We start from the raw sequence: 72,089 nt of genomic DNA, 5'->3' as shown, positions 1-72,089 counted from the left end.
TATTGACATTCCCATCACTGTCTGGTGCCTATAAAAGAATTCCTGTTAACGGTTGCTGCTGCTTGCTTATTCTCAGCTCTACTTTTCATATTCAGATCCACATGACTGTCTCATTAATACATTAACCTCATCCTTCCCTCACAACTTTTGGCTTTTTGTCTAGTCTGCCTATTGGGACTATATTGGGTTGGGATATCTGCTCAGCATGGATGGGTTGGACCGAAGGTTCGATTTCCATGCTGTACATCTCTCTGACTCTGTGACTCTATCCCAACAAACCTTCAGTTTTCACCTCCCAGCGATGGTCATTCTGCAGCTACATCTCCGGAATGACAGTTCCATCACATCTGTTCACTGTCATTCCATCTACCTTATGGCGAATGCAGGGAGGCATTCCTCAGTAGTGGGGGAGTTGAACAGATGGGTAGAGGTTACAGAGATAGGGAGGCTTACAGGGACTCGAGGATGTTAGAGTTAAACAGAGTTACATCTGGTCAAGAATGTCAGTGGGACAAAGGGGTTTGGGAATAGGAGGAATTTACAAAGATAGAGGGAGCTGGATTAGATTCTGGAGATAGGGATAGGGATGGATGAAGGGAGAGGCAGGCAGTCTGAGAGACACAGACGGCAGTGTTTCCGGGAGAAGTGCATTGTGAATACTAACCGAGATATGGAAGACTGTCGTGACTGAAGACGTTTACAGTTATAAGAAGGCTTCTCGGTTCTGAAGGTTACAGAGATCGGAAGGCAATGGAGAATGCCAGGTTGCTTGGATTGAGACAGTTACACAGATGGGGAGGGTTGCACAAACTGAAAGAGGCTCCTGTGGTCGCGAGGGGTATGGTTTCGGGAATGAGGATAAAATTTAACAAGATGAAGATCAAAGAATTGGAGAATGATAAGGAGATTACAAAATTTTCACAGCTAAGGAGGGGTTGTAGGAACTGAAGAAAATTACCTAGGTAGGGACCGATGGAGACGTTAAAGACAAATACATTGACATGTAGGATGATGTTGGTGGGAGGAGCTTACAAGGATAGACAGGACTGTCAGGGTTTACTGGGATGAAGGAATTTAGTATCTACTGGAGACGTTTAGGAATTAGTGTGTTAGGGATTGGAGAACCTGACAGAGACAAAGACAGAGGTGTGGTGTGGACGAGAGGAGATTCCAAACAGAGGTAGGATTATCGGGACTGGAGGATATTACAGAGATCACGAATACAGCATGGGCCAGAATTGATGCCTGCAATCCCCTGTGCTGTCGCATTGAGGGCCAGTACAGCAGAGATGAAAGCAGGACCCTCACAAGATTGTTGGAATGAAGCCGAGAATGTTGTTGCTCCTTGCCCAGATCTGTGTCTATGTCCTGTCTTCCAGGTCTTAATATAGAAGTCTACTACCTCCACCCTGTGCTGTTTACTGTGAGGGATCTTAACGGCAGCAGGATTTACTGAAGGCTCCAGATATCCCTCTCCATCTCTCTCTCCATCTCTCTCTCGCTGACTAACCAGACTCAATGAGGTGATGGATGACACAAGAGTTAGGAACATCCTGATTAACTGCATGAGTCAGAAATAGACAGAATGGGACATTAGACTGATGCAATGAGGATAAATCATGCAGAGTGGCACTGAGTCCAGCAGAGATCTCGAAAGTCCCAGTCTCCATCCCTTGCCTGTGCTGCTGCGTCTCTCTGGAGTGGACAATTCTGTTGACTCAGGATCTAAGAGGGAGAAATGTTGACAGAGGCAGCAAATATATTGACAAAGCAAGGGATACCACATTGAGAGATATTGAGTGATATCACATTATTAGACACTGCATTAACAAGGAATTGTTTGAATTGGTAACAAAGGCACTGGGATAATTGTGAGGGGATTCAACCTTCCTATCTCATCATCTCTTTGGCGGTGGGTCACAGACGAGGCTGACTCTCTCCCACTCTCGGGGGTGGGGGTGGTGTTCTAAAGCTGGCTGTACAAACCGATGTGGCCTTCCACAGACTCTGTTACACTCTGTTGCAGAAGGTGGCCATGGGAAGGGGGTGGGTGGGGCGTTGGTGTGGTCACGCGCTCCTTGTGCTGTTTTCTCCTGGATTCCCATTTTGCCCACAGAAAGTCTCGAGGTGTTCGACACCTTCCCAATACTCCTCCCCCACTTTGGACGATCTTGGTCCAGGACTTACCAGATTTGATTAAGAGATGAAAAAAAAACTATCAATTCTGAAGAAGCCAATATTTAGAAATGTGGATGCATTTGTTAAAGAGATCGCTAGAGATTCTCCCAGCAGGAGGAGTGCAGTAGGAAGAGGAAATATTGTCAGCGTTTCATCAGATGATCAGAACAGGGAGAGGTGAAGGTGCTGGTGGTGGTGAGAGTGTTACAGAGAGGGACAAAGGCCTGAACAATGTGACAAATCCAGTACGATTTGCTGCAACAAGAGCTGTTTGCAGAGGTAGGGATGGACATCTGTATTTTCATTGATTCATTCATGGCCTGAGGCTGTCACCGGATGGACCAACATACATTACCCCACTGCTAATTGCCTAGAGACAGCTCAGAGTCAGCCATATTGCTGTGGGACTGGAGTCACATGTGAGCCAGACGAGGCAAGGGTGCCAGACGTCCCTCTCTAAATGACATACGTGAACAAGTTGATTTTTTCCAGATAATCAACAATGCTTATACAGTGGCCTCACTAATGCCCTGTACAGATACACCATGACATCCCAACTCCTACTCTCAATACTCTGCCCAATGAAGGTAACCATCCCTGCTTCACCGGCCTGTCTAGCCGTGACGCTACTTTCAAAGAACTGTATACCAGCATCCCTGGGTCACTGATTGACAACACTACCCAGGGCCAGAACATTAACTGTACAAGTCCAGCCTGGTCTGCGTTACCACAATACAACATCTTGTATTTCTCCACCTGTTCTTCCTAACCTCACTGGCCCAGCAGTACTGTTGATCTCATTGTACTCTTCGAAAACCCTCTTCACTGTCCACTTTATCACCAATTTCAGTCTCACTCACAAACTTGCTAACCATTACTCCTGTGTTATCATCCAAACTGTTTATATAAATGGTGCACAACAGTGACGCAGCACCGAAACCCGTGGCACACCGTTGGTCACAGGCCTGCAGTTTGAGCAGCAACCCTCTATGCACACGTTCAGTCTCTTACCGTTATTCCTGTTTTGTATCCAGTTGGTGAGTGTTCCCTGGTTATGTATGATCTCAACTTACTAACCAGTCTGCCATGCAGACCCTTGTCAAAGGCCTTGCAAAGGTCCATAGAAACATCATGTCCTGCTCTGCTTTGACCTCTCACTTGTCTACCTCCACAGTGAGGTTTAAGACATGATGTCCCGTGCACAAAACCATGCTGACTGTCATTGATCTGTCCTTGCTTTTCCAAATGCATGATGATCGTTTCTCTCAGAATCTCCTCCAACAACTTACCACCGCTGTCATCGGTCTCACTGGGCTGTAGTGGCTGTCTATGATACAAATAGCTCTGGGCGGGGCCCTGCAATTTCCTCCCTCACTTCTCACAAGGCGCTGGGGTACATCTGATCATGTCCCAAGGTTTTATCTAACTTTTTGCATTTTAAGACATCCAGCACCACCTGTTCTCCAATGTGCACTCTTTTTAAGACATCCCTATGTATTTTCCCAAGTTCCCGAGCTTCCATGTCTTTCTCCACAGTAAAGCCTAACACAAAATATTTGCTCAGTATCTCCCCCATCAGCAGTGATTCCACACAGACAGCCTCATTGACCTTTCAGTGGCCCTATTCTCTCCCGAGCTAATTTTTAGCCCTTGTTGAAACTTGTCAAAATGCTTCTCAAATTTCAAATATCCCTCTACCGCAACTGGCCTCCCCCACCCTTATCTATTCTGCCATTTAAGGTCACACCAATATATAGAATCCAACAGATTGAAAAATATTCCTCTTTTATAAAATCATGCGTCTCCCATTGTTTCTAAGCATCCAGTTATCATTTATTATCATATCCTTTAAAACACATTCCAGCACGTTCCCGACTTACTGTCAGGCGAACACCGTTTGGTTTCAGACTGACTACACAAAGGATTGAGGGAGTTCTTGTTTATCAATCTGAAAAAAGGTAGCTAATAGGGTCAGCAGGTAATACAGAAGGCAAATTAAATTCTGGCATTTATTACAAAGGGAACGGAGTCTAAAAATAGGGAGGTCTTGCTAAAACGATGCAAGGTACAAGTCAGACCACACCTAGATTATAATGAACAGCATGCGTGCCCTAAGGAAAGACATTCTTTTATTGGAGGCAGACCAGGGAAGTTTCACTCGGCTGATCCTGGAGATGGCGGGATATTCCAATGAGAAGAGGTGGAGTAGACTGACCTTGAGCCCATTGGGGTTTTGAAGAATGGGAGAGAAATTGAATGCAACATCCCGGATTGTGAGGGGCTTTGACAGGTTATATGTCGTTAAGTTAGAAACTAGAACATTACAGCACAGTAATAGGCCCTTCGGCCCAAAATGGCTGTGCTGACCATGATGCTATTCTAAACTAATCCCATCTGCCTGCACATGGTTTATATCCGTCTTTCTCTGCCTGTTCATGTTTCTGTCTAAATGCCACTTCAAAACTTTGCTCTCTTTACCACCTCTCCCTCCTCCTGAGCAGCTTCTACCCTCTTGGTAAAGAAAACTGCCCTCATTCATTTCACGTAAAACTTCTCACACTCACCTTAAACCGAGGTGCACTAGTATTTGATATTTCTACATTGGAAGAAGGATTCCAACTATCCACACCATTCACGCCTCTTCTAATGCTATATACCTGTACCCGGTCACCCCTCAGTCGCAAAACTGTCTCGCAAAAACTCGCAAAACAATCCAACTGCATCCAACCTCCTTACAGTAAACACATTCTCGTCCAGGCAACATTCTGCCAACCCTCTGTTGCAACCTCCTTCCTATAGTGTGGCGATGAGAATGACATGCACCTTCCAAACATGGCCGAATGAAGTTTCATTCAGTCACAACATGACATGCAAACGCCTGTACTCAATACTGTGACCAATGAAGGTAAGCATACCATACTTCTCCTTTACCATCACATACTATTGCGTTGTTATTTTGACGGAGCTACGGATTTGCATCCAAGGTCACCTGTTTATCAATGTTTCCATATAGTCAATTAGTGTACTTCTCTCTTCCATTTGACTTCATAAATTCATCACTTCACATTTGTCCCGATGAAATTCGATTTGCGATTTCTCTGCACAGCGTTCCAGCTGATCTACATAGTGCAACAACCTTTAATACTCTTCCTCATTATCCACAATTCCCCTAACTATCCCTAATCATTACATGCCTTTCCAAATGTCATCTGCAAAATACTAATCAAACTGCTGATCTATTCATTTGAATCACAGATATATATTACACACAGACATCGCAGCACTGATCCTTGTGAAACAGCATTGGCCACAGACGTCCAATCAGAAATTGACCACTCCACATACCTCTGTCTACTATCACCAAGAAAATATTGCATCCAACTTAACAACGAGCATGGATTGTGATTTGATCGTTCAGATCCCCCTTGCTATTTGGAAGCTGTTATTCAAAATGACTCTATATTTTGATTCCCAGATTAAATTGGCTGTCTCACTAATGCACTGACTGCGTCCTTTCTTCACAACAAAACGGGACCTTGTTTGTTTTTTTTGCTGATCCTGCCTAAATCCCTACAACCCCTCAATAATCACATTGCTGCCATGACCATTCTGCAGCCACCCCTCCACAATAACAGTTCGATCATATCTGTTGCCTTCAGTTAATGCTGTCATTCCATCTGCCTTGTTCCAAAAGCATGGTGCGCATCACCGAGAGAGGGCCTTTGAGGGACGGATAGAGGTCAGAGAGTTGGAGGGGTGTTTGGGGGCGCGACAATGTTGCAGGGTTAAACATAGTTACAGGTGCTAAAGAATGTTCGCAGGAGAAAATATTTGATTATTTGGAGGAAGTTAGAGAGATAAAGCGTCTTTGATTAGACTTCAGAAATAGGGATGTGTGTAGGGTTGTGGATCGTTACATGGTCTACGTTGATCAGGGTGTAGAAACATTCACATGATTCCAGGACGTCGTACATTTAACAACAGTTATGGAATCTGGAGAATATCACAGTGATAAGGAGGATGGTATGGACTGGAGAATATTACAGAGAAAGGGAGGGTGGTATTGATTGGATAATGTTGCAACCACATGGAAGACGATATAGACTGGAGAATGTTGTACGGATAGGGAGGAAGTTGCAGACTGGATAAAGTTAGAAGGAGAGATGATGTTATGCACTGAAAGGTATGTCAGAGAGTGGTGTGCATGCTGCAAGATACGAATGGGGTAGGGAAGCTTGTAGAGATGGGAGGAGAGAGTCGTAGGGAGGCTTGTGAGAGACCAGATTCACTTATGAGCATAGGATGTGCTACAGTGAGCGGACCATTTTGCAGATATAAACAAGGATACAAAGGCCACAAAGCAGTCACACCTGTACATAGGTGTATAGGAACTGAAGGAATTGAAGAGATTATACAGGCTGGGAGTGTTGTATGCAGTGGAGTAGATTAAACTGATAGGGATGTTTTTAGAGACTTAACAACGTTAGGAAATAATGGGAGTTGCAATGCTGAGAGCGGGTTTCAGCACGGTGGAGGATACAGACCTGAAGGAGCTTTCACAGATAGTGATGACTTTCGGGTCTGGTGGGGGCTGCACAGTACAGGGAATTGTAGTGGCGGGGGGCATTTACACAGATAGGGAGAGTATTTGTAGTCGGCAGAATTCACAACAATGGGTTTGCAGGACACGACAGAAATCAGAAGGGTTGTATCAACTTGATGGTGTACACAGGCAGGAAATGTTATGGGGGTTGGAGCAGCTCACCATGACAGAGACTCATGGAGACTGGAGATGTTGCAGAAAGATTACTCTGTTTAATTGTATAGAACTCCACATAAGTCTGTCCTGGTTCTTTCTTTATGTTTCTGAACCGCTGTCGATACGCTTCTGGTACTTCTCCATAAGCACTTAAAATAGCCTGTTCAACATGTGCATAATCTCCTGGCCACTCATGAGGCAGCGCTGCAAATACCTCACTGGCTGTGCCCAACAGCTTAAACTGAACTAGCTTTACCCACAAGACGTCAGGCCACTCCATCTGTCTACCCAACTTTTCAAATGAAGTACAGAGGTCCTTGAGAGTAGTCACAGCTCGATAGGATAGCAAAAAAGGCACTTGGTATGCATTCCTTTATTGGTCAGAGTATTGAGCACAGGAGTTGGGAGGTCATGTTGCGGCTGTACAGGACATTGTTAGGCCACTTTTGGAATACCGTGTGCAATTCTGGTCTCCTTCCTATCAGAAGGATGTTATGGAACTTGAAAGGGTTCAGAAAAGATTTACAAGAATGTTGCAAGGGTTGAAGGATTTGAGCTACAGGGAGAGGCTGAATGGACTAGGGCTGTTTTCTCTGGAGCATCAGAGGTTGAGGGGTGACCTTATAGCTGTTTATAAAATCATGAGGGGCGACTTTATAGAGTTTATAAAATCATGAGGGGTATGTATAGTATAAATAAGCAAAGTCATTTCCCTGGGGTCAAGTGTCCAGAACTGGAGGGCATAGGTTTAGGCTGAGAGGGGAAATAAATGAAAGAGACCTAAGGGGCAACCTTTTCACACAGAGGGTGGTACGTGTTTGGAATGAGCTGCCAGAGGAAGTGGTGGAGTCTAGTACTATTGCAAAACTTAAAAGGCATCTGGATGGGTACATGAATAGGAAGGGTTTAGAGGGAGATGGGCTGGGTGCTGATTGGTGCGATTGGATTGTCATGGACAAGTTGGACCAAAAGGTCTGTTTCCATGCTGTACATCTCTATGATTCTCTGACTTTAATTGCCGAAGTTTCAAATCACTGCAGGCAGTTAGAGACCGAGATAGAATTGTAAGGTCTTTTGGAGGTTCCACAGTTCGGGAGGATTGCAGGGACTTGATGATGTTGTACATGGAAGTAGAGTTATAGGGACTGAAGCTGGGAACAGAGATAGAGAGACGCGCAGGGGATTACAAAGATATGGTGGCCAGTGGCCTCTGGTGGAAGTTCCATGTAGAGGGATGGTTTTTGGAACTGTTGGACTTTGGAAAGATAGATAGATTTGGAGTGGCTGGAGTGGTTTACAGATGCATGGAGAAATGTAGTGAGTGGAGCATACGGAGATGGTGAGGGCTGTAGGAGATGCAATAATTTGGATAGACTGCAGAAGCTGGAGGTGTTCTCACAGAAAAGGAGAATTGTAGCTATGTGAGGAGGTGACAGAGATAGGGGGTTGGAGCATTCTTAGTAATAATTGGTTTGGAGCACTGTCCAGACTGGGGGAGGCTTCACAATGATGGATGGACAGAACAAAACGAAGTGGTCCCAAAAACTATAGAACATAAACATGTCACTTCAGTGCTGTGACACTGAGGGTCATCAGGAGGAAACTGTCCTCATTAAAATGTTCAGATCCTGAGGGGAATGGGCAGGGTGGATGCTGAAGGGATGCTTCCTTCTCCTTATGGGAGAGAGGCAGACAACGAGACTCTGTTTGACAAAGATGGAGAAGAGGAAGTTGTCTTTTAATTCCAATGGCCCAAACCTATTTCAGGTTTGTTATCACATAGCTCAAAGGAAAGCAATGCGATAGCAAAGAGCAAGGTTGTTTGGGATTGCAGGAGAGATGAGACGTAGGCCAGGTTAGAAAGGCTGGAGGAAAAGGGAGAGAAGGGAGATGTTCAACAGCTGGAAGTGTTTAATGGGAGTGGACACTGTCAGGACTGCAGAACATGACACGCTCACTCATGAGAGGGAGATAACGATATGGTTCAAGGTCAAACACAGTAGGAGGAACCCAAGCTCCATACCTGTCATTTACTCAGGGAGCTGCTCTTAACCAATCTGGTGCCAAGCCCCACATACAAACAGCTTGAGGTTTCCCAGTTCCTGGTGCTCAGAGCCCAGTGCACTCACCCCTGAACCAGTCAGTGAAGTATTTACACAGTTATACATTTCCAGCAACCCTGTGTCCTAGCCGACATAAACTGGTAAATTCACACTCTACTAAACAAAGACCATCTGCACTCAGATTCCCTGGTGATACAATCCTCTGAGTGACAGTCTGCAGAGAACAGAATCCACGAATCCCCATTGCATGGGCCAGGGTCAATGATAAAAGTTTCATTCTTTCAAAAATGACAACTCCTCAATTCCTGCATCTCACAAAACTGCCATTTAAAAATGTTAAAATAAAGAACTTTCCGAATGAAGGCTTTGATGAGGTGAGTTCTGGTCAGGAACATAGATCTGGATGTTACCAGATGCACAGAGAGTGCTTTCTACCAGAGGACCACCAGGTCAGTATCAGGCATACAGACAGACCGTGCAAATAGATTCACAACGGAATTCACATCTCACAGCCTGGCAATTTGAAGCTGTGCTCACCCATTCCCGTAAAGATCTCTAGAAACAGGACAACAGAACTAGAAGGCTGGAGGTTGGCTATCGTGCTGCTACTATTTAAGGAAGACAGTAAGGACAAGCCAGGAAACGATAGACTGTTGAGCCTGACATCGGTGGGCAAGTTGTTAGAGGGAATCATCAGGGGCAGGATGTACATGCATTTGGAAAGGCAATTTCTCCAGCTTCCTAATTTCCCCTCCCCCAACCTTGTCTCAATATCAACCTTCAAACTCAGCACCACCTTCCTAACCTGCAATCTTCTTCCTGACCTCTTCGCTTCCACCACCACTCCGGCCTATCACCCTCACCTTATCACCCTCACCTTAACCTCTATCCACCTATCGTATTTCCAACACCCCTCCCCCTGTTCCGTCCTCCGTTCCTTTTATCTTAGCCTGCTTGGCACGCTTTCCTCATTCCCGAAGAAGGGCTCATACCAGAAACGTCGGTTCCCCTGCTCCTTGGATGCTGCCTGATCTGCGCTTTTCCAGCAACACATTTTCAGCTCTGATTAGGGATAATGACTGCATCCTAAATTCAGAGGGAGTGAGTATGACAAGGAGAGGACTGGAGAATGGGTTTGAGAATGATATTAGCTATGATCAAATGGCGAGGCAGACTAGAAGGGCTGAAAGCACAAACCGTCCTCCTATGCCTTGCAGTCTCTGGCCATCTGATAACTGAGGAAATAGAAACAGAGTTATTTGATCAGTTCGAAATCCTAGCCAAAGTAAGAGACGGAGCAGGTCGGATACAAAATTGGAGACTGGGAAAATGGTTGGACAGGAAGTAATAAAAGAGAAGCTGACTATAAAATTGGAAGTCAGGAGACATTCAATAAAAAGGAAAGGAGTGCAAAGGCAGAGGGAGATGGACATGGAAAAAAAGTGTCACTCGTCCCGAAGTCTTTTTATTTCCAAGATGCTCCCATACTTGCTGAGATTTTCCTGCAACTTCATTTGTTGGTTCATAAACAGAAGATGGGAGTGATCCTAGATCAATCAGCTCTCCCATACTCTGGGGATATTTGACTTACCTGTTCGAACTGATCACTTCTGTCCCACACTGAAACTCACAATCCTGCCCCACCCCAGCTTCCTTACTGGCAGTAAACTGTTCGTTACATTAAACACAAGAATAACAATTGCAAAACTTTCAGAGAGAGTCCCCTTCGGTTTCCATCAGAACATTCTGAATCAATTAATTTTTGTTCAGGACACATGTGACATTGAGCCGTCTCTGTCAGACCCCGAGAAAGTGGCCATTCTCTTTCTGCGTCTTTGTACACTTTGGCTGGTTCGCAGTTGGTGTGGAGTCTCTCGTTTTGAAAGCAACATCATTCATAGTATTTACGGCTGCACTATAAAGTTGTCTCTGGCACATCCAGTAAAATGGAGACAATGTTCACTCAGAAAACGGCGTGTCATCAAAAACAGGAGGACGGATGTGTCAACGAAAGTAGCAAGAACGGTCGACTACATTGGGTTGCAATGCTGCATGAGGAAACTCAGAGCTGGAATTCTATTAAACAGTGAAAGCGCCCAATGTGAGGCTGGAAACAACAACCCTCACATTAAGCATCTCACAATGCACCGACTGAGCTAATCAAGCATGGCACACCTCGGATCAGTTTGCCATTTCATTCCGAGCATAACACACCTGGCACAGCAATTTGTAAGGATCCAGTTCATTCCGCCCAATCACATCTTTCACTTCTGTTATCCCTTCAAAACATAACAATCCATTTAGCACTTGTCCAGTGATTTAAGGTTCAACCTTAATATTTTCACGTTTTTACCCACATATTCAGGTCTCCGAAGTAATTTCCAGTCCCTCTGGCAGACAGTAGATCACTCGATAAATTACCTCAGGAAACCCAATCATTTCCATTTACAGTGTTGGGAAGTTCCCATCTGCTGACGAGACAGAGTCCTCACAATCAACACTTTCTTTGTTCTTCCTACCTAAAACTTTTACTACTTCTTATTCTCTAGACAGGAGTTTTGTTTATAATACGTTCCAAGAACAGGAACAACCTTCCAATGTCCTGAAGCCGTTTCCAATTTAAAATGGAAGTTTTGAACCATTCACACGGTAAGAGCGTGTTGCCTCGGTAAGAGCTGTGTCCCAGGAAGCCGCTGATTCAAGCTGCAGTAGCCGCTTTCTGTTGGCATAGGGTGCTTGGACAACGTGTCGTCGTATTCTGCTGCGTGCAAACGCCTTAATCCCTGCGGACTCGGGGTGAATCATGGAGGGGTTTCCGTGCTTACTGTGTCGGTACATGGTCGGTGACAATGCTTGAGCCGAAATATTTGCGGTTTTGTGGCCTGGGTGGTTTCGAGCCACCAATCTGTCAGCCAAATGCCCTGACCATTTCAGACACAATACCTGGCACGAAAACGTGGCACGCAGGTATCCGAAAGCAAATTTGGCGAAGGAAATTGAGGAGACTTTGGACAACAGGGACTCTTATTGTTTTCAGAGACGTTTGATGATTTTCCCGCTTTTATTAGCGAGAGGGTCAGTAGCCTGAGGAGCCACAAACAAAAAAATTCAGTTCAGTCATGCACAGCTTCAAATAGCAACTCGCGCATGACACTTGCAGAGGTGAAAATCGAACTAACAACTCGAGAAAGACGAAATCTTGAACCCAGCGCCTTAGACCACTCGACCGCACTACCACAGAAATGTGCCTTACCGATTTATTATGACTAGTGTTTCAGCATCGATTCACTTCAGGCACTTTGACCTCGCACATTTAGTAACAAACATGACGTAATTTAAGAACAAAGAACAAAGAAAATCGACAGACTATGAACAGGCCCTTTGTCCCTCCAAGCATGAGCCGATCCAAATCTACTGTTTAAGCCTGTCACCCAATTCCTAAGCATCTGTTTCCATCTGCTCCACACACACTCATGCATCTGTCGTGATGCATCTGAAATGAATCTCCCATGCTTGCCTCTACCGCCTCTGCTGGGAACGAGTTCCAGAATCCCACCATCCGCTGTGTCAAGTACTTGCCAAGTGTATCCCTCGTAAACTTTTCATCTTTCACCTTGAAAGCGTGACTTCTCGCTATTTAATGCTTCATCCTGGAAAAAAAAGCTGATTTCTCTCTACACTGTCTGTACCCTTCATGATTTTGTAAACCTCAATCTCAATCTCAATCTACTTTTCTTCTAATGAAAACAAACCTGACCTACTCAAAATCTCTTCATAGTTAGCGCCGTCTATAAGAGGCAACATCCTCGTAAACCTTTTCTGTCACCTCTCGAAAGCATCCACATCCTTTTGGTGATATGGCGACCAGAAAGTTACATATATTCCAAGTGCGGACGGAACAATGTCTTGTGCAATGTTAACGTGACTTGCCAGCTATTTTATTCAATACCCCATCCAATCAAGGAGAGCAAACTAGATACCTGCATGTCCACTCTATCCACTGTGCATCAACATCAGTGTAGAATAGACCTGCACTCCCAGATCTGTCTGTCCATCAACTTTTCCCAAAGCTCTTCCGTTCATTGAATAACTCGCTTTAGAATTCGTCTGGCCGAAATGCATCACCTCATATTTGTCTGTATTGAACCCCATCTGCCACGTTTCCGCCCAAACCCTAGTCTATCCATATCCTCCTGTGTTCTTCGATAGACCCTTATACTTTCTGCTAGTCCGTGAATTTGAATGTCATCTGCAAAGTTTCTGATCATCCAAACTGTGCTCTCTTCCAGATCATTTATGTATGTCACAAACATCAGTGGCCACAACATTGACACCTAGATTAGATTACTTACAGTGTGTAAACAGGCCCTTCGGCCCAACAAGTCCACACCGACCCGCCGAAGCGTAACCCACCCAGACCCATTCTCCTACATTTACCCCTTCACCTAACACTACGGGCAATTTAGCATGGCCAATTCACCTAACCCCTGCACATTTTTGGATTGTGGGAGGAAACCGGAGCACCCGGAGGAAACCCACGCAGACACGGGGAGAATGTGCAAACTCCACACAGAGAGTCGCCTGAGGCGGGAATTGAACCCGGGTCTCTGGCGCTGTGAAGCAGCAGTGCTAACCACTGTGCTACAGTGCCACCCATCACCTGTGGAACATCACTGGTCATCTTGCTCCATTTCCAGAAACCCCCTTCAGCTCTTACTCCCTGTCTTCTATTGCTCAACCAAGTCTTTATCCACTTCTGCAGAGCACCCTGCACACCATATTATTACCGTTCTTAGCATGTATGGATTGGTATCCTCACCTTGCACTCCAGTGTCCAGTGTACAATTCTCTGCTGCGAATAACCAGGTGAGGAGCTCATGTGCCTCGTGGAGGTGTTGTTAGAATGTTTGGCGGACCTGGTAAGATGGTTTACAGTATTTTTCTGGGTAACATTCTCAGGGCTGCAGAGCCTGTTGTGAAACACTGCTGTCCTGATGTGGTTGGACTTGGTTTGGTTTCATTCCCGCTCCTTGCTGTTGTTGGGGTTGTAGATTGGGTCAGGATCAATCTGTTTATTGATGGAATCAGTGAATGAGTGCCCTACTTCCAGAAATTTTCTGGCTGCCTTCTGTTTGCCCTGTCATATTAACCTTGACCTCTTCTCATTGAATTTCTAGTCCTAGCCATTTTTACGTACTGCTACTAGGGACAGCTGGTCGTGGTAACTAGTGACTGCCACACAAATTCGTTGCCAGAAATGGGTAGTCCCACAACTTGATTCACAAATGTCTGGTACACGAACTTCGCAAAGACGATTTGCCATGCAGCAATTTAAAAAGCATGCTTCCATTTATTAAAGTAAACTTCTGGGAATGACAGCCAGATTCCTACGTAAACTCGGAAATACGACAACACATAAACCGACAGCCTCTCTCAGAGACAACTGACCAGAACACAAGATCCAATGCCCACCGTGTGCAGGACAAACATAGTTGACAAAATTGCACACAGGGACTGCAAAGAAAACTATAAGGGTGAAGCAGCCAGACAACCAGCGAGGTGCATTCCTAGAGTTCAGATAACCCGTAAACGACATGGACAGCTGTTCCATGTAGGTATACGCAGGCTACTGAATGTCTCTGATTCCGGGGCTTGGAACTTGAATTATATGACCGTCTGCAGCATTGGTTACTTTCTTGTGTGAGGTAACTCCTGATGGAACACATGGAAAACTCAATTGTTCATTGAGAAATACATCCAAAATAGTAGCCAAGAGAAGTATTCCTGTTGTGTTTCTGGTGCTGGTCCTGACATGCCCACCAGCACTGTATTTATTCTGCGCATCGTGTTGTTGGCAGTAATCTGCATTTTAGCTGCAATTACGTGCGTTTGAAACCCAGGCCCTCTATTTTGATTTCTCTTATGTGCAATTGCAACACAAAAAGTATCTATTAATATTGGAAGATGACATTCACAGGCAGGTGTAATGACCAAGTTTTAGTGACATTTATGCAAGGGTTAGAGATTTCTTTGATTCAGGAGGTAAGGATGTAAAATGTGTTCGGGTAGAGATGAGGAACAGTCAGGAAACAGCTCACCAGCAGGTGTAGCTTACAAGCAAACTTACACTAAACACAGTGTAAAATAAAACGTACAAGAAAAAAAATGCATGTGAATGATAAAAGATGGGCGAATTATGGGCAATCTTCATTTCCCCTCTCCTACTACCGTTTGATTTGGAAAGAAAGTTTGGAGAAAATAATCAATAAATCATATATGCCCCATCAACCAACGCGCGCCATGCATTGGTCATCGATTACTTTACATGCAACTTAATCTCTGGCTTTTATTGGGAACCATCTCTTTCTTTGTGACCATCAGAAAAGACCATTTCGTTTGCCAGAAAAAGAAGTGAATATGTCAAGAACCTTAGTTTGTTTCATGTCCAAGAACACTCAGATCAATAGCTCCCTTGATTAGCTGTGCTGGTCATGTTCGAAAGGATGTCTGGCAAATTGTCAAGTGTGATTTCATTTCACGAAAGAATTTTTGACGCAGTTTTACTGCAATCATGTTTTTCTAACTTTGTGTTTTTCTTCTTTTACAATGGTCTCTAGCATCTTATAAATCACAGCAAAAATATGAGAAGAGATGGGAGCATTTAGCCCATCAAGTCGGCGACAGCTTTCAATGAGATGACGGCTGATTTGATTAATCCTCTACTCCCCTTTTCAGCCTGATCTCCGTGGCCCTTGATATCGAATTGACTTAATGTCTGTCTGCCTTAGCTTTGAATAAACCCAGCCTTCGCAGCCCTCTGTTATAAAGCATTCCACAGATTTGCTACACTCTAAATGGGGGAATGTAGTCCTCATCAGAGCCTTAAATGTTTGAACCCTTCCGCTGTCAGAAAGCCCTCTGTTCCCACATTTTCCAGGGAGTAAATCAGAGCATAATAAACCACTGAAGATAGCTCTGGACTGCCCAATGCCAGCTGTGTGTATTTGAAAAATTTTCAAATTTTGACTTAGAATTAAAGAAATGTACCGGATTTTCACATTAGATTTGCCAACGGTGAATCTTTTCAACAACACATGACATTTTTCTTTCTCAATCCACTGCTCTGTTTAGTAAGCTCTTTGCACAAGAAAATGGATCCTACCCATCCAGTTTATCTCTCATCAATATGCATGCAATTCGAATTCATCTCCGAACATCCCCCTCTGAACCAAGACAGGGTGACAGTGAATACTCGGGTCATGCTGCGAAAAGGAAAAGACAAATACTGGTGTTTCAGGTTAAATACTCCATTCCATAAAACATATTTTAAAACCTGGCGGTGTGTGTAGTCCTGGCCAACTGGCTAAGGCAGTGGATTGTAGAGCTGTTAGGGTTACCCTACGCAAGTTCGAGTCTCGCAGAATGCGTTGTAGATAACTTTTTACAGGACGACTTTTAGCTCAAAGTTCAGGAAACCTATTTTGCTAACCAGGCCGGTAATTTAATAGACTCGGGAAACATGAGTTCTTCATCAGAAATGTACCGTACTTAAAAGATTATCTCTGTTTCTCTTTACAGATACACTGCTCGACACTTCGGTTTTCTGCAGTATTCTTTGAATGTCCTGAGCAGAAGTGCTGCTTTTTATTAGATCCTTTAATCCCTATCCTCTGTTCACTGATTCTGGTCAGTGGCAATGCTTCCTCCTGCTCGTCAAAGTGCGCATTCCCCACCGCTCTCTCTCCCATCATGACAAACAACCACAGGAAATCGCCGGTTAACCATTTATATTCCAAAATGAAACTCACCAGCCTCGCAATCTCTCCACAAAATGGTACTTCTCATCCCTGGACATGGTGCAAGCCAGAGGTTTGTGAAGAAGTACTGTGAAAATATTGTCAGTTGACAGTTGGAAAAATGTTAAGGACGCAAACCATATAACGCAGGCTCCAGGTTTGGGAATCTTCAAAAACTCTTTGGGAAATGGAATCAGAAGAGAATTGGAGAAGGGTGAACTGTCGGACCGAGCAAAGGACAGGGCATTGACTCTGATGTTCTAGGGACAGGAACTGATCTGAGACATTGAAAGAATTCTCTCCTGTACAGGAGGAATAAAAATTCAGCTAGACTCTGGGACGATGAAAAATTCTTAAACACACAAGACACTGAGAGGCTAAAAGGGAGATTGTCCCTGTTGGAGGTAAGTTGGTTCACAGTGACATGAGCGTGTCTGTAGTGGGTGGTTTCAGACTATTGCATTGTCTCCATAATGAATGGTTCAGTCTTTATTTGTAACCGTAAAACCTATAGAGGACAGTAGTTGTTCTGGAAAGGGCAGATTGAATTTGGAAGTCAGGCACGGCGTACTTTAGAGGATCGTCCAAGTTGTTAGCTTGGAAGTTTCAGCAATTTCGACTGTTAACTGAAATGTTACTGTTTCAAAAGACCCCAAGGCGACAGCGATTGATATTCTTGCTGCATCTGTTTTCTGTGCTGCACAGTTTCGTCTTTCTAATGGCGTCAGGAAAATGTTATCGAAACAGTAAACTTTCGTGTGACGAACCATAAAAAAGTTTCTACTTTGCTTTAATGGTTAATGTGAACAACTGTGGACTCTGAGAATCTGAAACAAAATCAGAAACTGTTGTCAAAACTAGCCGCTTTGGCAGTGCCTGTGGATTTTACCGAGTTGTGATGACCTTTTCAAATATTATCTCTCACTCTCTCTGCATAAATGCTGAAAGGTCTGCCGAGTTTCTCCTGCAATTTCTGTTCTTGGTTTTCAATGAAAGTCCATTCCATCTATCAGGATGATACAACCAGAACCACCATGCACCAAAATTTAACGCTTTTGAAAACTGTGAACTGATTGGATTCAAACAAATACGATAAAGATTCACTCTTCCTCAGGTCTGCAGGGAGAGAGAACTGCAAAGTGAGAGGTCAGTGTGATTCTGTAGTCATGGACGGGTGGTTAATGCAATGGACGTGAAATTCACTTGGCTTTACCCACATAGCCTGGAATCCTAATGATTACATTTGAGGAATGTCAACAAATAAAAAAGGGAGATTGGACACTGATTTCTCCTTTCATATTCAAATCACAGGAGAAGGAAAAATGAAAGGCATTTCAGACAGATTGGGAATGGTGGGAATATTCAAGCCAATGCCTGTCAGGGTGCAAATGTTGGAAAATGTGACGATAATAGCCAGGGTCCCGTCTTCGACTGGTGCAGACCTCATGGGCAAAAGGACATTTTCTGTGCTGCAGACCTCTTTGACGACCTGCGGTGAGCTGGTCGGAGAAATAGGCGAATGTGAAGCTCATGGAACGGGAATAATCCTGAGACCTCTGTGTATCTCCATCTGTGGGTGAATTTGAGGAGGGGTTTCGCACGGGAGTTAGAACATGATGTGTCCATATCCATCTTCAGTTCCATTGTTGTGGCCTTTAAGATCACAGGGAGGAACTTATTGCGATTCACTCTGGTAACATCAGATACGCAAGGTTATGGGCCATTTGCTGTAAACTGTGATTAGAATGATTCGCACTGTAGATGAGCCGAAAGGCCTTTATTATGCTGTAATAATTGGAAGAAAGTAGAAACTGATCTGCAGCTAAAATGATCACAGTTAAAACGGTACAAACAGTTTCATTAAAAAGATTCACAGCGCCATTTTATTTTACTTTGTTCTGGTGGTCTATTGCTGAAAATTAAGTTTTGTCACTGTTGCACCAAATGGAGTTTCCCGCTGACGATTAATCATTGGGACTGCCTTTTCGAAGCAGTGGATGAAGTATGGAGTTGGCAATTGATCGAGTTTTATCCCAGTCATGATTCAGATGAACTTTGAATAAAGTTACTGCAAATGCTGGAAAACTGAATCAGAAACAGGAATTGACAAAGAAACTCCGAGGACTTGGCAGATTCTGTGCGATAAACCGATTTAATATTTCAGATCGACAGAATCAGGTTAGTTATGCATTTTATTGTTTTAATGCCAGGTTAATTGTCAGCTTTACTTACCAGATCAGCATATTTATCAGAATATTTCATTAGCCAGCAAACGCCAACTTTCTGAATGTTAACTGCCTTTTCGGTGGTAATGCTGATTCTGTTGTCATTACCTAGTGAAACGGTAGCCTTCAATCGTTCCTTTTTCCTTCTCGTTTCTGTCAGTGAGCACCAATGTTGAATGGAGAACCTCTGTTTTCAGCCTCAACCTCAACGTGCGTCTCTACTTGTCTATCGTTTTCTCTGTGTATCCATATCACTCTATTCCACAGTCTCCCAATCTCTGATTATCAATATCCCTCATTTTTCATTTCTGCTCTTTGAAATGTCTGACATTCAGAGATCATTTGAGAGTAGACCTGCTTATTTTCTTTCTGCACCCCTGGCTACAGTGTTTCCAACTTTACTCACAATTTCCGTATTTAGTCTCTGTCAGTTAGGTCTGAGTTAATGTGACACTTCTTCACTCAATATTTTATGAGCTTTTACAATTCTTAACAGAATTCATAATCCACGAAACAAAAAAAATTCTCCCCCATTATAGATTTCAATGAAGTCTTTGCTCTTTGCGTAAAATTAATGAATGGTGACAGCAGAAAATGAGGAGTATCATCTTGCGGTGGATGTGACATTATCACAACATTGTGGAGAGCTCTGCAATGTCTCCTATCTCACCTCGTATTTCCCAACACTGTGGGAATGAAGGAGGCAGAATCAAAGTAGAGGAGACGGAGACGTCATTGTGGACCATAGTAAAGAATCTTTCCGTTGAATTAGTAGGATCGAGCATTAATTCATGGGGCCACAGCAGGCGGCAGGACGTCGTAACATGAAAAAAAAATGACTGAGCTCAAACACAAGAATCATGCTGAGCCGACTCTTTAGGTACAGTGGAACAACAATACAGCATTTTCAAGAAGTTTAAGAAACGATCCTTCAATGTATAGGACATACAACGCCAGGATTTGAGCCATACCAGTCTCGTTATTACCAGGCACATTTTAATTCATCCACGGTGACAGCGTAGACAATGTTGTTCAAATACATATGTGCATTTAATTAACTATTCAATCACAGTAACTTGGACATTTGTTTCTTTATTAAAGATGCTCCGTGAGAATTTAAACTAGCATCCTTTGATACAGAAAAGAAACGTTCACACGTCGACATTCTCCACTGGAAAAGTAAGAAAAAGGCAATATCTTCTTGTGTTCGTTTCAAACTGATACGTTAATCTGCTTAAACTGGCATGATAATGAAGGTACGTTCATCCTCTCGGGGCCCATTGACCACGTTAACATGCAGAGAGGGAACATCACACCAAGAGAACAGGATCATTGTGGTGAATTGATCAACAGTGTTGTGTGAGTCAGTGTAAACTGTGGGCAGCAGAGGCTGAACCATTAGTTCCAACATTGACTCTTGCATCACCACTTCCTCTTTCCCTTACTGCCTCACGCCCTCCAGTCATCATTGCCTTTTACTTTATTTCAAACGCCCTGCTCCACTTCTCCATTCTCCAGATCGCTTGCAAGCGTCCACGTAGAACCTACAGGTGCTCGAAACTCATTCGTGGCAAATAGACGCCACTCAATGGCACAGGGTTCACTGCCCATCGCTATTTACTCCAGTGATTGACATGATGCGCCAGTTTACAGAAACGTGAAAGAACTCAACACATAGGTACATCCATGATGCTGTTAGCGAGGGAGTTCCAGGATCCAGGAACAGCCAGATACTTCCAACTCAGAAAGGCGAGATCCTTGATGGGAGATTTGCGGTTACGGTTTTCTCTTGTATCTTCTGCTATTGTCCTCGGTGTCGACAGGAATAGTGTCAGCAGACTGGAGGATAGCAAATGTGGTTCCCTTGTTCAAGAAGGGGAGTAGGGATAACCGTAGTAACTATACGCCGGTGAGTCTCACTTCTGTTGTGGGCATAGTCTTAGAGAGAATTGTAAGGGATAGGATTTATGAACATTTGGACAGGAATACTGTGATCAAGGATAGTCAGCATGGATTTACGAAGGGCAGGTCGTGCCTTACAAACCTTATTGAATTCTTTGAGAAGGTGACGAAGGAGGTGGACGAGGGTAAAGCGGTAGATGTGTTGTATATGGATTTTGGTAAAGCGTTTGATAAGGTTCCCCATGGTAGGCTACTGCAAAAAATACGGAGGTATGGCATTAAGGGTGAGTTGGAGGTTTGGATTAGGAATTGGCTGGCTGGACGAAGACAGAGGGTAGTAGTTTATGGTAATAGTTTATCTTGGAGTGCAGTTATTAGCGGTGTTCTGCAAGGATCTATTTTGGGACCATTGCTTTTTGTCATTTTTATAAATGACCTGGAGGAGGGGCTAGAAGGTTGGGTGAGCAAGTTTGCGGATGATACAAAAGTCGGTGGAGTTGTTGACAGTGAGGAAGGATGTGTCAGTTTACAGCGGGATATAGATAAGCTGCAGGGCTGGGCAGAAAGTTGGCAAACGGAGTTCAATGTAGGTAAGTGTGAGGTGATTTACTTTGGTAAGAGTAACTAAAAGATGGGGTACTGGCCTAATGGTCGGATACTTGGTAGTGTGGATGAGCAGAGGGACCTTGGTGTCCATGTACACAGATCTCTGAAAATTGCCACCCAGTTAAATAGTGCAGTGAAGAAGGCATATGGCGTACTGGCTTTTTTGGTAGAGGAATTGAGTTCTGGAGTCCTGAGGTCATGTTGCAGTTGTATAAGTCTGGTGCGGCCGCATCTGAAGTATTGTGTGCAGTTTTGTTCTCCATACTATGGGAAGGATGTGGAGGCACTGGAACGGGTGCAGAGGAGGTTTGCCAGGATGTTGCCTGGTCTGGTAGGAAGATCGTATGAGGAAAGGCTGAGGCACTTGGGGTTGTTTTCATTGGAGAAAAGAAGGTTTAGGGGTGACTTGATAGAGGTGTACAAGATGATTAGTGGTTTAGCTAGGGTTGACCATGAGAACCTTTTTCCACTTATGGAGTCAGCTGTTACGAGGGGACATAGCTTTAAATTAAGGGGTGGTAGGTATAGGACAGATGTTAGGGGTAGATTCTTTACACAGCGAGTCGTGAGTTCATGGAATGCCCTGCCAGTAGCAGTGGTGGACTCTCCCTCTTTATGGGCATTTAAACGGGCATTGGATAGGCATATGGAGGATAGTGGGCTAGTGTAGGTTAGGTGGGCTTGGATCGGCGCAACACCGAGGGCCAAAGGGCCTGTACTGCACTGTATTTTTCTATGTTCTATGTTCTTTGTTCCATATCCTTCGAGATAGATATAAAAAATCACAGGGTTGATTCTGGCAACCAAAACAAAAACCCTGCATCTAATGTCGTTTGTGGAAGAGAGTTCCAAACCTCTCCCAAATATTGCATGTAGAAGTGCTTCCTAACAAATCTCCTGAATACTCTGAACCTCATATTCAGACTCTGCTGTCTCAGTTTAGAATCCACAACCAGTTGAAACTTTTTATCTCTTCATTTTAAAATCTTGCTTTACTTCTCTCAGATCACCACGTAACATTCAAAGTTATCGCAAAAAGAGGCTTAATTTGTAAATCAGAAACAGAAATGTCTCAGCAGGTCGAACAGCATCCATGGGAGGTAAAAACAATCTCTGCAGATGCTGCAAACCGAATTCTGTATTAGTGGTGTTTGTAAAGCACAGCAGTTCAGACAGCATCCGAGGAGCAGTATAATGAACGTTTCGGGCAAATGCCCTTCATCAGGAATAAAGGCAGAGTGCCTGAAGGGTGGATCATCTGTGGGAGAGTAAGAGTTATTTTTTCACGTCCGTTGACCATTCTTTGCATCTGACTTGTCTGATCTCTTATCATACCTGTAGATGGTATGAAACCAGAACGGATGACAGAACATAGAGATCAGGAAGTGCTGCATTTGCAGTGATGTTGGGAGTTTCTGTCAGTGGAGAATTTTAAGGAGAGTACTGCTCAGTGAACTGCTACCGCTCTTCCTGTGTCTGAATAAGGTAACCATTCAGTGAATTGGAGACTTTATTGTTCAAAAGTTAAAACCAGAGAGCAGATCAGTAGCAGATTAAAACAAGTGAAATTGTCATAATGCCGTATCAGGAACGTCAGTGAAGACGAGGATGGTAAAGATCACCTTCTCATATTTTGAATTGTTTGATGCAATTTTCAGTACGAGGTTATTTCTCCCTTTAGGCAACTTACAAGTTCCTTGTTTTAAACTCTGAGCTGATGCATCACCAGAAATATTGCCTTGTACTGCGTGGAAGCAGCTTGTGGAGACTGAGACTGCAGCATTGTTCAGATTTGTTGTTGTTTTTTTGTCAGATATCTGAGAAATGAAGAAGCTTAATAACAACCTTAATCCCAGCTTTGGAGAAGCATTGCTCGTCAGTACAAGATAATCAGCTCACGTGCAGATATTCCAGAATTGTTACCAGAGACCTGATTCAAACCCTGCAATGATAGATGCAGTGATTTCTGAGGAGAAATTCTATGACAAATGCCTTTTAACCCAACATCACTTATCATGGAAACTCCGATTCGATTCGGAAATAAAGCTGCTATTCTTATTTGCTCCAAGATACATGTGACTCCAGACTCACAAAAACTGGTTTGGCTGTTGCAGGTCAATTATCTAAACTCCAGGACCTCGCTGCAGGTATTCCTCTAGGTTCCGTTCGATAATAAATGCCAAGTGTTCAGCAGAAGTCTTACCTCTTCAACTCCTGAAGCATTCCATTTCACAATGTAGCAGAATTCTCGCAATGTGAAGGCCTGGGCAGATAAGTGAAATGAATTTAACACATCCTGATTAAGATAATCTAATCAACACCTCTGGAAATTCAATGGGTGTTGCCATTACCTAGTCTTCAACCATTAACAGCCTGGGAGTTACTATTAACACTAAAATGAACTGTCCTCACAACATAAATAATGTGGCTTCAAGAACAGGCCAGAGAGCAAGTATACTGCCATCAGTAATGGGCTTCCTGACTCCAGAAGCTTCGCTAATACCGAGAAGGCTCACGTCAAGTGCGTGATGGAATACTCACCACTTTACTGGACAAATGTGTCTACAACATACCTCAAGATGTTGGACGACACCATTAAGAAACGTTCGTACAAAAGGACAATGCTGCGGACATTTAATAACTGAAATGAAAGCAGGAAGTGCCGGAAAAGTTGAGCAATTCTAACAGCACACCGAGAGAGAAATACAGTTTATGTTTTGAGTCCAAAATGCCTCTTCTTCAGAACAGTTGAAGAGACGACATGTAGGACAAGAAACATTACTTCTCTGTCAATTTTCAAAGTTGTTACCAGGCCGGCTGAGTTTCTTCAGAACTTTTCATTCCATGGTAACTGTGCCGATTCGATTGGCAGTTTATGGATAATTTCAATTCATTCACCACTGGCGCAGCTTTTCCTGTCATCAACATTTTCGATTAGACAGTACCCTCCAATTCCAGTACGACTATCGTCCTAAAGACAAAGGAAGTAAACGAATGGGAATATCATTATCTGCATGTTTCCTTCCAAGCTACTAACCATCGACAATTGGATCGGTAAGGCTTCAGTCAGGCCTTCACCATCCCAGTGAATCAGAGGGTCACTCTCCTCCCCCACTTCAAAATATCCATATCGTTTAATGAACTGTTCAAATAAACTTTATCAAACTCAATTGTTATAAGGCCAACACTTACTGGGAGGTGAGAAAAACTTCACAAAAATGTAACGCTTTCGCTACAGTGTTAAGAGAAACAGCTTGGAAATGTGCATCCCTGTGTTCTTGCGGCAGACTCATGCAATCAGACCTTGGGCATAAGCCGACCCAGCAACTTGCCAGGAATAGAAATGTTGAGTTTGGTGAGGCATTTTACAGTAGGTACTTTCCAGCTGTAATTCTGTTTCAATGACATTTGCATTGTCGTCCAATTCCAATTGAGACGAACAGTTGCCAGTTAACTTTGACATAGATGATCCACCATTTTACAAGTAAGCTGCTGAGTTATACCATGCCTTACTCTGTTAAAGCGCAGATGTTAGGACATAGAATCATAAAACCTCTATAGTGTGGAAACAGGTAATTAGGCCCAACAAGTTCGCACGCAACCTCTAAGGAGTATTCCACCCACACCAATTGCCCTTCCCTATTACTATGCACTGCTCCCGACAGACGCATTCGGGCGGACGAGGTGCAATCTAGCATTTCCAATTCATCCAACCTGCACATCTTTGGACTGCAGGAGGAAACTGGAGCAACCCGAATAAACCCATACAGACACAGGGAGAATGCGTGAAGTCCAAACGGTCGCCTGAGGCTGGAATCGAATCCAGTTCCTTAGTGCTGTGAGACAGCAATGTTAACCACGAAGCCACGGAAGCTAACTTCAAACCTTAGTGGAGTCTTTCTTCCGAATAAGCCTGATAGCAAAGAAAAACACATCACCATAGCCATTTTACAGAAAGAACTCGTGAATTATTCAGAGACATAAGTAGACTGGACATCCTCCAGCAAATGGCTGAAGGTGATCAGTTCAACGATCGTTGTTTTGTCACTATTTATGAGCAGCTGACTAAGCTGCGCCTCTTAACGTCTGCAGCAGGAAGTCCTCAATCAAATATGTTCTTCTTACCATTCGTCCTTCTATGATTGAGGTATTTATCTTCATTTAGTCCGTGTTACATATTCTTGGTTAAAACATTCTTCTGTTCAAAGCCATCCCCCGAGGTTTTATTCAATGACTTTGCCTGTTTGAAGTTTGGAAATTTTCGTAGTTACTGCCTAAGCCTCTTCAAGAGGCTTCCCCTCCCACAATCAGCTCTTGCCTTCGAACTTCCCCTCATTGTCAGTCCTACTCCATAGAAACTAACTGGAGACAAGATACATGTATGATGTCACCGAACAGGCCATCACTGCACATCTCCCTCTCGCAGGGAGCAGCACGGCTCAGTGTGGGTGATCGATGCCTTTCAAATCCACTTGGGATGATGGGAAGAGTGGTTGTCATCTACCTATCCATGACCAAAATGGACCTGAATCTGAGAAGTTACCATTCCAATCAGTTTGCAAGTCTGCACATTAAAGGTAGATAAATGAGACGACTTTGACTGCTCACAACATGGTTTAAGAAACACAAGATTTGATCTTATGGTCAAAAGCTGTAATTTCAAAAGCGCCAACACTGAATTCAAAGCTTTAAATTGCGTAAGTGCAGACTTGGCGGTGCAGTTCTTATCGGAGAAGTGGAATATATTTTGCAGACATTCACAACGACACCTGGGAACATTATTTATTTTTCAGACTGTATGGGAAATAGCACGATTGTAATAATTTTCGTAAAGTCCCTATTGTCTGGATGTTGGCCGTTCGGTCTATCAAGTCCACACCAAATCATTGAAGATTATCTCAACAAGGACCACTTCCTACTCGATCCCCTTACAGTTTCTCACAGCTAAATAACCTAAACGTTGGGTATTTTTCCATTGCCCAATTCACCGAAACTACACATTTTTCATACTGTGGGAGGAAAACTCACGCACACATGGGAGGAATGCAAGCACCACACAGACTGTCGCCACAGGCTGGAATTGATTTGGGTACTTGGCACTGTGTGGCAGGAATGCGGGCACTTTTATTCTTCCATCAGCTCACTGGGTTCAAGATAAATGACATTTAAACAACTCAGGCAAAGTTTTGAAGCATATATCGTCCCTGGAGGTATGTTTTTCTTTGAAATTGAACCACATTCCAAAGCACGTACATGGCAAAAGAACCGCTTGAACCTTAAGATTTCATCACGAACAACAACAAGTTCAGAATTACATGCGGCAACAGGAGGAAATGAGCTTGAACACAGTGTGGAGGGAAACGTGCATGTGGGGGTGTTTCCGTGTACCTGCTGTGGAGGTTGCAGTTTTGGACTGAGGTGGACAAATGCAGAAATCACACGAGGTTATAGACACACATATTTATTTGAAATAACAAGATATTGGACTATCGCCCCTTCGTCGAGTGAAGTGAGATGGAATAATACAGAACCCTAAATTTATGGGCAGAGAGGTCAAGGGCAGACAGATCAAAAGATCAGACAAATTCTGTGAGTGGAGTGTCAAAGACTAAGACTCTGCAGGTAAACAAGAGTGTTAGACTGTTCAAGTAATGCGTCAATAACTGAATACCAACCGAATGGATTACCTATAATCCAATAAAATGAGGCAGAGAGATAATTAAAAAGCGTTAAAATAAGGTAGTGCTGGAGACAAATCAAAGGACTTGAATGACATGGAACAGAAACAGAAGCACTGGAAAAACCCTCCACAAGAAAAACACCAGAGGAAGGGTCACTAGAACCGAAACATTAACTCTCATTTTTCTGCACAAATGTCGCCAGACCAGCGAAACACCTGCCCCCTTCGCCACCATGCCCCAGTCCCGTTCCCCCGCACCCCCCCAATATTAACCCTTGCCCTTGTTCCTGGTTTACAGCATTCCCAATACTTCTGATTTTATTTGGCTTGAGTCGCATGCCGAGAGTCTGAACCAAATTATCAGTAAGCCAATTTTGAACAAAGTGATTAAGGTAGAGAGACAATAACAACTTGTCAAGGTAATGGTGTGAAAAAATGAAAATAAGGACGATTTCTCAGATACAGAACAGTGTGGTGGGATTACATGTACTGTGACATTAACCTAAGATCATGGTTGAGGGTACAGCAGTTGGCTATCCATTGCTGTTTGGCTATTTTTCGTTGTTGTGTATCTCAAAAGCCGCCTTGGCCGGCATTTAGTCGAAGATTGAAAACCAAATATTCTTGATAGATGAACTCTTTCCCAACTGGGAATGTGTAATCCTGTCTGGCAATTGTTATGCCGTTACCATTCATCCATTGCCACACTGTCTGCATGGCCTCACCAATACACGATTACTGGGTATCTTGGGGCACCATTGCCTGAGCAGATAAGAGAAACGACATTGGCTAAGTCACATAAGTGCCTATCGTACCCGTGGTCGGTGGTGTTACCACGTGTGATGTTAGTGTCCATGTCTTGCAGAGGTTGCAAAGGCAAGGTGCTGTGGTGTTGTGGTTAATGCTGTATGAAGGCTCGGTAGTTTACTGTAAACGGTCGTTTGTTTTAATTTCGCTATGTGATTGAAGGTGAGAAGTGAAGTCATGAGGATGTTATTAATGACGTGCTCATTATCATCGGTGGCATGTTGGATCATGTGAACAACGGGCTGTACTCCAGGAAAGTACTGACGATGAAAGATACTCTATCAGTCGCATCCTGTGTCTGTCTTCTGAGCAGTTCCCAGCAGTTTTTCACTGTGGAACATCGGAACTGATGATCAATCAGTTCAACATGTATACCATCATCATGAGGATATCCTTCAAAATCTTTTGGTGTCTGTCGCATTGTTCCTCATCTGAGCGGTTCCTGTGCAAGTGAAGCGCTTTTCCTTAAGGTATGGGTTCTTTAATATATTTAGGGTGGAAGCTGAAGAAGTGCAGCATCCGTGTGATTTTTCTTGGGCTTGCGGTGGTGTGAGATACTGAGTGTTATTCCTTAAGTTTGGTTTGTGGTGGGTTTGGTTGGATCATCCTTATAGATGGAATGGGCATTTAGTTAAAACCACGAACAGAATTATCTGCTGAGGAGAACCTCAGCAGATCTTACAGCGTCTATTCAGAGAGAATCAGAGTCAAATGTTTCAAAACTTCATCAGAACTCGGTAATCTCCCACTGGCACTGCCAAACTGGTTAGTTTCGACAGCATTTTCTGGTTTTGCTTCAGATTCCTAGAATACACAGTTCTTTACATTAATCATTAATGCAATGCAGAAACATTTTTGTGGTTCGTCATACCAAAGGTTTCTGTTTAGAAAACATTTTCCTGACCCATGAGAAACACGAACATGTGCAGTACAGAAAACAGATGCATTAATAACATCAATCGCTGTCGCCCTGGGGCTATTGAACCAATAACATTTCAGTTAACAGTCGAATGAGCTGATACTTCCAACCTAACACCTTGGATGATCCTCGAAAGCAGTCTGTGATTGACTGCCAACTTCAGGCTGCCATTCCCAGAACGACAACTGTCCTCTATCAGTTTTACATTTCCAGAATAAAGACTTGGACATTCATTATGGAGACATGGGGACTGTCTGATCCCACCCACTACAGACATACCCATGTCACTGAGAACCAGCTCTCCTGCAATCGGGAACATCTCCCTTCGCACCTCTCAGTATCTTGTGTGGTATCGAATATTTTCATTGTCCCAGAGTCCAGATGAGGTTTGTATTCCTGATATACAGGACCGAGAATTATTTCATTGTCTCCGATCAGTTCATGTCCTGAGAGCATCAAAGTCAATGTACCATCCTCTTAAAGAAGGGGAAGGTGTCTTGACTGTTTCCGCTCAGTCCAAAATTTTACCCTTCTTCGTTCTCTTCTGATTCCATTTCACAAAGAGTTTCTGAAGATTCGCGAAGCTGGAGACTGGGTTATGTGTTTTACCTCCTTAAAAGTTTTCCACTTGACAAGTGACAATATTTTCCCAACATCTCTTCATAATCCTCTGTCTTTCACCATGGCCAGGGATGAGAAGTCCGTTTTGTGGATTGATTTCCGAGACTGGTGATTTTCGCTTTGGAGAAAAGATGGTTTATCAGCAATTTCCTGCGACTCTTTATAATGATGAGAGAGGGAGTGGTGGGGATTAGCTCTTCGACGAGCGGGCGGAAGTATTGCCACTGACCAGAGTCAGTGAACAGGGGACTGGGATTAAAGGAATATATTGAAAGCCAGCACTTCTGCACTGTACATTTAAAGAATACTGCATAAACTCAATGGGTCTAGCAGTATCTGCGAAAAGAGAAGCAGAGGTAATGTTTGAAGGATAGTAGATTTCTGATTAAAACGTGAGATCCCTAAGTCTGATCAACTGTCTCACCTCTTTTGTCGAGGCTGGATATTTGAGTGAGAATTCATCCCTGCATGAAGGCATTCCAAACATAGCCAGCAGGATTCGAATCTGCATCGGGAAACCCCCAATAATTTCTAATCCATCACCTTAACCATACGGCCATGATTACATGCACGGTGTTTACCATTTCTTATGAAATGGGAAGTTCCAAACTAAAGGCCAGTTTTTGGCTGTTCCTCGTACATCAGTATTCGCTGTCACACTCTCTTGCTTCCGAACGGAGGAGGACGTTGGGGGATCAATTTGATTACCACACATATTGATGAGAGGTAAAGTGGATGGGTCGGATCCATTTTCAAGCGCAGAGAGGCAAACAAACGCAGCATTGGATCGAGAAAGTAAAATGTCCTTGCATTTGTGTAGCCTTTTCACTGCCAGTTGAATTATGACCATTGAAGTGCTCTTGAAAAAAATCACCACTGGCAAATCTAATGAGCAAATCAGGTCTATTTTTTTAAATCAGTGGTCAAAATATAAAAATGTTTCAAATACACAGAGCTGGCACTGGGGAGTGCAGACCTACCTTCAGGGGCTTATTCTGCTCTGATGTCCAACCGCAAGAAAGTGGGATGAGAGGGCTTTCTCACAGCTGAAGGGATCAAACCTTTAAGAAAGTGAAAAGGAGGATATTCACTCTTCCAAAGGTAGCAAATCTGTGGAGTTCTTTGCAACAGAGAGCTGTGAAGGCGAGGTACATTCAAGGCAGAAATAGACAGACATGGAGAATCACGGAGATGAGGCTGAAAACGGGGATTGACGATGAACCAAAGCAACCATGATCTCATTGAATGTTGTGGGATAAATTACTTCCATCTGCTTTCATGTCTTTGCCGTCATTTGGAAGATGCCGGACTCTATTTTAAAAGAAGAAAAGCACAAATTTAGGACGAAGTGCTTTCAGTCAAACTTAGTGAAAATTATTTATTGAGAGAAAATTGCACTTGGCAATTTGCCAGATTTCTTTGCTAACATGACCAGCAGAGTTCATCAAGGGAGCTGTTGGTCTGAATGTACTTGGGCATGAAACACACAAACATTAGTGACATAATATTTATTTTCTTTATGTCAAAAGTAATGTCTTTCCTGATGGTCACAACAAAGGAGATGGTTTCCAAGAAAAGACAGAAACTAAGTCAGCTGTAAACTAATCGATGACCAAAATATGTCTCGCGTTGTTCTCTGGGACATAAATATGTTATTGATTATTGACAACCAAACCTTTTTTACAATTGAACCGTGAGTGTGAGATGGGAAACTAAGATCACCCATAACTATTCCTTCTTTTATCACTCACATGAAGTAATCTTTTCTTGTAGATATTGGTTAATGCGAGTGGGCTTTTAAGCTAAACCTGCGGGTGATTTCTTTCCTCACTGTTCCTGATTTCTACACCAGCATGTTTTACCTTCTTATTTACATTGGATAAATGTCACTAAAACCTCGGCATTTCACACGCCTCCATTTGTAATCTTCCAATGTTAATTAATAATTTACCGTGTTGCAATTGCACAAAACAAGAGACAACAAATACAGGCAGGTGGACCTGGGTAGCAAACGCATGTTTTTGCAGCTAAAACGCTGGTTACTGCCAACAATACGATCAGGGAAGCATGCACCGAACCGTCAGGAAGCACACAATTAGTCCAGTTCCAGAGGGCATGTCAGGAACAGCACCAGAAACGCAACCAAAATACTTCTCTTGGATAATATTTTGGATGTACTCCTCAATGATCAATCGTGCTTTACAAATGTTGCATCAGTAGTTACCACACACAAGGAAGCAACCAGTATTGCAGAGGGTCATATAATCGCAATTCCCTGAATCAGAGACCCTCAGTGCCCTGCATATAACTACAAGAACAAATGCATGATTGCAGGTCGCTAGTTGTCCGACTGTTTCTCCTATATAGTGTTTTGTGCTGTCCCTGCGTGGAATCTTGACAACCACATTTGTCTTGCACATGATGGGCATTGGATATTGCTTTCTGGTGAATTTTGTCTCAGCGAGGCTGTTGGTTTATGTGCTGTCGTAAATCCGAGTGTTCAGGGGAGTCTGGCTATCAGTTCCCAAAAAATTATTTTGTTAAAGGGAAGCTTGCTGTTTACATTGCCTTCCGGCATATCCTAGTTAACAATTTAGCGTAACACACATCTGGGAATGAGGTTGCGGGATATATATTTTTGGCAAAGAATTTGTGTGGCCGTCACGAATTGCCACTACCAGCTATCCCTAGAAGCAATAGGTACAGACAGCAAGCATCACAAATTCCACGAGAGCAGCACAACAGTAATAGGGCAGGCAAAAGAGAATGCAGCTAGATAATTTCTAGAAGCAGGTCACCCATCCATGGATTCCATCAATAAACACATTGATCAGGATCCAATCTGCAACACCAACAGTGGACCCAGCGGGAATGAAACCAAATCAATTCCAACCACCACAGGAGAGCAGCGCTTCACAACATGCTCTGCAACCCTGAGGATGTTATACAGAATTGTGAGAATACCACTTCCCAGCTCCGCAAAACATTCCAACAACAACTCCATGTATCACACGAGCTGCACACCTTTCTGCTCCAAAGCACTCCGATTTTCCTCAGCAGAGAATTGTACACCGAACTGCCGCGTATAAGGTGAGGATGCCAACCCTACACGATCAAGAACGGCAGAGAGAGCGAGGGCAGAATTGCCATTGTCATGTGGACAGCCACAAACACTCTCTTTGAAAGGTATCTTTTCATATGAAAATCTGTTCAGCAGAATAATCCGGGAAGCAAGCAGGCTGCGCTGGGTATTCATATTTCAGACAATTTCCTTTGTTCATCGTTTTCACTGAAAGTCAATGGAGATGGCGACTTCATTGCTGATATGAAACCAGATCCTGCATTAAATCTGCTTGCCGTTTTTTTTTTGTTGTTGCTGGGGCGAAATGATCTTGCGATGTGAAACTTTTTTGTATTTCTCTTATTTCCTTCATTACTTTCCTGGTGAGAGGGGCTGGCGATTGGTCCTCTCGATCAGATGGAGGCATTAGCGCATTGTTGACATAATTTCATCAAGAGTGTAGTTGGTAATGCTCATTTTCCATGGGGTATTGCTGTTCGGTTTTGTTTTATGTTTCTTGAAAACTTTCTGTGACTTCGCAAAGCACTAAATCTCCAGAATGTTTGGAATTGTCTCACTGCGATGCCTCTGAACAGTTCATGACATAGACGACTCACACTGCCTCAAAGGCAGCATGCATGCTTCAGTGTGTCTGGCAATGGGTTCCGCCTTTTCGGTTCTGCTTCTGTTCCACATGAAGAGCTGTCACTTTCTGGATTCGTTGGAGAACTGAGGGGGAAACACAATGCGTGAGGTATATTTCTTCAGACAATCAGTTTGATGGCAAACTTGGGGAGGTGTCAAAAGAATGGTCATTGGCAGTAAAAATCCGGAAAGACTTTCATCGCTGGATCGGTTTGACCCATCCACCCTCCAGAAATGTTGGCAAACGCGCTGACTGATAAATAAACTGCGTGTGATTTTTTTTGCAAATGGTCCATTAAAACTGGTGCCAGCTGCTGGAGCATCTCAATGTTGCCGAGCACGGAAACAGACTCTTCTATCCAACTTGCTCCTTCTGAACAGATAAATGAAATTAATCTAACCACCTTTGCCAAAATTTGTCGCTTATCTCTCCGAACCCTTTCTGTCTGTATACCCATTCACATGCCCTTGAATGTGCCCTAAATGTGGCAAACTTTCTGCATACACAATAATGATTGGGTGAAAATAGCTGTCCGTCACATACCTTTTAAATTTTACAATTCTCACATTAAAGCTTTGTTATCTAGCTTTGAACTCGCGTGCCTTGGGCAAAAGTATTCCATGACCATTCAGTCTGTCCGTTTTCCTCATAATTTTATAAACTTCTCTTCGTCCATCCCTCAGCCCTGAAGCTCCAGGGAAAACTGTCGAAGCCCATTCAGCTTCGTGCTACTTTCTAAATCGTGCAAACCCTTGTAAATATTTTCTAAATTGCACGACGTTCGTTACTGAATGCGGGAGGTGTCAGTGCCTGAAGTGAAACGCGGGTCAGAGCAAAGTTGGGGTAGCAGTCTGGCAGGGCTGGTCGCTCTTGTGTGGTGTCATGAATGAGTGGTCTACAGTGCTGAATTTTAACTCCAGACTCTATTGAGTCATTTGTTCGAATCTCACTGATGCGACAATCGCGAGTGAGCTACTGCAGGTAGTTAAATATGACAGAGCTACCCAGGTCGTATCCTTCTTCATTGACGTGCTTGCAGATCCTCAGGCTTCTGATCCTTTCGGCGACGAAAGCGGGAAAATTAGCGACTGGTTCTGAAAACAGTGGGAGCCACTGATGGTCAAAGCTTCCTCAAAACAACTCAGCTTTCGGATGTATGCAGGGCTGGTTTTGGCGCGAGTTTCTGTATCTCAAATAGTTCGAGCTCACGCCGAACTCAGAGTCTCAAATACTTCATTTCAAGCATTCAAACCGACCATGTACCTACATTGCAACCACAAGAACTCATTCACGATTCACCCAGAGTCTGCAGGGAACGAGACGTTTTCACGCAGCACAAATCCACCCCAATCTCTCCAATCCCCCGCTGCCAAGTGAATGCGGCTACAACAGCTTCAGTTAGCGGCTTCATGCCCAGCCCTGGGACACAGCACATGGAAACTCCTTCCTCAGGAACGGCTCTTGCCGTGTGAAAAGGACAACTCCACTTTAAATAGGAAACAGCCACAGAAGATTGGAGGATTGTTCCTGTTCTCGGAACGTTTTCTCAACAAAACTCCTGTCTGGAAAATAAGAAGTGGTAAAATGTTGAGGCAAGAAGTATCCAGAAAGTGTTGATTGTGAGGACTCTGTCTCGTCAGCTGATGTGATTCCCTACACTCGAAACAGAAATTCTTGAGTTTCCTTCTGTAATTTCCCGATTGATTTATGGTCTGTCAGATTGACTGGGAATCATTTCGGCGACCTAATTCGAGGGCAAAAATATGAAAATATTAATATTGAATCTTAAATCCGGGGACAAGTTCGAAATAGATTGGAACGTTCTGAAGGAATAACCACTGAGACGTGGATAGTGTCAATGTTGTCACTTGTGACTGGGAGGAATGAACTAGATCCTTGCAAATTGCAGTGCTAGGTGAATTATGCTCAGTATAAAGTGACACACTAATCAATCGTGAGGCACGCCCAGCTGATTTTGCCGGTAGAATATGAGATGCTTAACGGCAAGGCAGTGGGTTCAAGCCTCACGATGGGGGCTTTCAATCCTTCAAAGAAATTCACCTCTCTGTTCCACTTGTAGTATTGCAACCCAATTCAGGGACACGACGATTTGACTGTTTTTGATCACACGTCGGTTTCTGAGTCAAAACTGTCTCCTATTTCCTGGAAGTTCCCGAGACATGTGTATTAATGCAACTGAATATTCGATGAATGATGACCCTTTCAAAACGCCAGGTTCCACTCCAAACACGCACCAAATAAAATACTCAGAGATGTGCAATTAGAATGGCTACTCTTTGGGGGGCGGCTCCAAGTCAAATGGTCCTGAACCAAAATGAAGTGATTCAGAACGTTCTGATGGAAACCGACGAGAACTCACCCTGAACGTTTCAGAATTCACACGGAAAATAATCTTGTGTGCTCATGTGAGTTTATGTAGTTAACAATTTATCGTCAGTAACGGGGGTGAGGGTGGGGCAGGATTGTGAGGTTCCAGAGTGGGACAGAAGTGATCTAGTCGAAAGGGTAAGTCAAACATCCCCAGAGCATGGGAGTGCTGATTGGTCCTGGATCACTCCTATCTCCTGGTTCTGAACCAACAAATTAAATTGCTGGAAAATCTCAGCAGGTCTGGTCGGTTTTGGAAAGGAAAACAGAGTTAAACCTTCAGGAGTAGTGACACTTTATTTTCCATGTCCATCTTTCTCTGTCTTTGCACACTCTTCCTTTTTATTTAATATCTCCTGACTTCCAACTTTATACTCAGCCTGTCTTTTATTTCTTCCTCTCCAACCATTTTCCCAGTTTTTAAATTTATATCAGATCTCTCCCATCTCTCATTTTGCCCAGTTATGAAAGGAGGACTTCAAACTGAACAATTAACTCTGTTTCTAATTCCTTAGATACCAGCTGGCTAGAGAACGGAAGGCATAGGAGAACTTTAGAGTTTTCAGCCCATCTGGTATGCTCCGCAATTCGATCATGATTAATTTTGTTCTCAACCCCATTGTCCAGTCTTCTCCCTGTAACATTTATTTTTCCTGAATGTAGGACACAGTCTATTTTTCTTTCCCAGAGTGCGTCCGAATCCGCCCCCAAACCCTCCTCATCTGCTGGTGGCTGTTATATTGTGCCTGGGTGTGATCAAAATCAAATTCAGTCCTGCATAGCAAACCGATCTGTTTTGAGCAAAGCTATCGCCGCTGGGGCACAGCTCGATTGGGTCTCTGGTCCCACTGTGTTTGTGTCGGGGAGCAGTTATCACCTCTATCTCCCACGGGAAGGATCGATAGCATAAAACATGAAAGAAAGGTAGGCTCTTGTGTTAACACAGGTGGAAGTGATTGCTTTCTGCCCTGGTCATTAAACCTTACTCTGAATGTCCCCGCCCATTCTTGCTGTTGTGAAAGGGAATACAAGTCCAATTAATTGTCGTGTCTGATTTTACTTGATACGCATGCTTCTTTGGTCAGAATATGCGTGGATATTTCCAGCACAGATGATCGTTATTTTGAAGAATGCAGTCGGCGGGTGCTGCTACTTTCTGGAGAGTAGAAGCATTAGTTTGTACAAAAGTGGCCCAGTTCAGAGCTGAGCAGAAACATTATTGTTCCTTCTTTATGGGCGACGGTCTTCCAGATCGTAATGGATGGGGCAGTGGCAAGTGGAGCACTCATTTGCTCTTGTAAAAGCTAACAATGGCTTCCTGAGGTAGGTTTCTGTCAAATGTATTCCAATGTAGGCTCTGAAACGCCTCATTTGTACCTTGTCTGGCGTTTCTCAACCTGTGCGAACCAAAACTAAAAATCCTCACTCATGTTTTGGAGTACTTCACATATTCGAGTTTCAAAGCAGAAGGTACAGTTACAGATGTTTCAGTCAGTAACAGGAATGAAAATATTTACATACTCAGATCAACTGTTTGACTCATGCTCTCATTGAGTCACTAATATTACAGTGTGGTCTGAAACCTCAGCCGTGTTGTAACTGAAGTTGATGAAACAACGGACAGGCTGCCGAATGATTGCATCCATTTTATTTTCTTGCTATCATAGATTTACAGGAAAGTATGAACTGCGGGGTAGAGGAATGAAAGATTCAGGAAGCTCTGGTGAAACACTTTCTCTCTGATTCAGTCATCAAGATGAGACATGAATGCGACTAAAGCGGGAGACCTTTTCACACCTCGAACAAAGAACAATCACGTACAGTAAGCATATATTTGACATCTCAGATCGTCTTTGACCTTCCCTGAATATGTGCCGAAACTGAATTTTGTGCACTTCTAAGTAAGAACTGTTTGATTTACAAACAATACGTGAGTCACATATCCTCTAAACCCACACAGGTTTCCGACTCAGCTTGCAGCCACATGGCAGTTACTCATGGCTTTGCGGGAAAATGCACAGTTCAGGAGAATGACAAGGAAAGTTGCAACTCTCGCGGTACCGAGTTTCGAATATCCTCACTACTTGTTCTGCCATTTTCAAATTCCAGTGCAAAATCAGATTTTCAAATGGAGGATTTCCTTTCAGCCGTTTATTCTGCAGAACTGCTGTAGTTGTTGTGTGTATGTTGCAGGTTATCATCAGGTACACGCTCTTGGCTTTCCGGTTTTTTGCCTCTGTGATAGCGTGGTGAGCAATCCGAGACGCTGGTGTCAGGTTCCACGTCTCAAGAAGGTTCCGTTTGAATCCATTCTCTGCCACTTTTGCGAACGGATAAGGCTGGCAACGTTTCGCAGGGATGAGTTGTGTTTTAGTTGAACAGAATAAACTTTAGTAATTTCTTCTACACCACGCTGTGACGTGGCATAGCACACAGCAACCAACGTGTCAGTGTCCACGCTGTGTTCCTTTGCTGCTGTGTTGATCAGCTTCGTCTCCAGCTCCAAAGCCCCCCCCCCCCCCCCCCCCACCGCATAATACGGGATCCAAACAGGCTGCGCAAGGTTTCCATTTTCAAGACAATTTGCGTTGTTCATCGTTTCCTCTGAAAAAGAATGGAGGTAGTTATTTCACCGCTTGTTGTGATAACAGGTCCAGAATTGAATTCGCTCGCTGTTGTTTGTTGTTGTGGCGAAAAGAAGGGCAATCGCAGTGTAAAACTTGTTTACCTTTCTCTCATTTCCTTCATCTCTGTCCTGATGAAGGTGGCTGGTGATTGGCCCTCTCAATCCGGTGAAGACACCAGTTCATTGTTAACTTAATCTAGTCGAGTCAATAATTGATAATCTTCACTTTTCATGGTTCATGTTTTATGTTACTGGAGCACTTTCTGGTAAGTGGTGGTGCACTAAGCCTCCAGTACGTTGAATGTACCGTTTGGAATTGTCTCCCTGATGTTTGGGTGAGCTGTTCATGACCTCGATGACTCGTACTTCCCCACAGACAACATTCATGCTTAGACGTTTCTGAAAAAGTTTCACCTTGTCAGTTCTGTTTCTGTACCACTTAAGGAGTTTTTTGATTAGCTGGAGAGCTGAGGGGTAACACTGTTTGTGAGGTATTTTCCGGAGCGAAAACCTTTCATGGAGAACTTGGGAATGTGACAGGAAGAATGGGCATTGGCAGCCAAAGTCCGGAAAATCTTCTTATCCCGGTGGTTTTGAAACAAACACCTTGCAGAAAACCACTACAACGCGCTGACTGAGTGAAAAGCTCCCTGCATTTTGATAATAATCTATTCCAACTACCGTTCCCACTGCCGTGGCTCAGAGGGCTGAGCACGTAAACAGACGCTCGGATCCAACTCGTCCCCGCTGACCAGATAACTGAAATTCATCTCCTCCATTTGCCAGAATTTGTCCTTTATCCTTCCTCACCCTTCCTGTCCATATACCGATCTAGATACCTATCAAATGTTGTGAGTGTAACAGATTCTATCACTAAATCTGGCAATTCATTCCAAACACGCAAAACTTTCTGTGTGAAAAACAAGTGTCCCTCAGATCCCTTTTAAATTTTCCAACGCTCACATTAAAACTGTGCTCTCTCTTTGAACTTGTCTGCTCTAGGAAGAAATATTCATTGCCTATTTAACTCTACCCATCTCTTTCATGATGATATAAATTTCTGTAAGACCATCCCTCATCGCTGAAGCTCCAGGGAAAATTATCGCAACCTATTCAGCTTGACGCTGCAGTCAAATCTCGAAAAACCTTGCAATATCCTCGTGGATATTATCGAACTTACGCCAAGTTCATCATTGAAAATGTATGTGCCAAGTGCGTGAGGTGAGGCGATGCAGAAACACTCGTCAGGAAAAAAAGTGGTTGCAGGTTTTTGTGAGGCAGCATTGAAGTCGAAGGCGCTGTACTTGCACTCTCTTTTCGATCCAGTCATTGGTTTGTACCACACCCGAAACAGAACCACGGGTAAAATAGCGTACTCTGCTCTTTATGAAAGACCTCCACAGGTTGTGATTACATGAGTTGATCCCATAATTGCCTGTCTATTAACAAGGGCTTTAAATAACAAAGCCACAGTGATTGTCCAAACTCTGCTTTACAAAACCATATATGCATTTACTTAACTATTCAATCACAGTAACTCAGACATTTCTTTTTGTGTGTGTGTGTGTGTGTTTCGCAGTTGCTCGGTGCAAAATGAAACCAACATCCGCTTTTCAGAATTCATCACAGCTGGATATTCTCCAGTGAAAATACGCAGTAAGAGGCAATCATTTATTGACTTTGTTTTAAACATGTGCCTTCGCCTGTTTAAACTGACAGGATAACGAGGATGCGTCCATCCTCTCGGGACCCATAAGCTGCGTTAATATGCACAAAGGCAACCTCTCACCAAGAGGAGTGGGCTCATTTTGGTGAATTGCCAAGGAGTGGTGTGTGAATCAGTGTGAACAATGGGCAGTAAATACCGACACCGACATGGAGCCTCGCCAAACCAGCTCTTCACTCACTTGCTGTCTCATGCCTCCCAGTTATCATTGATGTTCACATTTTCCCATAACCCCGTTCCACTTCACAAATTATTCCCGACTGCTTGCAGGTGTTCTCTTAGAAACTGCAGCCTTTAGAAACTTATTGCTGGGATGCCGTCATCACTCAATGGGATGGCATGCATCGCCCATCCCAAATTACCACAGATATTGCGATAATGTGTTACTCTGCAGAACCCTGGATGTCCTCAGTACCGAGGTACAGCCATGATGCCATGAGGAAAGGATTTAGACACAGCGACATTGAAGGAAAAGCGAGATATTTTTAACTCGCAATGTCGACATCCTTGGAGGCGGATTTGCTATGATAGTTTTCGCGTGTATCTGCTGCTATTGTCCTTCTAGATAGTTGCAAACAATCACTGGATTGTTCTGGCCGAATCCGTGTGCGTGTTCTGTGTGTAACCAGGAATTAGTTTTCATTTGGATAATTCACAAGAAGAGAATTAGACTTCGTTTCCTGACTGGGAATTATATCCAGGTCTGGACGATGCAAACTCAGACTCCTTAACAGGGATCTCAATTGATACTGCGGTTAGCCTTTGGGACCTGAAATGTACAAACTTTGGTTCTGGATCTTCAAGTCATCATCGTCTTCATCGGGCGTGTATCTCTCCAAGGTTCCAATTCGTTTATATTATCGCCCTGGGTTTCAATCTGAAGAAGGCAAAACTATGATAGTCTGACGTTTTTCAGCAGATATATTGCAGGAAGGTACGGAGAGGCTGATGCTAACAGGCGTTCGTTTTGAGCTTTTCAAATGGGTCGACAGCAATAACGACGTCGTTGAACTTGTCTCATTATAGATGCCGGGCTTGTACTGACCAGAGGAGAAAGTGAGGACTGCAGATGCTGGAGATCCGAGCTGAAAATGTGTTGCTGGAAAAGCGCAGCAGGAATTCTGAAGGGCTTATGCCCGAAATGTCTGATTCCTGAAGAAGGGCTTATGCCCGAAACGTCGATTCTCCTGTTCCCTGGATGCTGCCTGACCTGCTGCGATTTTCCAGCAACACATTTTCAGCTCGTAATGACCAGAGGCTTCTTTCTGAAAATTTTCAGGCTCTGGAATGTAAAAGATTCGAAATAGGAAAGTACCGTGAAAGGCAATGTTTCACAGAGTGGAGCCTTCCAAGTGAACCAGTGACGGTGATTATGTTTGCTGGTTATTCACTTTGTGAATGTTGTTTCCCCGATGTACATGTTTACATTAAATGTAGACATACTGTCCTGGCTGCGCCTGGTCTTAGTGCCAGTGATGTTTTGGGTAAAGTGTCTGACTTCGGGTTAGGGGAGTGTAGTTTCGAATTTAACGTCGCGAGGGTGCAGCGTGCAAGTTCGTCCTCGTGACCAGCTGTCTGCCAGAAAATGAAAGGATTACGTATTCGAATTTAACGTTGCATTTGCGTCTTCCGTCCATTTTAAACTCCAGTTATTGGCAACATCGCTCATTGTCCGTTGAATTGCCTTAAGTTTCATCAAAAGCTTCCGTTTTGCAGATAACCTTGTGTGGGGGAGTGGAGAGTCGAAGTGATGCACAAGGTCTAATCCTCAGATCTGTGCCAGTCCCAGGGTATGTGTCTGCGTTTCTCCGTCTTTGAGTGAAAAGGAGATGGGATTTTTAATACAGAGTGACCATGTCAAACTTCAGTCCCATTGTTGTGTTATTTAAGACCAAAGCGAGAAACCCATTGAAATTTGTACTGGGATCTTCAGAGCACATAAATATATAGACCAAAGCTGGAAACGGGGAATAGAATAGATGAACGTCTTTGAACCGCACTCCCCCATGGCCTGAAAGGGCTTTTCCACTCTTCATAACTTGAAGACCAGTAGAAACCAATCTGCACCGAACTGATCAGAAATGAAAAGTCAAAAGCTGTATCATTGACAATAGGTACAAGAACGTCAGTCTTCGTCCCATGTCATCTAGCAGATAGGATTTGGAGCCCTTACAGCTGTGGCGTTGCTTCTACTTACGGTCACGGAATGAATGTTTTGTTTTGCAAATATATCATGGTACCAGCATTTCTGATCACTTTCCCGAAGCTGGCACGTGACTGGATTTGTGACAAACGTTAATCAGATTAAAACAAATCAAAAAGATGCAAGTTCTTGAAATCTGAACTCAGTATGCCTGACAACATCTGATGAGAGAAACATTTTTTTTAAGATGGACAGAACCAGGTTAGTTAATAATTTCTAGATTGTACTGTCGGGAAAATGATCAGTTACACCAGTCGAATCACGATATTTATCAAAATCTCTCTTGAGCTTACAACCATTGGAGTTAAGAATTTAAAAGGACTTAATCAGCAGTAATGCTTCTTCCATTTCCCGGAGCTGGTGGAAGGCTGCGTTTAAATTGTTACCTTTTCATTTTCCTTTCTGTCAATTGGCAGTCACGTTTATCTCAGCTTCCATCTCAATATGTGTCTTTGTTTTTGCCTATTTGTCTCTGTGTATCCTCCAGTGCCTCTTTTACATTCTCCGATTCTCTGCTTATGCATATCGCTCATTTCACGTTTCTGTTCTTTGAGAGGCCGGACATTCAGAGACAGTTTGAGAGTTGAGCTGCTTCGAGGCTTTCTGCCCCCTGCCTGGAGTCGGTCGAAGTAGGCTCACATTCTCCGGATAATGTCTCTGGTCAATTCGAACTGAGGTAAGGGTTCATTTCTTCCTCAAAATACTATGATCCTTTCGAAGTTAAAGTTGAATTCCATATCCAACAATAAAAAAAAATTCATTGAATGACAGCTACAGGAGAACTGGGATGTGTTTACTGCTTGTATACAACAAATGAATGGCGACAGCAGAGAATTAGGGTGATCAGCTTGTGATTTCTCTAGTATTACCGTGATATTCCCCTGCAATGCTGCAATGTCTCCTGCCTCACCTCTTTAGGAAGTGGAATAAGAGGAGGAGAAGCAGAAGTCATTCTGGAACAGCGGGAAGAAGCTTCAGTAAAAAAAATGTCGTTCGAAAGTGCAACATGCACTACTGGAACTGAACCAGGAAAAAAAAAAGCGGAATGCCAATCAGAACAGGCCGGATCTCAAATACAACGTTGAGTTCCGTGATCGGCAACCCTGTACTTGTGAGAAATAACGAGCTTTCAATGCAATGAGCACGCACCACTGTGATGGGAGATGCTTTAACCAGCTAAGCCACGGCACCCCGCTGAAAGTGATTTTCATCGTCCATACGTGCAATACCTTAACCACCAGATCACAGGAAATCGAAAATGTTTTTTTTTCTGTATCAATGTTGCTCAGTATGAATTGCAATCAATCTGCGCTTTTGCGAAAGCAGACATTTCACGCCAGAGCATACTCCAGTGAAAGGGCATAGAAAACAAAAAGAAATCTCCTCTTGCATTGGCTTCTAACAAATTTTCATTTGTTTGAACTGACAGAATAAACAGGATGTGTTCATGCTGCCGGGGTCCATTACGCACGTTAATACACAGGCAGGGATCCTCAAACCAAGACGATCAGGCTCATTGTGGTGAGTTGACTAGCAGTGGTGTGTGAGTGATTGCAAACTATGAACAATGAAGACTGACCAATTATCACTGACACTGAGCCTTGCACCACCACACTTACATCCTACCTCATGTCTCCCAGTCATCAATGCATTGAATTTTATTTTACTCCTCTGCTCGACTTCTCAATTTATTCCTAACCCCTTGCAGGTATCGAATTAGAACCTGCAACACTTAGAAATGCATTTCTGGGACATAATATATTTCAATGTGTTAAGATTCACTGGGACATAGCTATATTTCAATGTGTTTAGATTCATTTTTAAGTCCCTAATTACCCCAGAGGTGAAGGGGGTGAGTTACTTTTGTTCACGTTTCGATTCCTCTGCATGGAGGTACAGGCATGAAACCGCGAGAGATGGAGTTCCTGAATTTGGAAACAGCGACACTGAAGGAACTAGGCAAATGTGAAGACTTCAGTTGCTGGAAACCAGAGTTTATATCAGACTGGTGCTGAAAAAGCACAACAGGTCAGGCATCATCCCAGGAGCAGGAAAGTTGACGTTTCTGTTGCTCGGCTTGCTGAGTTCATCAAACAATTTTCATTTTTGGCTCAGATTTGCCGCAACTGCAGCCCTTTGTTTTATGTTAATCTTCAAAACGTTTTGGACAAACCAATAACCTACCAGCATCGGAAAATCAGCCAGAAGTACTGGTACATCCGATATGTTTTCTGAGCAAAGCAACCATTCCATGAGTGGGAATAGTATCTGTGTCACGGTGGTGAGAGTACCGAATCGTCACAAGTAAATAATACAATGCGATAGATACTATCGTATTTATTCTCAATAAAACACTGTTTATCTTTTACTTTCTGATAATATTTTCGTTGCAGATTATTTTCAAATAGTATTCGCAGATTTACACAGTGGGAAAAAGGCCATTCTGCCCATTGTGCATTGCGGCTCATCAGAGAGCCATCTATTCTAGTCGCAGTTTCCAGCTTTGGCTCGAAGTTTTGTGTGTTCTGATGTTTCCAGGGCAAATGTCAATGCGGTTATCCTGTGTTCTTATATGACACAACAATGGGACAGAAGGTTGATATTTTCACAACGTATTGTAACTCTTTTGAGGAACTCGTGCTCATTTTAACCCACAGAGGGAGACACACAGGAAGATACTCCGAGAGTGACAGAGGTGTCCGTTGTGTTGATCTGGAATTTGAAATGGGCAATAGAACAAATGCAATTCGAAAACACAGAGACGTCGTCCCGACAGGACTTCAAAGGAGAGCGTCAACATGGACCACAGTTAAATAGAAGCATTACTTTCGAGCCAGGTCGGAATCAAACCTGCCATTTCTGACCCGAAATCAGACGCGTTTTGCATTACGCCACTTGCCCAAGCGTCACGCTCAGTTTTGGCAGCATGTCAATATGTTATGACATGCACTTCCACGGAATCAGAATTAAAAAGGTGAACAAGCAGCGAAGATACTCACCAACACTGCTTCACTTCGACGTTTCCAATTTGTGAAGCAGTGCCTTTCACTGGCAAAGGAGACACATTTGTCCTCAGCTGCCTGCTTCGCCTGGATCTGCTGGAAGTTTCCATCGTTTTATTCACAGTCACGACGCGATTTCATGATCTACTGCAGTGAAAACGTGTCATGGTGTCTTCCAAGCAAGACCCTGCACAAACTCAGCGAGAGACCTCTGATCATTTCTAGCTCAGGATGTGGAATTAGATGAGATGAGCGACAGTTTTTATTGGTGCCGCCCTTAAGTGCAAACGAGCGGCTCAAAACAAGACGTTGTTAGCATTAGCTTGATTTGTATCGTCCAGCAGTGCATTTGCTAAACAACATCAGATTTTGACAGCTTGCTTTCTTCAATTTGAAACCCAAGGTGAACTGTTTGGAAACTTGGAGAGAGAAATATTGCTGCCAAAGGTGGTTATGGTGTGAAGAACAGGAGCGAGAGTGTGTACAAGTCAGCTCGCAAGGTCTATTCTCAGCCCCACTGCGAAGGAGTCTGAGTTTGCAACGCCCAGACATGGATGCAATTCCCAGTCAGGAAATGAAGACTTATATCATTTCATCAGAATGAAAGCACGTTCCTCGTTAGAGACAGAACACACACCCGGGTCCTGCCAGGATCAGTCCAGTAATTGTTGTATTTTATTCACAAGGACATTGGCAACACATGCACGTGAAAACTACAACGGCAAATCCACCTCCAATATCTCACCTTTCTGAGTTGCAAATGTCTCTGTGTTCGTCCAATGTCGCTAGTTCCGAATCCAGGAACTCTATCTCTGCAGGTTTCATGTCTGTACCTTCATGCTAATGAGTTGAAGAGTGAACAACAATCACTCACCCTCTACACCTCTGGGGTAATTAAGGGTACAAAAGTGAATATTATCACATTGAAACGCATCTATGTCTAAGAAATGCATTTCTAAATGTTGCAGGTTCTAATTCGATATCTGCAAGCAGTCGGGAGTAAGTAGAGACGTTGGCGCAGGGTAGCGAAATAAAAGTCAAAACCATTGATGACTGGGAGACATGAGGCAAGATATGAGTGTGGAGCTGGTGGTGCATGGCTCAGTGTAAGTGTGGTTTGATCAGCCTTTACTGCCCACTGTTTGCAATGACTCACACACCATTGCTGGTCAATTCACCACAATGAGCCCGTTCCTCTTGGTTGAGGATCCCTGCGTGTGTATTGACGCGGTTAATGGGCTCAGAGAGGATGAACACATCCTCTTTATTCTGTCAGTTTAAACAGCTGAAAATATCAGTTGGAAGCCAATGCAAGAGGAGATTGACTTTTTCTGTGTCTTTTCAGTGAAGAATGCGAAGCCGTAAAATGTCTGTTCTCGCAAAAGCGGATTTTCATTGCAATTCTCACTGAGCAACATTGATACAGAAAACACATTTTCGAATTCCCATGAACAAGTGGTTAGGGAATTGCACGTATGGACGAAAATACTCACTTTTAGCGTCGCACCATGGTTTAGTTGGTTAATGCACCTCCCATCACAGTGGTGACTTCTCATTGTTTTGAAAGTTCGTTATTTCTCGCAATTGTAGTGTTGTTGATGATGCAACTCAGCGTTCTCTTTGAGATCCAGCCTGTTCTGATTTGGCTTCCCCGCTTCTTTTTCCCGGCGTAGTTCTGGCAGTGTATGCTGTTCTTTCTAACGACTATTTCCTCATGGAAATTCTTCCCGGTTGTTCCACAAGCACTTCTGCTTCTCCTCCTTTGATTCTCCTTCCTTCATACCCCGTTTCGTGGAAATAAAGAGGTGAGGCAAGAGTCACTGCAAAATCACCCGGGAATGTTGTGGTAATGGCAAAGACGCCACGAGCTGATATCCCTCATTCTCTGCTTTCACCATTCATTTGTTGTATACCAACAGTAAATACATCCTTGTTCTCCTGTAGCTGTTAGGTAATTATTTCATTGTTTGGATAAGGAATTCAACTTTAACTTCGAAAGGGTCATGATATTTTGAAGAAGAAATGTCTCCTTGCCTGAAGTCGAAGTGACAGAGGCATTATCCGAGAATGCGAGCCGATTTCGACCGACTCCAGGCAGGAGACAGAAGGCCTCTAAGTAGTACCACTCTCAGACTTTCTCTGAATGACCGGCTTTCCAAAGAGCAGAAGTTTGCAATGAGGAATATGCATGGACAGAGAGTCGGAGAATGTGAAAGAGAGAAATAGGCATGAGCAGATGCACTTACTAAGGTAGACACTGAAGGAAACAATTCTCAATTCGACTTGAATGCCAAATGACAGAAAGCAAAATGAAAAGGTAACAATTCAAACACAGCCTTCCACAAGCTCAGGGGAATGAAAGCAGCATTACAGCCGATTAAGTCCTTTTAATTTTGTAACTACTGCGGTTGTAATCTCAAGAGAGATTTTGATAAATATCCTGATTCGACAGATATAACTGATCATTTTCCGACATTATAATCTAGAAACGTATAAATGACCTGGTCTTTCCATATAAAAAATCTGTTTCCATCTTCAGATGTTGTCAGGCGTTCTGAATTTCTCGTTTTTACATCAGATTTCCAAAAACTGTATCTTTTATATTTCTGTTATTTTGAATAACGTTTGACACAAAACTAATTACTTGCCAGCTTTGGAAAAGAAGTCAGAAGTATTGGTACTACGACATATTTCCATAACAAAACATTCATTCTCTTAACAAGGATAGAACCAATACTGCTGTTGTTAGAGCACTGAGACAAAACATCGGAGCAAATCGCTGCAGATGCCGCAATCTGTACTGTTAACAATAAATGCTGGAAATCACAACGGGTCAGCAAGCAGCCAAGGAGAGAAAGTAAGCACGTGTTGAATTTGGATGATGTCTTATCACGTGTGCAGTGTGAGGTGAAGTGTGGAGGATGCATTATTTATGCAATAGTGAGGAGAGAGGTTGGCCTGTTGAAGAAGAAATATTGTTAATTATTCTGATTAAGTGATTGGAATGTGGGAAGGGCTGAACAATGGTGTGATTTTGAATGCACTCCCACTCCTTCCCCTACATTAGCTTTACCTGTTGCATTCTATGTCACAGTGTCCTCTTGCCCCTCCACCTACACCAGTGGGATTGCCTGTTCTTTCCAATCTGGCAGGTAGACACACTATTGTTCTGCCATTTTTATATTCTGATGGAATTGTGTACTACATGGACTGTCGGGTCTGGCTTATTAAGTACATTCAAGGCTGGGAGCGACAGAGATTTTTACTCCGTAAGATTATCAAGGCTTATGAATAATGGCAAGAAATTGCAGTTCAGTATTATCACTTCAGATGTGAGCTCATGGGATCGCGGAGCACACTTGGGATGAATGAACTCTTTCTGCTTCTATAATTAATTATGTTATAATATGAATCTGCAAAACTGACTTTTGTAAGGTTTGCCAAGTTAAAAATGCGAGGATCCCCTCGAGGCACTGAACCAAGATGAGGTGTGCAAAGAACGACACACAAAGTGCAGTCATTGTGCGTAATTGATCCAGAGTGATCAGTGTATCAGGATAAAGATGATACCCACCTTTAGCACCCACGTTTTGGATGAGTGATCCAGATTGATCAGTGTACCAGGGCAAACATGAAACCCACATTCAGCACTCACAATGAGCGTGGCTCCATGGGTCCACACTCACTTCTCACAAACAAACAATTTCCCTCCCTTTTCCTGTCGTCCCCTCTGTTGTTGTTTTAAGCCGAGTGAAGGTCAGGCAATAGCAGCTGACATTGCCTTTGTCAGAGTCAGTAACATGCAGGGAAGTGATTCTGATGGGTCCACAGCATAATTCGTATTCGAAAGATTATTATGAATGGTAATTATTAACAGACCATGGCAGTGTAAGCAGAGAATCCTCATGAATGGACTACCTTGGAAGATATCCGTTTATATCATCTTGTACACTGTCTAAATCAGCATTGCATTCTCCAACTTTTCGGTAGATCCCTTCGGCACTACCTCGGTTTGTCACATTTGCTTGGTTTGTGACAAACAAGCTAACGAGCTATGTGTTACCTTGCAGTCTCACATGCATGAGAGCATCTCTCTCATATGGTAATGCACTGGTTCTGTTGCTCAGTGGTGATATCACTGGCCCTGATAAAACAAAACATGCTCTTGCAACATCCCTGTTTGTCTTTTTCAGGAATTTGAGGAAGACCATTCTGAACGACAGGAAGCAGCTGACATAAGAAATGGTCAAATTCGCATGGTGAAAGAGTTGAGGCAGCATAAACTGCAGAGTGATGGGGAAACAATTGGGGAGGCAGTTTGACAGAGGACTGAACAGATGCTGACTTGCACTGCAGGAACCAGACGGTGGTTTTGAACTCTGAAATGGGACAATGTATGTCAAGTGGGTGATAAAATAATGTCTGAGCGTTTGTCTCTCTAGGTAGAATGTGTCTGTATGTTTGGCTCTGTGGTTGAAAATGAGTTTCAGTTCATCCAGAGGCAGGAACACAGTTCTGCCATCTCAAACTTCATTCCATTCATTGTGTTATTTTAGATTAAAACGTTACGGGGAAAATATCATTCAGGTGAGCTAGGTTTCAGAAGATTTGTAGCTCAAGTTGAGGTTCTGGATGTAGGTTTTCTCGCGGAGCTGGAAGGTTCATTTCCAGGCGTTTCGTCACCTTGTTAGGTAACATTTTCAGTAAGCCTCCGAAATAAGAACTGGTGGTATAGCCTGCTTTCTATTTATATACGTACGAGAGAAACGCAAACAAATTCTTTGAAGAGTGACATTCTATCCGAAACGCTGTCGCCAAACACATTGATTTTGATCGCATTTCCCACCCACTGAGAAAAGAAACAATGACTGGCATTAACATAGGAAATGATGTCACCACGGGAAATGGCATTACGAAACCAAGTAAACCCAAATATATGAATAGAAAGCGGCTACATCACTAATGGTTCACTTGGAAGGTCACTGAAGATGTCATCTATTGTGATGATGAAACGTCTGGAAACGAATTTTCCAGCTCAGCGAATGAACCTACATGCATTGAGATGAATATCTGGAATGTCAGAGCACAAAAGGCTGCAGGGCAGCGTTGGACAACTGAGACGATGTGTCTTTTTCTGTGCTGTAAACACTCAATGACCCATTCATATTGGAGAAGAAGATTACCTGCTTTGAAAAAACACAAAAGCTGTGTCATGAAGAAACGATGCAACGATCACTGTCGTCATCGCTGGTGGTGCTGCAATTGCGATTCTTCGTTTACTTTTCATTTTACGCTACGAAAACCCAGTCTTTTTTGTTACTGGCATGCATTCGATGTACAAAAAGAAATTAACCAGCGGGTTCTTGAATTCAGAAGTATACAGATGTGAATTTGTGATGCTAAGGCACATGAGTCAACTGTTGGAAAATGCGATAAGGATCGTAAAGCGGTTGTTTCTGACAAGAGCACCAAAAAGGAGTTTGAAGGCTGTCGACCAACCAGGCGACACCCTCCTTAGTTTAACCCTCGTCGTCTAAAATTTACGATGCGGTATTTTCAGCTTTGTAGCCAGGTTTCAATTCGTTATCAGGGAATGAGGGCTTATTCATTCCTGACAGAGATAAAGACGAATGCAGAGCATCTATAACAGAAGTTCTTTCAATGCCCCGAATCAACTAATGTCCTCAGGAACACCTGTGTCAAATTCCAAGCCTCTTAAAGGAGGTGAGGGTGCCTCAAATGGTCTTTCTCAGTCGGAAATTTTACAATTCATTTCCCTCTGTTTCCGCTTCCCATGAGATTCTAATGAGGTTGAAAGCTAAGAAAGGGTATTTTTTGTTTCCTTTTCATTTCCAGGAGCCGCAGCAATTGGGAGGTCAGTATGGTAAAGGGAAGGCCGCCACGAATTGCTTGTGAAACTATTTCAGCTTCCCCGTTTGTTTCGACACGGGTCAAATGCTTAACTAAAATCTAGCAACACGGATCAGATTTATCCCTTGCAGTAATCCGTAAAAATCCGTGTTGCCAAGAGTTATTTAAAGTAAAAATTAGCAACTTTATTTCTTAAAATATAACAGAATAATTAACAAGCGGCAATTTCCAATTTCTTCCTCTAAACTATCATTTACAGTCCCTTCTGTCATACTAGTCCGATAAAACCCCCAATTAAGATTTCCAAAATCACACTTCTTATCTATGAACCAGGCAGCTTTCGTGCTATTATTCGGATCTTCCTGTGTCTTCTTTTCTTCGTCTTCGGAATTTGTATGTCCAGTTTACTGATCGAAAAGGTACCTTTACGAGAGCTATTTTTCAAGCAGCGTATTAATATGTTGGGCTTGGTAGTTCTCCTCCTAAATATTCCCCGGGCCTTTCTGCACAAGGCTACAGATTGTGTCATTGGCTTTTAAGCTTGTCTATATACTCAATACAATTTGGATTTGTGTTTGATATTTTACGAGGTGCACTTTAAACTGATTGGCAGATTTCGAATTTGTGTTTTTGTCTCATACCAAACTAAGCGACTGCTGCTTATTCTGAATCAAATGTTACTTTGTAAAATGCCCAGCAGTCAGTGTACTTCCCTAGTCATTCAGTCTCTCAATATACACACACAACTCCATTACTCTTCTGTGATAGCGTTGGGAAAATGATTGTGATGTTTTCTGGGTCATTTTCTGAGGAGAATCACACACCTGCATGTCAGGAATTCAAAACTCCTCCCAGCTTCAGCATTCTCCAGAGTTGTGAACTTCGCAAGAAAGTACACAATAGCAGTCATGTTCACAAGTTGAACAACCAGTCAAAATATTCACTGTTACTGCTTCACTCCAATGGTCCCAATGTTATGAAGTGGCAAGTCTCGAAAAGGAAAATTGTCACTTCACACGAAGTGAGAAAACCTACATCCAGAACCTCAACCTGATCTATAAAATCTTCTGCACAGATTAGGTTCTCCACTGTGTGTAAACAGGCCATTTGGCTCAACAAGTGCACATCGATCTACCAATGAGTTACCCAACAAACAAGTTTCCCTCTAACTAATGCACGTAAGATTCTGGGAAATTCAGCATGGCCAATCCACCAGACCATTTTTGGATTGGGGAAGGAAACCAGATTAGGTTAGATTCAGCTCAACAATTCCACACTGACCCTCCGAAGCGCAACCCACCCAGACCCATGCCCCTACATTTACCACGTCACCGAACACCACGGGCAATTTAACAAGGCCAACTCACCTAACCTGCACATTTTTGGACTGTGGGAGGAAACAGACACAGACAGGGGGAGAATGTGCAAACTCTACACGGCCGGTCACGCGACGCTGAATCGATCCCAAACAATAGTGCTGTGAGTCTGCAGTGCGAACTACTGAGCACGATTTGAACCTTTCCAGGATTCTTCTTTATAACTGAGACATGTCCCTCGGGCAGAAATTCCCGCAATCCACAAACATGTGTCCTTCCAGAAATTATTTCATTTCAGATTAAAATCCTTTCCATCAGCCTGATGTCCAAACGCTCCCTGCTCTTTATCAATAGGAGCTGCTATGGGTGAAGTTGGAACACCCAGCCTAATGTACAACACTCCGTTCTCCATGTAAATAGAAACTGATAAAGTTGAGTTTGAAGCTTCCAACCTGATATTCCAATACACTCCTATGATCCATGTCAATAGAAGCTGCTCCAGGTGACGTTGGAGCCAGCTTCGGGATTTCACTGGCATCCTTACCATCTCGGATGGACGTCACGCGCTTCAATCGCATCATGGGAGCCACATCTGCTGCTCTTCCCCATCCGCATTTCCAGTTGAGTCTTCGGAGCTGCACTGATTGTGGGATTGTGAACGGGAATTATAGAATATTTAGCAGCAGCGGTTAGTTGCTTTTGTGAGCAATTTGGTGAAATAACCGATCTCAAACGACATTTTTGTTGGGAATGGATTTCAGAAATACCCTAATCCTTTGATGTTTTTAAGAAATTTATTAATATCTGCATTCATCAAACTCTGAGTTAAAGAGTCAGCCCACTCTGAGCACCCACATCCCAGTCAGTGTTTGGCAACTATTTGTGTTGTGCATGTGGTGCTGTTCCCGAAATGTCCCCTAATGCTACCCTAATGGCTTTTCAAATCTTGCTCGACATGTGGTGCCGGGACCTTGTTTTGCTTTGTCATGTGGCCACCGCAAGTTCAGTTCCAATCTGAGTTACGCAACGGGCATTTTTCCCGTTTTATGGCACGTAATGCGGTCGTAGCAAATGCGTGTAGGAATCTGTCATATTTTACATGAAAATACTCTTCGAGGTGACGAGTTTACTCCTTCAAGTACCCGCTTCGCTCATCTCAGCGTTTCGTGGATCAGGTTTCAAACCCAAACTTTCTCGGAGATTTCTCTCCACTCCACAACCAGCAACCAACATTTACGCTGCTTCTCCACTTTCAATGAGGCATTCACAATCTTACAGTCACATTGACACCATTCAGTCTTTGCTGCTGCGGTCACTGTTGCTGGGTTGAATGCGCGCAAGTCCCACCGACGGGAACTTCCAATAGTTGATACATTTAGATGCTCGGTTGCGAGTTTGATCCTCATACAGCAGCTTTAACTGACATACAGCAGATATTACTGGAGCATCAGACTCACGAAAAAGACACACCGCAGTATTGAGCAAAAGAGAATTTATTGGAAAAGAGCAGTTTTTGTGGCTTTCTGCATCATTTATTTCAATTGTTCTTTCTGCTTTAGCCAGAGTATTGCGCAGTTCTGCAATTCTCATTACACTAAGGATATGATATCACTAAAAGCCGTGGAGAGATTTTGATTAAATGAGATTCCCTCCCGTGTGGAAAAATGCCCTTCAACCCAATAAGTCCACACCGACCCTCCGAAGGACACCCATTCAGACCCATTCCCCTAAGTGGGCGGCACGGTGGTACAGTGGTACAGTGGTTAGCACTGCTGCCTCGCAGCGCTAGAGACCGGGGTTCAATTCCCGCCTCAGGCGACTGACTGTGTGGAGTTTGCACGTTCTCCCCGTGTCTGCGTGGGTTTCCTCTGGGTGCTCCGGTTTCCTCCCACAGTCACAAAGATGTGCAGGTCAGGTGAATTGGCCATGCTAAATTGCACCTAGTGTTAGGTAAGGGGTAAATGTAGGGGTATGGGTGGGTTATGCTTCGGCGGGTCGGTGTGGACTTGTTGGGCCGAAGGACCTGTTTCCACACTGTAAGTATTCTAATCTAAATCTAAGTTCACCCATGACTAATGCACGTAACACTACGGGCAATTTAACATGGTCAATTCACCTAACCTGCACATTTTTTGGAAAGTCGGAGGAAATCGGAGCATCCGGAGGAAGCCACGGAGTCACGGACAGAATGCCCAAACTCCGGATCTGTTGCGCTGTGAGGCCGCAGTGCTAAGCACTGAGCCACTAAACAGCATATTGACTGGTTAAAGAGTTGGAGTTTTAAACAAACATTGGACAGACTGGGGTTATTTTTCTTACAGCAGAGGAGATTTTAAATGACGTGATTGAAATTAAAAAAAAGGTATGTATTGGGTAGACTAAATACATGTTTCCTCTTGATTGATCACCGTGGGCCACAGACTTAAGGTTAGAGGCAGACAGATTTGAGGATATATGCAGTAAAACGTCATCAGCCGGCAGGTGTTTTAAGCTTGAGCCCACTGTCTGTCAGAGTCAGAGAAGGAGAAGCCCACATAACCTTCAGAAGTATTCAGATATGATTTTGTGATGCGAAGCCATAAACAGCCAGTGGATGGGGAATAGGATGAGGATAACCAAGCGGTATTTTTCTGAGAAGAGCACTTACATGGAGCTTGACGGGTTCCAAGCAACCCATGCAGCTGACAGTTGGAGGCTGGTGATTTAATGGTAAGGATTGAGCGCTTTCACGGCTGTGGCCTGTGTTCGATTCCCGGTTGGGAAAAGAACAAAGCATCTTCTTCATCAGCAGTAACAAGAAAAGGGGAGCACCTGTGACAATATTGCTTTCAATGCTTCGTATCAATTAATGTCCTCGAGAAAATCAGAGACAATGTTTCGTTCTGTTCAAAAAAAGCAGAAGGTACCTCGATAATCCCTGCTCAGTCGAATTCTTCACCCTTCATTCTTCTTTGACACCGCTTCCCAAAGAGTTTCGAATGAAACTGAAAGTTGCGACTTGTGCATTCATGTTGTTTCCTTGCCATTCCCAGGAATCGCAGTGAATGTGTCAGTGAGTAATGGAAGTGGAAAGGTGTCCATGAAGAGCGTGTGGAGTAAGTTGAGTTCCCCTCCTGTGATGTTGTAAGAACATTGTCTTTGACGTTCTCAGCGACATTGACAGAAGGTTCCTGCAGATTAGGAAATCAAACGTCAATTCGGCTTCAGAACAGAGAGGAGCATTGGTTTGTAAGTGCAATAAAAGCCTGCGTTGCTTTCGAGCCAGGTAGGAGTCGAAACTATAGTATCTTGACGCGTAATCAGTCGCGTTATCCATCACTGGCTCAGACATGAATTGAAAAAGGATCAGCATTTGGGAGACAGCACCACCGCACAGACACATTTCCTCAATGTTTGGACATGTATCACCGTTTGTGAATAACCTCAAAGAGTTACAAGTGACAGAGAGTCGTCGTGGACTGGATAGACTGTATGGCTTCAATCTGCACGGGAATGACACCATCAGGTTATGCCGTCCCTCCCCCTATTTCTGGGACAGAGGAAGATACAATGGCTCATTTTTAAACGTCACTGCCACGTTGCACTCTCAGCGCTGTTGTGATAACTGTCAGTAAGTGAGCGTTCCTATTGGCTTCTCTTCATCTGGGAAAGTTGGGGCTCACATGTTAACTGCTACTCCGACACAGGAAATAAACGGGATTTCTGTAGGATATATCTGTGAAGACAAACTCTGAACACCAAACAGGCTGCACACAAGATAACTCATATTAATTTGCCTGGACAAAGAATCTCCAGTGTCCATTTCTTCTTTTCCCGCCATCTCAGCAACTTTCCATTTCTCGGATAAAAGAGATTCGGAGAAAATCCACAATCAAAGTTGCTGATTTCCTGCCGTGTAACTGATTCCACCCACTGTAAGTGATTGACACTGAGCAGAAAATCGAACGGGCTCTGCCCTTCTTCCAGCAGAGCTTGCAAGTAGAAACAAAATGGTTTTATTGTCCGCCAGTGGAGACTGTCTGGTTCTTTGATATTGGACAAATGGTAAGTTCAGTGAGCAGGGAGACAAAATGCGCAGTAGATATTCTGCTACCACTTTGCTGCTTTGAAATCCGGAAACGTTGTGGAATGAATTTCAGCCTATGAAACGGTCACCTGCTGCCACATTGTCTAACGCAAACAGACTGTGGTCATTGCTCCTTGAGTGTCAATTTTTCTTTTGGGCTTTCAGTGAATTAGCTATGTGGTTCAAATCAAGGACAGGCCATCTGTCCAGTCTGCACTTAGGCAAACATTTCAATCGAATTTCTTAAAAAAACGTTTCTGTAAATATGGTCGGAGAGCCAGAAGTCGGCATGGGGAAGAGAAACACGACAAAGCGAAACATATATTCAAAGTGAAAATATGTGTTTCAGATTGTTCACATCGTCAATCCGACTCTGAATGAAACCTCCAGCTGCATTGTTGTCCAATCTGTTCGTGAAACTTCAGAAAATGGGGAACTTTTATAATTTGAGACAGCACTGAACAGGGTGATGTGAATGGTGCAGCGGAAATACAATGTCACCTGTGAAGGTAGACTGTAAAATTTGGGCAGTTCTCCGAGGAAAGCAGAAGGCTGAAAGCTGGTATTCACTTGCTATCGAAAGAGGTGAAAAAATTCACCATCAACATCCAGCTCAACTCTCTCCACCGTCCTAAAGGATGCTTCCCCATCCAGAAGAGATTTTCCTGCACATGTAACCATGTACTGTGACTATTGTTCTGGACGGGATTTCCTTATCCCTGGGGAGATACGACCCTAATTCGCAGAGCGTTGCAGAGAAAATCTCTGGGAGACAAGTACCAGGCAATCACACCGTGCTGTAGCTGACTTCTTCATCTTCCCCCTCCCACTTCAAGGACATGCAAGTCCTGGGTCTCGTCCACCATCAAATACAAGAACAATTCGCCTTCCTCGAAGGAACCCATCAAACAATCGGCATCAATGTTAACTTCACCAGTTTCCTCATCTCACCTCCCTATCCTCCCATCGCAGATCAAACCCTCCAACTCGACTCCACCCTCTTGTCTGTCACCTGCGTCCATCTTCCTTGCTAAGAATCAGCTCCACTCCGCTTCAAGCTATCATCATCACCTGCAACCTGCATAAACTGATTGATTTCCAGCACCACGCCCATTCCAGTGCCACCCACCCTCCTGTTTAACTCTCTACACCCTTATACCTCCCCTCATTCCGGATGAAGGGGTTCTGACTGTAATGTCGATTTTCCTGCTCCTGATGCTGCTTGACTGGCTGTGCTTTTCCAAACCAAAACTTTTTGCATTAGCTTGACATTTTCAAAATCATGAAGGGTCCAAAGAGAGAAATAAGGAAGGAAAATGCTCCAAAGTATGAAAGTGACTAGAACAGCTCGGCAGCGATTGACAGTCATCAGGAAAGGAAGTGGAAGTGACATAAGGAAGAATGGGTTCGCACAGGGAGTGGCACATATCAATAAATCACTGTGGCAAAGGTTCTGATTCGATGGACAGAAAGGGGAATTCGATGCTTACTTGAAAACGATCCATTTCAGAGTGACATGGTGAGAGCAATAGAACGGTAATGGAGAGCGAGCAGAGAGAAGGTGGGCTGCAAACCTCCTTCTGTGGTACGGCACACTTTGTGATTCTGTGTGAAACCAGATTTTTTAATAGAATCTGGGAAGTTTGACAACGTGTTTATTTACCCAACAGCATATTACACAACAGCAAATAAAGAGTTATGGCATCATTCTCAACGTTACATGCTCCATGCCAGATGTAAAACTGAGTATTTCTCTGAATCATTGAAAATGTTCTTCACAGATATTGACCTCAGGTGTGTGGAATGGCGCATTCGGAGCGAACGGTGTGTAACCCCGTGATCAATGCCATCTCCTCTTGTGTGGCAGTTCCACGAGCACTGCAATTTGCTGTGCTTCCAGTAAGTAGATGCTAACATATATTATGTAAGACATTGGTGAAGTTAGCACAGAGGAGGTGATACGCTTGTGAAAGTTTGAATGCCCGTACCCCATCTCTGTTGGTCTGCGATTATCTAAACCTTGCAGCCTCTCTTCTATGAGATCGAAATAAACTCGTGAATTTGGTACAAAGAAACAAATCAGTCGTCATATAGTTAATGCACAGGACTGTTTCACACATCCGCGTCTTCCCTGCCAATTAAATTTAACAAATAGCAGTCTGAACCAAATACATGTCTATAATTGGCTTTTACTAAAACAGTCTTAAATTCAGGCTAACCGTTAATGTGGAGTAGGGCTGTCAGACTGCAGTTTTCCCTCCTGTTGTTGAGATAAAGGTCACTTTAACTGCGTCCAGTGAGAGGAAAGATTGCTGTTGCTGGGGACTATTACTTTCTGAAACCCCTGTCATTCTGCTGTAACAAGAGGAGTTGGAGTCTCCTGATATATTGAAGCATAAATTGGGGACCATTCAATAACAAAATGTCAGTACATGTTATTTACATCACGCTGACAGCAAATGAACGAAGCGACTGCCCAGAGAGATTCGGCTGCGTGTTTATACCCTATGATGAACAGTTTGTATTTTCATTATCATAGTGGGAAAACTGAACATTTACCCAAACAATGCGCATCCACCTACAAGTAACATTGTTCACAAATGAAACTGACAGCAACTATCTCGTGTTCTGGAAAGGAACTGGAAAGAACACTTTGACCAGTGATAACCGCCGACAACAAACTCTGTTGCCATGTTAAATTCAGGGAGTGAAACCTTCACAACACATCGTGAGCCAGGTGTGGTTTGAACACACAGCTCTCTGAGCTGATGTAAGATACGCCACAAGCCAATCGTCACACTCTTGTTGCTGTGCTCCTTCATGGAAGATATCGTACTGTGATAATTTTACATTAAGACTAGCAATACAGGTCAAATATTAATGAATGTTATGTCTCGTTCGCTCTCTGTTCTTCTGTCTCTCAAAACAATGTAACCTTCTGTTTGTCTGTTTTTACTTGCCCTCTGACTCCCTCGTTTCTCCTTTTTACAATTCAATGTCGACTCATTTCTACTTGGCCTTTCCCCTCCTGCTTCATAGATTCGGCTCTAAATTTGACTCTGCGGAGACTCATTTGAGACTGTACGTCATAGGGTGGATTCAGGACAGAGACAACGAGAGACAAATAAACTGCATGGGGTTAAGAAAATACGGACAGGGTTCCATTCCCATTTTCCTGTTATTGTCCAGGCTGCAGATGTACGTTGTATTACTGGCCAAGTTAAATTGCACATCGTGTTAGGTGAAGGAGTAAATGTAGGGGAATGGGTCTGGATGGGTTGCATTCGGAGGGTCTGTGTGGACTTGTTGGGCTGAAGGGCCTGCTTCAACACTGCAAGTAATCTAATCTAATCAAATCCACATACACAGACCTTTACTGGTGACATGGATGAGTTTGCAGTGACTGGGATCAGGAAGGCACAATGAAAACCTCAGCCTGTATTTTAATAAAGTAAAACTGGTAAAGGACAATTGCTCTTTCAGTAACTGTGGTCTGAAGGTGGACCTCGATGACACCCAGATGGTGATGTAGGGCGAAAGAGTTTCAGCTGATGGAATTTAACTTGGTGCTAAATTGGAAAGCAAACGAAACAGGAATAATCTCGGGATTGCGATTTAATGATGCTGGGGCCAAGGTCCTTGGAAAATTTCTTAACTTGTTTGTTTAGAAAACTGCAGAAAAAAATTAAAGAAGAGGGTGGCTTTGCGCAGTTTAATGTTTCCACAATAAGTAATTAGGCAGAACAAATGGAAAGGATGAGGAAACTACTTCCGGCACAGTAGACAATGGGACATCCCTGAGAAGAGGAGCAGTCCTGGCAGGAGTGAGGGTGTTGCACCTCATTAGACGTAGTGTATGAAATAAGGTAAAGGACTTTGAAAATGGCTGGTACTTAATTGTGAGTAACACATTGACGTGACTGCAATGGGATTAGGGTTGGGAGAGCACAATCGGTCCAATGGATATAGTATATGACATTGTGCATCTGTTGCACAATCACAAATGTCATCTATTATGTTCATTGCAACTGATGTGCCCTCCTCCACATCGACAGATAGGACGCCAACTTGCAAATCATTTCATGGTAAGTCTCTGGCCGCCAGCACCAACTTCACCACAGTGTAGCTGAATACCTCAACTCCCACTCCCACTCTAACAAGTACATGCAGGTGTTTAGCCTCCTCTCTCACCAAACCTTTCCAGACTGAAGCCTGGAGGAGTGAAACCTTGGCAGCCCGCAACCCCACGGAATGAACGTGGATTTCACCTTTTGCCACAAATCCCTTCCTCACCTTATGCTCGTCCCAAGCCTCCAACTCGGCACTTCCTTCATGGCCTGTCCATCATCTTTCCCATCATTCCGCTTCACATTTCTTTCCAACCTGTCATCTTCTCCCCACCTTCATCAACCTATCTTGTACCTAGCCTCAACCGCCTCCCACTTATCTCTCAGCTCCACAGCCAACAAGCTTCATTCCTGATAAAAAGGCTTACGCCCAAAACGTCGATTTTCCTGCTCCTCGGATGTTGCCTGGCCTGCTGTGCTTTTCCAGCGCCATATTCTCGACTCAAATCTCCAGAATCTATGGTCCTCACTTTCTCCTGAGGTTTGCAAAGGACAGCACAGACTAGGCAGTCAGTGTGTTTGATACATCCGGAGTGATATGTGCACCACTACATACAGGAAAGCCCGTCTTCAGCACCCAAATTGAACCTGGGTCCACTCTGCTCACAGCCATCTCTTAGAAACTACCAATGTCTTTCCATTTTCCTGATGTCCCATCTGTTCGTGTTTCAAGCAGATTGTACATCAGGAAATTGTAGCGGACACCGCTGATGTAGGACTTTAACATGCAGGGAAGTCATTCTGATGCTTTCCTTCATTGGTCAGAGCACTGAGTATCGGAGTTGAGAGGTCATGTTGAGGCAGTACAGGAAACAGGTTCGTCCACCTTTTGGAATATTGTGTGCAATGCTGGTCTCCCTCCTCTGAAAAAGATATTGTAAAACTTGCAAGAGTTCAGAAAAGATTTACAAATTTGTTCAGAGGAACCAGGATTCCAGTTGCAGGGACAGCCTGAATAGGATGTGACTGTTTTTCCTGGCATGTCGGAGGCTGAGGGATGAACTCATAGATATGCATCAAATCATGAGGTGCATGGATAGTGCAAATAGATAAGTTATTATCCCTGGAATGGAGCTAGTGCAGAACTAGAGGGCACAGATCTAGGGTGAAAAGGAAAAAATAAATAAAAGGGAGCTAAGGGTCAACTTTTTCAAGCAAGGGTCGTGCGAGTATGCCATGAACTGCCAGAGGAGATGGTGGAGGTTGGTATAATTACAAAATTTAAAAGTTTAAAATTCGCAAAATGCCGGGTCATAGTACAGTAGGTTTGTTTGGACACACTCGCTTTCGGAAAGTGGCTCCTTCATCAGGGGGTTGAGGAGGATAGGATTGTAAGACACCGCTCGTGCATCCAAATCAACTTGTTGAACTATACCCTGGTGTTGTGTGTTTTAAACTTTGTACATTCCAGTCCTACACCGGCAACACCATCCCATTTAAAAAGTCATCTGAATGGGTATATGAATAGAAAGCGTTCAGAGGAAGATGAGCCAAATGCTGGAAAATGGGACGAGATTAAGTTAGGATATCTGGTCGGTAAGGGGAATTTGGTCTGAATGATATGTTTGTGTTGTATAACCCTCCACGATTGATCTACTGCTTCACTCTGCTTCTAAAGATCAGGCAGCATTTTATATTGATGCTGAAGATCTTAGGCATTAACAGGCCATGTCATAGATAGATTTGAAATCAAATGATTAAACAACAAGGGCCGATCTCTGTTGATATCATCCTGGGCACGACCTGATTCAGCATTGCATTCTCCTATCTATCTGTACATGATTCTTTCAGCTTTGTTGCCGCTTATTTGAAATACACAGGCTATTCAGGTATCTATTATACTGCTGCATTTATTTCATTAGACCTCAACTTTACAGGTGTGCTGCTGAAGCACAATGGATACACTATTGCTCTTGTAAGTCTGGGAATGTGAATTTGCGCTTCCCTGAGGCACATGTGAACTTTTGAACAACTGTCGCATCCAACATCCAAAGGAACACTTTCGTGCAAACAGATTCTGCTGTTGAAGTCTGAAATGGAACAAATAAGCCAAGCAGGTCAAATCGTTCTTCGTGGACTTGGTCACCCTTGAGGCCTCTGTCACTCTCGGGCTAATGTGTCTTCATGATTCTTTCTCTCAGTTCACCGAGGGCACATGAATACATTTTTTTCAATATCAGACAAAAGCAGATGTTGCTGGAAGATTTGGTTCTGAGGAAGGGTCACAGACCTAATAACGTTAGTTCTGATTTCTCCGCACAGATGCCGTCAGAACTGGTGAGCTTTTTCAGCAACTTGTACTTTCAGTTCCCGTATCAAACTTCAGTACAATTTGTTGTGTCATTTGAGTTCAAAATGTTCCAGGAAAAACATGATTGAAATGACCACTTCAAACTACAGAGCACTCCAGTATACAGGCCAAGTTCTGGAAAACGGGATAATGGGCTTCTATCAGTGTTGTAAAAAACTCGATGACAGTTTAATTTTGGAAGATAAACGTATCTCCAATGAATAATAACACAGCCTAAAGCTGTTCCTTAACTAATACTGTAGGCTAACTTGCCTCCATCTCTGGTAGGACAGTGTGTTGGCTTCGGCGCTTCTACCACTACTGCCCGAGTTCCGAATCCAGGTCCAAAATTGAGATTTATTGCTCCTGACGCTCATAACTGCAAAAACAGAGCAGGTCCGACGGGAATAAGTGTATCAGAACAGTTAATGTCGCCGAGAACATCAGAGCTCCCTGTGATAGAAGAAGCAAGTTTACAGACTCTGTTCACTCAGACAGTTCATGTTTCATTCTCCTGATCCCGCTTCCTAAATAATTCTTAAAGATTCGCAAAGCTGAGATTTCGTTTGATGTTTGTTTCCTTTCCATCCCCAGGAGCTCCAGTGATTGGGTCGATGGATTTTGGCAAATTAAAGTTGTCCTTGAGCGGCGGTTGGAGCTATTTCAGCTTCCACTGCACTGACAGCGCGGTGACATTGACTGTTGTATTCTCGGGAAGATTTGCTGATATGAGGCAGTGAAACGATTCACGGTCCTGCAGATCAGAAAAATCAAACCTCATCTCAGCTTCAGTAAAGGAGGAAGATGAGATTGGGAGTATAACGAGGTATGGAAACTGCACTCAAAGCAACCATAATCGAAACTTGTTCTGCCCCTGGTCCCGTGCATACCAAACGCCCACATGTTGCAGAGTTCTGATGTTGACATAGACATGAGCAGCAATAGGAATACTCACAACATGGAAAAACATGAAAGATAATCACAGTCACTGCGTTCCTTCAATAGTCTCCATTTTGTGAAGCAGTGTCTCTCTGTGACAAAGAAAATGAATTTCGCCTCAGGTGCCGACTTCACAGTCATCCTCTTCTACGTAGTAACTTTCCACCGTTTTATTTGCCGTTACTGAACAATTTCGTGACTTGGAGAAATGAACCTTGGCGTTAGCGAGAAACTACTGGTCATTTCTAGCCCTGCATCTATAATCCAGTAAGTAGAACGATACCTTCATAGATATCGCCCCTTCACCGCGTCTCAGCGCCTCAAAACGAGTCCCTGTCAGTACCTTCCTGCAGCCGTCTGCTGAAAAAAAGAACATCAGATTATCACAGGTCAGCTTTCTTGACATTGAAAACAAGGGCGATAGAACCAAATGTTTGGAAGCTCTGAGTGGGAAGCATTGCGGCTTGAAGTGGTTACGAAGTGAAGAACAGGCAAAAGAATGTGCATGTCAGGTCGCAAGGGTTCCTGTCAGCACCACTGGGTTCCCTGCTTTATAGTACGAGTTTGCATAGCCCAGACCTGCATTCAACTCCGAGTCAGCGAACGAATATTTATTTCTCTGCTGGTGAGGCATCTGAGTGGAACCAAATTCCTGTTTAAACACTGAGCACCCACGCTCATCCTGCTAGAAATAGCCCAGAGACAGATTGCATTCATCAATAAGGACAATGACAGCAAATACACGGCAAAACTACCAGAACAAATGCCCCTCGAATCACCCCACCATTCTGTGTTGGAAATATAGCGCTGTTCCTTCAATGTTTTAAACCTGAAAGGTACTCCCTGGCAGCTTCATGAGAGTACCTCCGTGCTAAGGACTTGAAGGGTTCAGGAAATTACCTCATCCCTTATCCCATCTCTGGCGAGGGATGCGAAGTGAGTGATTTTCCTCTCAGAAACATTAATTTCCCAATCATCCATTTCTCAAAATTGCAGATTCTAACCGGTCCCTGCAATCGGTTGGTAAAATGTTGAGATGTGAGGTGAGGATGTGAAGTAAAAGTGAAAAGCAATGGTAGCTAGGAGGCATTGCTCAGCAAGTGAGTGGAGCTGTGCTACAAGGGTCAGTGCCGGTGCTAATGGGTGAGCCTTTATTGCTTACATTTATACTGACATACACAACTCCCGGTCAATTTACCACAATGACCATGCTCCTCTTGGCGTGAGGTTCTCTCTCTGTTTCTTCATGCTGTTAATCGGCCGGGTGAGCACGAACGCATTCTCATTATCCCGTTGGTTGAAACAGGTGAAAAGTAATGCAAGAGCAGATTGTCTCATTCTGTGTGCTTTCGTTGGGAATGTTCAACTGTGAGTTCTCTGTTTTTGCAGAAACGGGGATTGATTGCATTTCTCGCTAAACAACATTGATCCAATCAATTCTTCAGGTTATTGGTGAAGCGATTGCTCATATGGACAGGAAAGTGAGCCGGTGGTGAGCTGTCGTGGCTTTGTTGATTAAAGCACCTGCCTAATAAACAAGGACATTTTACGTTATCCTCCGATGGTGACTGTCTGCGTCAAAGGCTCCTTGTTCAAAATTCTCGCTCATGCTGTGTTATTGATTCAAGATCTCGAATGTGACAACTCAAACTCTTGCCGTTTGGTGCTCCTCCCCTCAACGGGTTTGCACCATCAGTGAGCGCTGTTTTCAGCAAATTCAAATTCGAACTTCATTCCTGTGTTCCACAGGAGCTTTCGCTTCTCCTCCACTTTTATTCTCACTACTTCATTCCAAGTTTGATGTGAATAACAGGGTGAGTCTGGAGATACCTCAGACTGGCAGAGGAATATTGTGGCAAAGGCACAGACAATAACGATATTATTACACTCATTCTCTGCTGTCAAAGTCATTCATTACACACCAAGCGTGTAGACATTATTGTAATTCAAATCATTATTTCTTTTTCCTGGTGGATTACGAATTTTATTTAGAATTCGATAACTTTATAACGTTTTGAGGGAACAAATGTTACGTTCCCAAAGGCCGAAGTGGCAGACACATTATCTTGCGTATGTAAACGCAGATCTGCACATGCCAGCCAGGGGGAGTAAATAGCCTCTCAGCAGCTACACTCTCACACTGTCCCCGAATGGCTAACTTGTAGAACAGAATTGGGAAATGAAGGATATGGAGGACAGATATGAGGAGAATATGAAAGAGGGTGAGGTGGATTCATAGAGACAAAGAGAGGCAAACAGGGAAGTTTGAGGTAGATTTTGAAAGAACCGGTTCTCCAGTTGAACACAGTTGCCAATTGACAGAAAGGAAAAGAGAAAAGCTAATCATTTAAGCACAGCCTTTCACAAGCTCACAGCAACAGAAGCAGCAACAGAGCCAAAAATTTACTTTTACATTTGGAAACGTGACTGTTGACATCCCATGAGACATTTTGATAAATTGACTGATACCGCAGATAAAACTAATCATTTCACTGGCATTATAATATAGAAATACGTAACTACAGTTGATCTGGATGTAGTTTTGCTCGTTTAGCTGGAAGGTTCATTTTCAGACGTTTCATCACCATACTACGTAACATCGTCAGTGAGCGTCCAGCCAAAGCACTGCTGATGATTCCTGCTTTCTATTTAAATGTTTGGGTTTCTTTCGGTTGGTGATTTCATTTGCTGCAGTGGTCATATCCTGTGGTGATGTCATTTCCTGTAGTGTAGTCATGTCCCGTCCTTTTCTTCGGTAGTGGTAAACGTGGTCCAAATCTATGTGTTTGTTCATAGAGTACCGGTTAGAATGCCATGCTTCTCGGAATTCTCGTGCGTGTATCTGTCTTCCTTATTTTAGGATGGATATGTTGTCCCAGTCGAAGTGGTGTACCTCCTTATCTGTAACGAAGGATACGACTGAGAGAGGGTCATGTCGGTTTTTGGCCTGTTGATTTTCATGTATCCTGGTGGCTAGTGTTCTGCCTGTTTGTCCAATGTAATGTTTATTACTGTTCTTGCATGCTATTTCGTAAATGACTTTAGTTTTGCTTGTTGTCTGTATAGGGACATTGAACGTCGTTATTTAATTAATTAAGGATGAGGTGTATCCTTGAACTCTGTGGGAAGCTAGAGAAGTGATTGCTGGGCCTCTTGCTGAGATTTTGTGACATCGATAGTCACGGGTAAGGTGCCGGAAGACTGGATGCTGGCTAACGTGTTGCCACCATGTAAGAAGTGTGGTAAGGTCAAGCCAGGGAACAATAGACCAGTTTGCCTATACGGACGTGTTGGGCTCGTTGTTGGAGGGAATCCTGAGCGACAGGATGCATATGTATTTGGAAAGGCAAGGACTGATTTGGGATAGTCAACATGGCTTTAATTGTAGGAAATCATGTTTTGCAAAATTGATTGAGTATTTTGAAGAAGTAACAAAGAGGATTGATGAGAGCAGAGAGGTAGGTGTGTTCCATATGGACTTCAATAAAGTGTTCGACAAGGTTCCCCATGGAAGACTGAGTATCAAGATTAGATCTCACGAAATTCAGCGAGCACTTGACATTTTGGTTACAGCATTGGCTCAAAAGTAGAAGAAAGAGGGTGGTCGTGCAGGGTTGTTTCCACACTGGAGGCCTGTGATCAGTGGAAAGTCACAATGATCAGTGATGGGGCATCTACTTTTTGTCATTTATATAAATGATTTTGATGCGAGCATCAGAAGTATAGTTAGTACATTTGAAGATGGCACCAAAATTGGAGGTGCAGTGCAGAGCGGAGAAGGTGACCTCAGATTAAAACAGGATCTTGATCAGATGGACCAATGGACTGAGAATTGGCAGATGGAGTTTAATTCAGATAAATGCGAGGTGCTGCATTTTGAGAAAGCAAATATTGGCAGGACTTGCACACTCAATGGTAAGGTCCTCGGGAGTGATGGTAAACAAGGATCCCTCGGAGTGCAGGTTCATAGCTCCTTGGAAGTAGAGTCGCGGGTCAATAGGATTGTGAAGACGCCATTTGCTATGCTTTCCCTTATTGGTCAGAGTATTGAGTACAGGAATTGTGAGTTCATGTTTCGGCTCCACAGGACATTGGTGAGGCCAATGTTGGAATTTTCCATGCAATTCGGGTCTGCTTGCAATCGGAAAGAGGCTTTGGAACTTGAAAGGTTTCAGAAAAGATTTACAAGGATGTTGCCAGGGACGGACGATTTGAGCAACGGGGAGAGGCTGAATGGGCTGTGGCTGTTTTCCCTGAAGCTTCGGAGGCTGAGGGGTGACCTTGAAAAATTTACAAAATAATTGGGGGAATCGATACGATAAATGGACAAAGACTTTTTCCTGGTGTGGTGGAGTCCAGAACTAAAGGACACACGTTTAGATTGAGACTGGAAAGATATAAAAGAGACCTGAGGGGCAACAGTTTTGCACAGAAGATGCTACATGTAAGGAATGAGATGCTAGAGGAAGTTTTGAAGGCGGGAACAATTGCAACATTTAAAGGGCATTTGTATGGGTATGGATGGGTTGTGCCGAACGGTCTGTTTCCATGCTCTGCATCTCTATGACTCTATGAATCCCTTAGTTGCTGTTTTAGTGTGTTGGTGGGTTTGTGGGCAACCAAAATGCCAAAGGGTTGAGTCGTCAGGCAGTCGTTTCCGAGATGTCTTTTACTTCGGGGAGACTGGCGAGGGATTCTGGACGCTTTCAATCTGCTTGTTTGGGTTTGATTCTGAAAAATCGGTGGACTGTGTTCATTGGGTGCCCATTTGTTTTCACTATGCTATATAACATATTTTGCTCTGTTCTGCGCTGTACCTCTGCGTCGCATTTTGTGGAGGCTTTCTGAAATAATGTCCTGATGCAGCTTCGTTTGTGGATGTTGCGATGATTGCTTCTTTTGATCAATCTTTGATCCATACGTGTTGTTTTCCTGTGGACGTTGAAGTTCCCCATTTGCTATTTGCTCTACTGTGACATGCTGGGAATGTCAGTCTATTGTTGTTTTCCCCCTCTTTAATGAATATTATGCCAGTACGGGTATTATGGATGGACTTGAAGATTTCCTCCAAATTTGTTTCGGTTAAATGATGATAAAGGTGTCATCCAACTAGCTGACCAAAAGTTTTGGTTGGATGGTAGGCAGAGCTGCTAGTTCGTGTCTCTGCATTACTGTCACTGCTAATAAACCTGATATTGGAGATCCCATGGGTGCTCCGTTGGTTTGTCTGTAGGTTTTTTTTAAGTTGAAGTGGGTGGGAATGCATAGGTCCATTAGCTTGACGATTCTGTCCTTGCTGATGAACTTTATGGTGTTTCGTGAAAATGTCTCTGAGTCTTTCAGTGTAGTCAGTGTTTCCATGCCAAGGTTGATATTGATTGATGTGAACTGGATTGTTTCATCAAAGGAGACCATTATTTCGTCCTCTTGGATGTTTGCATCTTGTTGGCCTTCAAGAATTCTTGGACGGAGTGGATGGAGTGACGTGAGTCTTCTGCGAAATGTTTTAGTCTTTGGTGTTGCCGGTTGGCCAATACGCAAGCCCACAAACCCACAAACACACTAATACAGCAGGAAATGAAATCGAAAAATCCCACACAGACAACAAGCAAAACTAATGCCATTTACAAAATAGCATGCAAGAACTGTTACAAACATTGCATTGGACAAACAGGCAGAAAAGGAGCCACCAGGATACATTTTCATCAACAGGCCACAAAACGACATGATCCCCATACAGATAAAGAAATATACCACTTCGAATGGGGCAACACATCCATCCTAAGACAAGCAAATCAGAGACACGCAAGAGAATACCTGAAGCATGGTATTCCAAACGGAAGTCTAGCAAAAAAAAATGAGTTGGACACCATTTAGCACCCCGAGAAAAAGGACAGGAAATGACATCACCACAGCAAATGACATCACCGCAGGAAATGGCATCATCAACCCAAAGAAACCAAAACATCTAAATGGAAAGCGGGAATTATCAGCAGTGCTTCGTCCTGAGGCTCAGTGGAAGTCTCACCTAGTATGATGATGAAACATCTGAAAATGAACCTTCGGAATCAACCAGCAGACCTACGTTCAGAACCAGTGTAGTTACGTATTTCTATATTATAATGCCATGGAAGTGAATAGCTTTATCTGTGGAGTCAGCATATTTAATAAAAAATTATCTTTAGCTGACAGCAGTCACATTTGCTCATGAAAAAGTATTTTGTTGGCTCTATTGCTCCTTGCGTTGTTGTGAGCGTATGGAAGGCTGTCTGTGCTTCAATTGTAACTATTGTTCTTTTCAGTTCTCTCAATTGACAACCACGTTCAATGGTGAATTGCTTCGTTCAATGTCTCACTCAATGTTCCTCTGTTCATGTCTGTTTGTCTCTGTGAATCCACCTCATCCTTGTTCATATTCTCCGATTATCTGTTTGTCCGTATCATTCATTTACTATTTCTGCTCTACGACAAATATGAATTTCGGAGACAGTGTGAGAATGGATCTGCTCAGAGGATATCTACTGTCCCTGGCTGGAATGTGTAGGTCTGGTCTCACATTCATTGGATAATGTATCTGTCATTTAGGCCTGAAGGAAGGAAACATTTCTTCCCTCAAAAGGTTATGTAATTTTCGAATTCTGCATTGAATTCATAATTCACAAGGTGAAAAGAACACCACATTTATACAATTGCAATACAATCTCACTTTTGTTGTGTACTGAACGAATATTGACAGCAGAAAATGAGGGTGAACAGCTCGAGTTTTATGTGCCATTGACACAATATTCCCTGGCCAGTCTGCAGTCTCGCCATATTCACCTTGGTATTCAGACCAAACTTGGAATTAAGAAGTGAGAATAGGACAAGAAGAGAAGCAAAAATTCCTTTGGAACTCAGGAATGAAATTCTTCCTTGAATGTTCTGAAAACAGCATTAGATGATTGGGAAAAAGCAGTCGGAGGCCGTAACACCAACGGCAACCGGTTGAGTTGTCACGTTCGGGATGTTAAATCAGTAACACAGCATGAGCGAGAAGTTTGAACAAGGAGACGTCGACCTAGACAGGCACTAGCGGGGAAGAACATAGGATGTCCTTGTTTATTAGGCAGGGCATTAACCAACAACGAAACGGCAGCCACCTCGGCAGACTTGAACATCCATATAAGCAATCCCTTAATCACTCGATCTCAGGCACTGGAAGATTTGTTTATATCCATGCTGTTCGGTGAGAATTGCATTCAAGCCCTACTACAGCAGAAACAGACAGCTCACAGCAGAACATTTTCCACTGAAGTGCACAGAAGCAGATCAACTGCTCTTGCATCGGTTTTTCTGTTTTAACTGACGGGACAATCAGGACGCGTTAATCTTGTCGGGGCCCATTAACAGCGTGAACAGACAGAGAGAGAGAATCTCACACCAAGAGGAGCAGGTTCTTTGTAGTGAATTGCCCAGCCGTTGACAGTAAAGGCTGACCAACAGCACTCACACTGACCCTTGTACCATAGCTCCACACTCACTTCATCCCTCATGATTCCGAGTTATCATTGCCTTTCACATTTACTTCACTCTTGCACTCCCCTTCCCAACATTTTACACATCGGTTCCAGGCTCCTGGTTAGAAACGGCAACATTTAGAAACGGATTCCGGGGAAATGGATGTCACTCAGTGGGATACGATTCAATGCCCATCTCTCGCCAGAGCTCGTGTAGAGTATGAGTTAATTCAGTGACCCCTCGAAGTCTTTTGCACAGAGGTGCTATCATGAAGCCGCTAGGGAGGGAGTTTCAGAATTTTGATCTGGCAACACTGAAAGAGCAGCGACAAATTTCCAATGCAGAATGGTGTGGTGATTGGAGGGACTTTTGATGTGGTAGGTTTTCCATTATAAGCTGCTATTTTCATTCCAGATGAATGCAATCAGTCACTGGGCTGGCTCTGGCGGGGTGAGAGTGGGTTTTCTGTATACACCCAGGAATTCCCTTCCATACAGATAATTCACAAGAAGAGAAATGAATCTTCATTCCCTGACTGTGTGTTTTACGCAGGTCTGGGCGATACAAACTCTTAATACAAATCACGGAACCACAGTCTTGCTGACAGAAACTCTTGCGACCTGACATGCACACATTCTTTAGCTTGTTAGTCACTATCTAATCACCTCCAGCTGCAATGTTTCACTCTCCAAGCTTCCAATTAGGTGGTTCTATACCGCTGCTTTTCAAGGGGAAGAAAGTGGAACTGTGATAATCTGATGTTTGTTATTCAGCA

Source organism: Chiloscyllium plagiosum, unplaced genomic scaffold, assembly GCF_037043375.1.
Source record: "Chiloscyllium plagiosum isolate Xiang-an unplaced genomic scaffold, Cpla_swu_hap1 HiC_scaffold_40, whole genome shotgun sequence".
Taxonomy (NCBI): Eukaryota; Metazoa; Chordata; class Chondrichthyes; order Orectolobiformes; family Hemiscylliidae; genus Chiloscyllium; species Chiloscyllium plagiosum.
This window is presented reverse-complemented; position numbering follows the sequence as displayed.